This window comes from Hordeum vulgare, chromosome 5H (assembly GCF_904849725.1).
Source record: "Hordeum vulgare subsp. vulgare chromosome 5H, MorexV3_pseudomolecules_assembly, whole genome shotgun sequence".
NCBI lineage: Eukaryota > Viridiplantae > Streptophyta > Magnoliopsida > Poales > Poaceae > Hordeum > Hordeum vulgare.
The window spans coordinates 553,831,646-553,903,734 of record NC_058522.1 but is presented as its reverse complement, the minus strand read 5'-3'; the positions used below and the strand labels follow the sequence as shown (position 1 = coordinate 553,903,734).

General features: G+C 46.9%; 3 protein-coding genes across 5 annotated transcripts; 2 read left to right on the top strand and 1 right to left on the bottom strand.

Moving 5' to 3' along the window:
• Positions 1-30,847: 30,847 nt before the first annotated feature.
• Positions 30,848-35,915, top strand: LOC123452859 (elongation factor P). 3 transcript variants are annotated; one of them, XR_006632665.1, is made up of 12 exons: positions 30,850-31,122; positions 31,801-31,831; positions 31,931-31,944; positions 32,081-32,131; positions 32,585-32,654; positions 33,503-33,569; positions 33,700-33,767; positions 34,449-34,572; positions 35,169-35,208; positions 35,402-35,469; positions 35,586-35,657; positions 35,763-35,915. XR_006632665.1 is itself a non-coding variant. In XM_045129581.1 (11 exons), the coding sequence occupies exons 1-11, from the start codon at positions 30,919-30,921 to the stop codon at positions 35,590-35,592; spliced, it is 744 nt and encodes a 247-aa protein (XP_044985516.1). In that variant the 5' UTR covers positions 30,851-30,918; the 3' UTR covers positions 35,593-35,915. The 3 variants fall into 3 exon arrangements, 2 of the variants coding, with proteins under 2 accessions (XP_044985519.1, XP_044985516.1); XM_045129581.1 differs by having other exon boundaries at positions 30,851-31,122; positions 35,586-35,915; XM_045129584.1 differs by lacking the exons at positions 35,586-35,657; positions 35,763-35,915 and having other exon boundaries at positions 30,848-31,122; positions 35,402-35,473.
• Positions 35,916-35,968: 53 nt separating this feature from the next.
• On the bottom strand, positions 35,969-38,536 carry LOC123452858 (protochlorophyllide-dependent translocon component 52, chloroplastic-like). The gene is made up of 7 exons (XM_045129580.1): positions 37,902-38,536; positions 37,623-37,810; positions 37,451-37,549; positions 37,183-37,342; positions 36,858-37,052; positions 36,566-36,753; positions 35,969-36,456 (listed from the first exon to the last, which is right to left on the bottom strand). The coding sequence occupies exons 1-7, from the start codon at positions 38,406-38,408 to the stop codon at positions 36,198-36,200; spliced, it is 1,596 nt and encodes a 531-aa protein (XP_044985515.1). The 5' UTR covers positions 38,409-38,536; the 3' UTR covers positions 35,969-36,197.
• Positions 38,537-48,113: 9,577 nt separating this feature from the next.
• Positions 48,114-48,720, top strand: LOC123399039 (probable histone H2A.5). The gene has a single exon (XM_045093470.1). It carries the CDS (start codon positions 48,210-48,212, stop codon positions 48,666-48,668), a length of 459 nt encoding a protein of 152 aa, XP_044949405.1. The 5' UTR covers positions 48,114-48,209; the 3' UTR covers positions 48,669-48,720.
• Positions 48,721-72,089: the final 23,369 nt, after the last annotated feature.

Below are 72,089 nucleotides of genomic sequence, written 5' to 3'. Positions count from 1 at the left end.
CTTGAAATTTTAGTGAGAGATCACCTCATAATGCTACCGTCGTTCTAAGCAAAATAAGGTGCAAAAAGGATTAACATCACATGCAATTCATAAGTGACATGATATGGCCATCATCACGTGCTTCTTGATCTCCATCACCAAAGCACCGGCACGATCTTCTTGTCACCGGCGCCACACCATGATCATCCATCAACGTGTTGCCATCGTGGTTGTCGTGCTACTTATGCTATCACTACTAAAGCTACATCCTAGCAAAATAGTAAACGCATCTGCAAGCACATATGTTAGTATAAAGACAACCCTATGGCTCCTGCCGGTTGCCGTACCATCGACATGCAAGTCGATATTTATAATACAACATGATCATCTCATACATCCAATATATCACATCACATCGTTGGCCATATCACATCACAATCATACCCTGCAAAAACAAGTTAGACGTCCTCTAATTTTGTTGTTGCATGTTTTACGTGGTGACCAAGGGTATCTAGTAGGATCGCATCTTACTTACGCAAACACCACAACGGAGATATATGAGTTGCTATTTAACCTCATCCAAGGACCTCCTCGGTCAAATCCGATTCAACTAAAGTTGGAGAAACCGTCACTTGCCAGTCATCTTTGAGCAAAGGGGGTTACTCGTAACGATGAAACCAGTCTCTCGTAAGCGTACGAGTAATGTCGGTCCAAGCCGCTTCAATCCAACAATACCGCGGAATCAAGAAAAGACTAAGGAGGGCAGCAAAACGCACATCACCGCCCACAAAACCTTTTGTGTTCTACTCGAGAAGACATCTACGCATGAACCTAGCTCATGATGCCACTGTTGGGGAACGTCGCATGGGAAACAAAAATTTTCCTACGCGCACGAAGACCTATCATGGTGATGTCCATCTACGAGAGGGGATGAGTGATCTACGTACCCTTGTAGATCGTACAGCAGAAGCGTTAGAGAACGCGGTTGATGTAGTGGAACGTCCTCACGTCCCTCGATCCGCCCCGCGAACAATCCCGCAATCAGTCCCACGATCTAGTACCGAACGGACGGCACCTCCGCGTTCAGCACACGTACAGCTCGACGATGATCTCGGCCTTCTTGATCCAGCAAGAGAGACGGAGAGGTAGAAGAGTTCTCCGGCAGCGTGACGGCGCTCCGGAGGTTTGGTGATGATCTTGTCTCAGCAGGGCTCCGCCCGAGCTCCGCAGAAACGCGATCTAGAGGAAAAACTATGGAGGTATGTGGTCGGGCAGCCGTGAGAAAGTCGTCTCAAATCTGCCCTAAAAGCCCCATATATATAGGAGGAGGGAGGGGGACCTTGCCTTGGGGTCCAAGGGATCCCCAAGGGGTCGGCCGAGCCAGGGGGGAGGACTCTCCTCCCCCAAACCGAGTCCTACTTGGTTTGGTGGGAGGGAGTCCTTCCCCCTTCCCACTTCTTCCTTTTTTTTTCCTTCTTCCCTTTGATTTTTCTATCTTGGCGCATAGGGGATTGGTGGGCTGTCCCACCAGCCCACAAAGGGCTGGTGTGACCCCCCCAAATACCTATGGGCTTCCCCGGAGTGGGTTGCCCCCCTCCGGTGAACTCCCGGAACCCATTCGTCATTCCCGGTACATTCCCGGTAACTCCGAAAACCTTCTGGTAATCAAATGAGGTCATCCTATATATCAATTTTCGTTTCCGGACCATTCCGGAAACCCTCGTGACGTCCGTGATCTCATCCGGGACTCCGAACAACATTCGGTAACCAACCATATAACTCAAATACGCATAAAACAACGTCGAACCTTAAGTGTGCAGACCCTGCGGGTTCGAGAACTATGTAGACATGACCCGAGAGACTCCTCGGTCAATATCCAATAGCGGGACCTGGATGCCCATATTGGATCCTACATATTCTACGAAGATCTTATCGTTTGAACCTCAGTGCCAAGGATTCGTATAATCCCGTATGTCATTCCCTTTGTCCTTCGGTATGTTACTTGCCCGAGATTCGATCGTCAGTATCCGCATACCTATTTCAATCTCGTTTACCAGCAAGTCTCTTTACTCGTTCCGTAATACAAGATCCCGCAACTTACACTAAGTTACATTGCTTGCAAGGCTTGTGTGTGATGTTGCATTACCGAGTGGGCCCCGAGATACCTCTCCGTCACACGGAGTGACAAATCCCAGTCTTGATCCATACTAACTCAACTAACACCTTCGGAGATACCTGTAGAGCATCTTTATAGTCACCCAGTTACGTTGCGACGTTTGATACACACAAAGCATTCCTCCGGTGTCAGTGAGTTATATGATCTCATGGTCATAGGAATAAATACTTGACACGCAGAAAACAGTAGCAACAAAATGACACGATCAACATGCTACGTCTATTAGTTTGGGTCTAGTCCATCACGTGATTCTCCTAATGACGTGATCTAGTTATCAAGCAACAACACCTTGTTCATAATCAGAAGACACTGACTATCATCGATCAACTGGCTAGCCAACTAGAGGCATGCTAGGGACGGTGTTTTGTCTATGTATCCACACATGTAAATGAGTCTTCATTCAATACAATTATAGCATGGATAATAAACTATTATCTTGATACAGGAATTATAATAATAACTATACATTTATTATTGCCTCTAGGGCATAATTCCAACACCACCTTCATGGAAAGACCCCGTAAGTGCGTATGTTCCCTTTTCCCTCACTGGTTCGCAGCGGACCGTCGCCGGCGACCTCCGCGAGCTCTATGCCGCTGGCGTCGAAGTTCAAACCTGACATGGGTGGCCCACTGTCAGGATTCTATTATTTTGAACCGTTTTCTGAAAGTGTATTTTAACAGAAGGTGTTTTCCTCTCTGGCTTGTGCAGTCTAAACGAAACGTTTTCTCCCTTTCTCACTCTAGCCTCGGGTAACTTTCTGTTTATCATAGATAAGTTTCGGTTTTAGTTTCTTTACAACTTTTAAACTAAAAAGGTTTTTGAGTTGATTCTTTTTCTGAAATTTTTGTTATGTTGTCTAGTATTTTGTGGTATTTATTTAAAAATATTTTGGGACAACTTTTATACGCATTTGGTATTTACGTTAGAATTCGATATTTGTGTGACATAGATACCGAAGGAGGAGACGATGTCGTCAACTTTGTTGAGCTAGATTCCGACTATGTTCATCCGAGCAAACATGTCTGAACATTTGATGTGATGTTTGCTTACATGATTGCTTGATAAACTTGTTGCATGTGAAACTTATAGCATGACACGTGGTATGATTTCATGCATAGTTAAGCTAATACTTGTGAAATGATGAGAGGCCCTTGGACAGCCTAGTCACGCGGGACGTGGTAGGCTGTGGCCTGGTCATGCCGGATGCATGAAAGTATGTGAACAAATTAACATCTCTAGTATCGACACAGATCGAGTCTTGTGAGTGTGTCATCTTACTTTTCGTGTTGTCACGGGTCTTCCCGAAAGAGAATACGGTTTAGTAAGTTGTAATCCTATTTCCATGTGCACACCAAGTAGAGGGGTCGGATGAAGGTTCCATGGCCCCGGAATAATGCAGTCATCCGGTCAGGAGGCATGGGTGTTTCCGGCCTGGGGCCGAGAGGGGGTGTGACATCCTCGACTTTGCTACAGTAAATATTGTAATTAAGCTACAGTGATCACCCGCAAATGATGCCACATCATCGAGAATTACCGTCGTTGACCCGCATTGAACTTCTATCTGGATTCAGAAATTGAAAACAAAAGATAATTATAATTATAAATTCATATTAACTATTAAAGAAAGAAAGTATTAAAAATAATAATGATAAAAGAAAGAAAAGAAATTAGAAAGAAGAAATAATAGAAAAGGAAAACAAAGCAAAAAAAAGAGGAAACCCCCCCCACCCCCGTGGCCGGCTGGGCCAAAGTGGCCCAGCCGAGCCAGCCCACCCCGCACCCCCCCTCAAACCCTAGGGCGAGGGAGCCCCTCCCCTGCCTCGCTCCCTCCCTCCCACTTGCGCCGCCGCCAGGGGCTCCCTTCCCTCGTCGCCCGCACCACCCCTCGTGGGGGGCCCACCTCCCACCGACACCCCTCCCTCTCGTAACCCCTGCCCACGAGAGGCTCTCTCCCTCCCAGTTCCCCCACGCACCAGACCCCCCCACGATCTCCATCTCCCACCCCGAGCCTCCTCTCCACCTCGCACCCACCCCGGCCGGCGAGCTCCCCCCACCGCCGGCGTCTCCCTCCACCGGCCTCTTCCTCCCCACCCCGAGGCCTCCTCCTCCCCTCGTGCCTCCAGATCTCCCTCCCTACCCCGAGGCCTCCCTCCTCTCGGCCTCGCCTCACTCCCCACCGGCCATCCCGACAACCACCTCGGCCGCCCCCCCTTCAACTCCGGCGACCACCATGACCGGCCGGCCTCCCTCCCCTTGAGGCCGGGGCAACCCTCGCCGGATCTGGCCGGCCCCTTCTTCACCGGAGGGCTCTCCTCTCCGGCCACGACTCCGGGAGGCCCCCTCCGGCGACCGTCACCGCCGCCACCACGTCCTCACCGGCACCACCGTCATCACTGCGCCATCACCACCGTCGCCTCCGCCTTCCCGCGAACTCCGGCTTCACCGGGCCGTCTCATCAACGTTGGTGAGCCCCTCCTCGGGCTCCTCCCACCATCGTGTTCCCCTCACCGTCCCGGTTCCGTTCCGGCAAACGGGGCTCCGATCCGTCGACGTTTGACTCCGGTAGGAGGAGATGAAGTTGGCTCTCTTCTATGTTGAGGAAGTTAACACAAACTCTGTGTTGTGTACTGTGTTGTGTGTTAACAGAGAGAGATGAGAGTGTTAAGAGTTAAAAGAAAATAAAACAAAAGATGTATTAGATGTCGTATGTATGTATGCATGTATGAGATGCGATGTATGTATTTGCGTATATAGATATTTGGAGGAATACGATATTTACATGATTATGTATTTGTGAATAAAATCGAGTATTTGGCCTAAGGTCATTTACCGATGGGGCCAACGCACCCGCTGTCTATGACAGGGAGGCCCCACGCAATAATTAAATAAATAAAAATATTGTTAATGTTTTTATTAAATAAATAAATAGATATATTAATTAAATTAATTAATTAGAATAATTAGAGTATGACACGCGGGTCCCCCACTAAATTAATCTGATTAATTAATATTTAATCTTAATTAAAACTTGTGCCCATGACGTTCGGGACCCGCTGGTCAGTTGACGAGTCAACTGTTGATGTCAGCATGACATCATGCTGATGTCATAATAGCTTTTTATTAAATTATTTAAATCTGTTTTTAATTCCTAATTATTGAAAAAAACTTTAAAAATTAATATTAAATAATCCTAAGTCAGATCAAAATATTTTCAACATGAAAGTTGATCAGCACAACGAGACGAATCCAGATACACGGCCCGTTCGTCTCTCAAGCATCCCTAGCTTAGCAAACATGGAACATTTCCATCGTTTCCAGTATAACCGGTAGTAGCCCGAGACCCGGAAAATATCGTCAGATATTCTTCCGACCCGTCTATGACGGATGTTGCTGCGTTAGCTCATGTCTAGCCTGCATCTTGCCATGTCACGCTTTGTGTTGCACCGTTGCTATTATTTATTGTTTCTTCCCCCTCTTCTTACCGATAGACACCGAGACTGACGCTGCTGTCGGGTACATCTACGACCCTACCGATCAGTCCTTTGCCACAGAGCAGCAAGGCAAGCAAACCCCCCCTTGATCATTCCTATATCGCCTATGTCTTTCTTCCTACTGCTTGCATTAGTATTTTGCTACTGTTGTAGTTAGCTCCTATATCTGATGCATAGCCTATTTTTGATGAACTGCTACTTTCAGTCATGTATCTTTAATCTGCTTAGTATAGGTGGAGCAGTCATCCCCTCTGACCCCGTAGTCCAGTTGCCCCGCTTGTTTTCAAATCTCGATCTCTGATCGACGAGCCAGACCCGACACAGCACATACACCCCCTTCGTTGTACGACGCTATAGAGATACTACCGGTACCGAGGGTGACACCTCACTAAGTACTCCTGATGATATCTTTGTAGTATAGCTAGTCGGTCGTGGTTATTGAGGGTGATTCCTCTTTCACCATTCCCGATGACGCCTTTGTCGTGCAACCCCTCAAGTGTGGGACCCCCGAGGGTGATTCCTCTAAGCCCACCTTGATACTCGGATCATTGGTGATTAGTTGTAAGACGGGTGGATTCCCGTGAGACTGTGTTGCTGGCCTAATTAAAATGTTAATGGATTTGGGTATTTGATCTGGGTTGGTCGGAGACCTTTTCGCACTAACCGGCTACGCGGGAAGAATTATGGGTACTCGGCGTCGCGGTATCAGCTGAAGCTTTTCAGATGTCAGCAATCGTAGTGGCGCGTGCCCGAGTGGTCCCGAAATGCATTGCGCTTGTGATTAAGGGATGCTAGGACTGACGTCGGCCGCCCTCGCATCGTGCAGGAGCGCGGAGGGGAACTGGGCCCATGAACCCTTTGCGCTTAGGATTTAGACCGGCGGGCTGACCTCTCTGATTAGTCTTAGGTGGGGCTGCGACGTGTCGATATTCCGAGGCCGGGCAGGACCCACAAAAGTATGTCCGGCCAGAGTGTTATCGAGCGTGACGGGACATGTGGTGCACCCCTGCAGGGATGAAAATTAACTATTCGGATAGCCGTGTCCACAGTTACAGGACGACTTGGAGTTGTGCTCCGATCTTTTACAACTACAATTGTTACTTAACTGGAATTAGTTTGCCTCGGGATTGCTTCCTCGCAGGGAATCGAGGGAGGATATTTAGGCGTGACCTCACTTTAATTATGCTGCAACAATATGACTATTAATGTGTTACCCCTGTTCTACTCTCGTCAATTGCTGCAAGACCCTGAAGATGCTAGCCTTCGATAGGACTAGGCCTTCTCTCTCTATTCTCGCATTGCTGCAGTCAGTCCACATATAACCCCCCCTTCTTTGATACTGATGCATAATTAGAATAGTTCTGATGTAAGACTTGCGAGTACTTTGGATGAGTACTCACTGCTTCTTTGCTCCCCCCCTTGTCCCCTTGATTCGTTTGCTGCGACCAGATGTTGGAGCCCAGGAGATGGAGGTCCCCGCCGCCGACGACTGCTACCCCGACGATGCCTACTACTACGTGGAGGCCGCTGATGATCAGGAGTAGTTAGGAGGTTCCCAGGCAGGAGGCCTCGCCTCGTTCGATCGTTGTATCTTTTGTGCTAGCCTTCTCTAAGGTACCCCATGTTTTATGTCTGTACTCAGATATTGTTGCTTCCGCTGACTCGTGTGTTTATCGAGCTTCCGTATTCTAGCCCTCGAGGCCCCTGGCTTGTAATATGAAGCTCATGTTATTTTATTTGTGTCTAAAGTTGTGTTGTGATATCTTCCCGTGAGTCCTTGGGTTTGATCGTACGCATTTGCGTGTATGGTTAGTGTACGATTAAACCGAGGGCATCACAAGTTGGTATCAGAGCCAACTGCCTGTAGGTAGCCCCCTTTCCAACTCCTTGGCCGAAGTTGATCTAGTGTTTGAAAAACTTTACTAACACTAATGTTGTGGCTTACGGGCCCACATCTCAATTGGGTGGTATTAGTATCTTTTACTCCTTTCCTATACTCTGGACTCTACTCTCTCTTCTCTTTCGGGTCAAAGATTTTACTAACTCTAACATTAGGTTCTCGAATCACATCGACCCGGAGCGCTGGACTATCTACTCTTTCTCCTGAATATGTATTACACACACTGTCGTTTGACATCCGTTAATCTTGTTTTCAGATGCGTCCCGCAAGACAGCACATGCGCCTGACACAGGCCACTGAGACGACTGGGTTCCCGGCCATTTTGGTCGACCTCCTGACCAGGCTGGGATATCGGTGGTACCCCGAGTACACTGTGCTCGAGGATTTCCGCGAGTACAACCAGTACCAGTACTAGGCTGAGGTTCGCATCTTCGACCAGAGGGGCGGCGAGACCCTCGAGCGCCACGTGTTCTGTGGTATTGGAGTGTCAGTCAAGATGGTCATCCATGATGCGGCCTACATCGCCATCACCCGTCTCCGTGGAGCGTACCCTCACCTGGAGGAGAGCCCTTTCAGATACATCCCGCATGCTCCTGCTGGGGATGAGACTGGGTCTGATCTCACTGCCTACGCTTCTGACGTTCGGGAGCGCAACGACCGTTCCTACGTCGTTGTCTGCGCCCCCTACGTGACGCGTCGCTACGACGCGCAGGTTCTGGTGCAGTACACTGAGGCAATGGATCGTGCTTTCCGAGCTCTGACTGTGGAGCTGTATGCTACACGCGCTCGTCTTTACAACGCGTTGACAGAGCTGCAGCCATCACACTGCTCGAGGGTTCCCCCTATGCGCATCCGCGAGCCGAGCAGGACAGAGCTACCATCAGCTCTCGAGTGGACTGATGTTGGGGGTAGAACCCCTGCACTTGGACCTCAGCTCCTCGACTGGATGCGGTACCCTCACCAGAGTCACAACGGGACATAGGGCCCTGTCCCTACCTTCTATCACCGCCAGCTACCAGGATTCGATCGTCCTCTCCGACGTTGATGTAGCCTTATCGCTACATCTCGTTGTGGTACTCTTCCACCGCGTGCCTGCGCGCCGCCTAGTGAGTCCATGGTATCGTCTAATGCGTCTGGGCTATCGCCAAATTTCGAATTTGTAATCGTTAGTCTGTAATCGAACTTATGTATGGGTCTGTATGTCGAACTCAACTACTATGGAGTATCTATCGCATTTCCCTTTCATTATGCTTAATTACTTCATGAATGCGTGCGATGCCTTTGCAATTACTTTAAGCTAAACTACTCCTGCTAAATATTTAACAGGATGGTTAGACCAGCTGGCCGCCCGCGTGCCCCTGCCAACGATGCACCACCCCCGCCTCCTGAGTATATGGCGGGGATGATCCAACAGTTTGAGCTGAACCGCCAGTTTATGCAAGGGCTCATGGATCAGTTCCACAGGCCGAACATGAACCAACCGCAAGGCGTGACACTGCAAGACTTCTGCCGCCTCAACCCTGCGATCTACCGCAGCCTCTTGATGCTGATGACTGGCTCCATGACATTTCTTATGAGCTGGAGTCTGCCAATGTGCCCCTGGTGAGCTATGTCAACTTTGCCGCCTACTTTCTGAAGGGTCCCGCTGCTCAATGGTGGGACAGCCACAGGCGCTCTCAGCCCGATGGAACTATCATCACTTGGGCAGAGTTCAAGGCTGCTTTCCGTGCTCGCTACATTCCACAGGGAATCATGGACCGGAAGAAGCGTGAGTTCCGCAACTTGGTCCAGGGCAACAAGACTGTGGATGCTTATCAGCGGGAATTTCTGGAATTATCTCGCTATGCTGAAGAAGACATTGCGACTGACGCACGCAGGCAGGAGAAGTTCCGTGAAGGCCTCCATCCTGATATCAAGCTGACGCTCCTCGTTCAAGACTATGTTGATTTCGCCACCCTGGTGAACAAGGCTATTCAGGTTGAGACTGGTCTGCAGGAATACAAAGATAGCAGCAAGCGCAACCGCGACATGGGCTCATCTTCGGGCTCATCTACACAGAAGCGGAAGATCTGGATTCCCAACAACATGTACCATGCACTTGCTCCTACTCCGAGGCCGTCCTATGCTGCACCTCGCCTGCCTCCTCCACCACCTAGGCAGCCAAGGCTTCCAGCTTCACCGCCTCGAGTTCCTCCTTCCGTCCTGAGGACGGGCTGTGCTTCAAGTGTGGCCGTCCAGGTCACCGTGCTAGAGACTGCAGGCAGAATCCGAATCAGCTGACACTTCCCGCAACTGGCAGTGGCAACAACCAGAACCGCAACTTCAACGCTAAGCCTGCTTATGTTCGTGGTCAGGCCAACAACATTGATATGGGTCAAGCTCAAGACCAGCCTGCTACCGTGATGGGTACACTTCGCGTTAACTCAGTACCTGCTTCTGTATTGTTTGATACAGGAGCATCGCATTCCTTTATGTCGGAAAGTTTTGCATTCATGCATGGCATTAAGTACGAAGAGATGAACGTCCCAATAGTGGTAAACACCCCCTTGGGCCAATGCCGACCCTCCATGGTCTGCTCCAATGTCCCCATTGAAATTGAAGGATTGGAATTCTTTGCCTCTCCCATGTTATTAAGTTCTTCCAACATTGATCTCATACTGGGGATGGACTGGTTGAAAGCTCATACGGCATCGGTCGTTTGTGCCACCAAGACCGTCCACCTCCTACACCCTTCAGATGAATTAATAAGCTACCATGCTCATCTCGTCCGTAATGCTGAGGCACGGCTGTATGCTTTGAATGCATTAAATGCGTCGCCTCTTGAAGGGATTGAAAACATTCCAGTGGTTCGAGAATTTCAAGATGTCTTTCCAGAAGAACTTCCGGGGATTCCCCCTGCTCGAGCTGTCGAGTTTGTCATTGACTTGGTACCCGGTACCACTCCTATTGCCAAGCGTCCTTATAAAATGCCACCACATGAACTCCTTGAACTTAAGCAAGAAATTGACAACTCGCTCCGTCTGGGTTTCATCCGTCCGAGTTCCTCTGCTTGGGGAGCACCTTCTCTCTTTGTTAAGAAGAAGGATGGGACAAATCGATTGGTTCAAGACTATCGTCCTATCAACTAGGCCACTATTCAGAACAAATATCCTCTCCCTCGGATAAATGATTTGTATGATCAACTTGTGGTTCCACCGTCTTCTCTAAGCTCGACTTGAGATTGGGGTACCACCAGATCCGTGTTCGCAAGGAGGATATTCCAAAGACCGCCTTTGTTACTCGATATGGATCATACGAGTACACCGTCATGTCCTTCGGCTTAACCAATGCACCGGCAACCTTCTCTCGATTGATGAATTATATATTCATGGACTACCTCGACAAATTTGTCGTGGTATATCTGGATGATATTCTGGTGTTTTCGAATAACAAAGAAGAGCATGCTGAACATCTTCGTCTTGTACTGGATAAGCTTCGGGAGCATAAACTCTATGCGAAGTATTCCAAATGTGAGTTCTGGCTAGACGAAGTGACTTACCTTGGTCATGTGATTTCCAAGGATGGTATTGCGGTCAACCCCGAACGAATTCAAGCTATTCTTGACTGGACTCCCCCGAAGAATGTCAAGCAAGTCAGAAGTTTTCTCAGACTCGCCAGCTATTGCCGTCGATTCGTCGAGGACTTCTCCAAGATTGCGAAGCCCTTAACCAATCTGCTTCACAAAGGTGTTACGTATGAGTGGACTGATAAATGTCAGGAAAGTTTCCAGGCACTCAAGGACAAACTCATGTCCGCTCCAGTACTTGCTCCTCCAGATACGAAAAGGGATTTCGTCATATACTGTGATGCTTCTCGTCAAGGAATAGGTTGTGTCCTAATGCATGATCGCAAGGTGATCGCTTATGCTTCACATCAACTGCGTGCTCATGAAGAGAACTACCCAGTTCATGATCTCGAGCTTGCCGCAGTCATTCATGCATTGAAGGAATGGCGACAATACCTGGTCGGTAATCGCTGTGAAATCTACACCGACCATCAAAGTCTGAAGTACTTGTTCACTCAACCGGAGCTGAACCTACGTCAACAAAGATGGATGGAGCGTATAGCAGATTTCGACTGTAGTATATCATATACCCCTGGCAAGGCTAACGTAATGGCTGATGCCTTGAGTCGCAAGTCATACTGCAACCACCTCCAGGTTCATCAGGTTCACGATCGTCTGCAAGAGGAATTCCGTAAGCTGAACCTCCACATTGTTCCTCAGGGTTACCTTGTTCCCCCTCCTGAAGAGTGTCAAAAGATGAACCTTCGTGTTGTTAATCAGGGTTCCCTCAGTAACCTAGTGGTTGAACCAGATCTTGTGAGCTCCATAAAGAATCTGCAAGACTTTGACGATGATGTCGACAGGATTAAGAGCTATATTGCGAAGGGTAAACCCTCCTTTTTCACTGTTGATGAAGATGGCGCCTTGTATTTCAAGGGTCGCCTATTCGTGCCAAATAAGAAGGAAAATCTCAGGATGACTGGGAAGGTGATGGAAGAAGCTCATGACACACCATTGTCTATTCACCCGGGTAGTACCAAGATGTACCAAGACATCCGACAAAGATTCTGGTGGCCCAATATGAAACAAGACATTGCATGCTATGTGGCAGAATGTGATATATGCCGGCGTATCAAAGCAGAACACCAAAAGCCTGCTGGAACTCTGCAACCTATCTCTATTCCTGAGTGGAAATGGACCATGTTGAAATGGACTTTGTTACTGGTTTTCCCAGATCTCAGAAAGGTAATGATGCTATTCTTGTCGTCATTGATCGACTATCCAAAGTTGTACATTTCCTGGCCGTCAAAGAAACGATTAATGCTAGTCAGCTGGCAGATCTTTATATGTCAAGAGTTGTTTCACTTCACGGTATTCCGTTGGTAATCAGTTCGGACCGTGGAAGCTTGTTCACTTCAAAATTCTGGGAAAGTTTTCAGAAGGCTATGGGGACTCATCTGTCCTTCAGCACTGCATTTCATCCTCAATCCCAGGGACAAGTCGAACGAGTCAACCAAATTCTCGAGGACATGCTTTGAGCTTGTGTCATTTCTTTCAGTAAGAAATGGGAGGAATCTCTCCCGTATGCCGAGTTCTCTTACAACAATAGCTATCAAGCTAGTCTGAAGATGGCCCCTTTCGAAGTATTGTATGGGCGAAGGTGTCGAACTCCTCTGAATTGGTCAGAAACTGGGGAACGATCACTCTTCGGTCCGGATATTATTCAACATGCCGAAGATCAAGTCCGCATTATTCATGAGAATCTGAAGGCTGCTCAGTCTCGTCAGAAGAGTCAGTATGACCGTCATCATCAAGATATGGTCTATCAACCTAGCGAAAAGGCTTATCTTCGTGTCACACCAATGAGAGGTGCACACCGTTTTGGAATCAAGGGCAAGTTAGCTCCTCGTTATATTGGTTCTTTCACTGTTCTCGAAAGGCGTAGAAGAGTGGCTTATCAATTGGAACTGTCGGCGAACCTTTCTCAGGTTCACGATGTCTTCCATGTTTCTCAGCTCCCTCGCTGCTTCAAGGACCCTATTCGAGCAGTGGATCACGATATCTTCAACTACAACAAGACCTCTCTTATAAAGAGCATCCGGTCCGCATTCTCGACCAAGTTGAACGTAAGACTCGTCGCAAGGTCACCAAGTTCCTTAAGGTGCAGTGGTCAAATCACTCTGAAGATGAAGCCACTTGGGAACGCGAGGATCATCTTCGTGATGAATACCCCGGGCTCTTTCCCTCTACCTCTTAATTCTCGGGATGAGAATTCTTGTTAGTGGGGGAGAATTGTGACATCCTCGACTTTTGCTACAGTAAATATTGTAATTAAGCTACAGTGATCACCCGCAAATGATGCCACATCATCGAGAATTACCGTCGTTGACCCGCATTGAATTTCTATCTGGATTCAGAAATTGAAAACAAAAGATAATTATAATTATAAATTCATATTAACTACTAAAGAAAGAAAGTATTAAAAATAATAATGATAAAAGAAAGAAAAGAAATTAAAAAAAAAGAAATTAGAAAGAAGAAATAATAGAAAAGGAAAACAAAGCAAAAAAAAAAGAAAAAAAAGAAGAGGAAACCCCCCACCCCCGTGGCCGACTTGGCCAAAGTGGCCGAGCCAGCCCACCCCGCACCCCCTCAAACCCTAGGGCGAGGGAGCCCCTCCCCTGCCTCGCTCCCTCCCTCCCACTTGCGCCGCCGCCAGGGGCTCCCTTCCCTCATCGCCCGCACCACCCCTCGTGGGGGGGACCACCTCCCACCGACACCCCTCCCTCTCGTAACCCCTCCCCACGAGAGGCTCTCTCCCTCCCAGTTCCCCCACGCACCAGACCCCCCCCCCCCCACGACCTCCCTCTCCCACCCCGAGCCTCCTCTCCACCTCGCCCCCACCCCGGCCGGCGAGCTCCCCCCACCGCCGGCCTCTTCCTCCCCACCCCGAGGCCTCCTCCTCCCCTCGTGCCTCCAGATCTCCCTCCCTACCCGAGGCCTCCCTCCTCTCGGCCTCGCCTCACTCCCCACCGGCCATCCTGACAACCACCTCGGCCGCCCCCCCCTTCAACTCCGGCGACCACCATGACCGGCCGGCCTCCCTCCCCTTGAGGCCGGGGCAACCCTCGCCGGATCCGGTCGGCCCCTTCTTCACCGGAGGGCTCTCCTCTCCGGCCACGACTCCGGGAGGCCCCCTCCGGCGACCGTCACCGCCGCCACCACGTCCTCACCGGCACCACCGTCATCACCGCGCCATCACCACCGTCGCCTCCGCCTTCCCGTGAACTCCGGCTTCACCGGGCCGTCTCATCAACGTTGGTGAGCCCCTCCTCGGGCTCCTCCCACCATCGCGTTCCCCTCACCGTCCCGGTTCCGTTTTGGCAAACGGGACTCCGATCCGTCGACGTTTGACTCCGGTAGGAGGAGATGAAGTTGGCTCTCTTCTATGTTGAGGAAGTTAACATAGACTGTGTGTTGTGTTCTCTCTTGTGTGTTAACTTAGAGAGATGAGAGTGTTAAGAGTTAAAAGAAAATAAAACAAAAGATGTATTAGATGTCGTATGTATGTATGTATGTATGAGATGCGATGTATGTATTTGCGTATATAGATATTTGGAGGAATACGATATTTGCATGATTATGTATCTATGAATAAAATCGAGTATTTGGCCTAAGGTCACTTACCGGTGGGGCCAACGCACCCGCTGTCTATGACAGGGAGGCCCCACGCGATAATTAAATAAATAAAAATATTGTTAATGTTTTTATTAAATAAATAAATAGATATATTAGTTAAATTAATTAATTAGAATAATTAGAGTATGACACGTGGGTCCCCCACTAAATTAATGTGATTAATTAATATTTAATCTTAATTAAAACTTGTGCCCATGACGTTCGGGACCCGCTGGTCAGTTGACGAGTCAACTGTTGATGTCAGCATGACATCATGCTGATGTCATAATAGCTTTTTATTAAATTATTTAAATCTGTTTTTTATTCCTAATTATTGAATAAAACTTTAAAAATTAATACTAAATAATACGTAAGTCAGATCGAAATATTTTTAACATGAAAGTTGATCAGCAGAACGAGACGAACCCGGATGCACGGCCCGTTTGTCTCTCACGCGTCCCTAGCTTAGCAAACATGGAACATTTCCATCGTTTCCAGTATAACCGGTAGTAGCCCGAGACCCGGAAAATATCGGATATTCTTCCGACCCGTCTATGACGGATGTTGCTGCGTTAGCTCATGTCTAGCCTGCATCTTGCCATGTCACGCTTTGTGTTGCACCGTTGCTATTATTTATTGTTTCTTCCCCCTCTTCTTACCGGTAGACACCGAGACTGACGCTGCTGTCGGGTACATCTACGACCCTGCCGATCAGTCCTTTGCCACAGAGCAGCAAGGCAAGCAAACCCCCCCTTGATCATTCCTATATCGCCTATGTCTTTCTTCCTACTGCTTGCATTAGTATTTTGCTACTGTTGTAGTTAGCTCCTATATCTGATGCATAGCCTATTTTTGATGAACTGCTACTTTCAGTCCTGTATCTTTAATCTGCTTAGTATAGGTGGAGCAGTCATCCCCTCTGACCCCGTAGTCCAGTTGCCCCGCTTGTTTTCAAATCTCGATCTCTGATCGACGAGCCAGACCATACACATCACATACACCCCCTTCGTTGTACGACGCTACAGAGATACTATCGGGTACCGAGGGTGACACCTCACTAAGTACTGCTGATGATATCTTTGTAGTATAGCTAGTCGGTCGTGGTTATCGAGGGTGATTCCTCTTTCACCATTCCCGATGACGCCTCTGTCGTGCAACCCCTCAAGTGTGGGACCCCCGAGGGTGATTCCTCTAAGCCCACCTTGACGGGTACATCGTTCGGAATCCAACGAGGGTGATACCTCGGATTCCCCCCCGATGTTACAACAACACAGTTACTCGACCTTGTTACTCGGATCATTGGTGATTAGTTGTAAGACTGGTGGATTCCCGTGAGACTGTGTTGCTGGCCTAATTAAAATGTTAATGGATTTGGGTATTTGATTTGGGTTGGTCGGAGACCTTTTCGCACTAACCGGCTACGCGGGAAGAATTATGGGTACTCGGCGTCGCGGTATCAGCCGAAGCTTTTCAAATGTCAGCAATCGTAGTGGGGCGCACCCGAGTGGTCCCGAAATGCATTGCGCTTGTGATTAAGGGATGCTAGGACTGACGTCGGCCGCCCTCGCATCGTGCAGGAGCGCGGAGGGGAACTGGGCCCATGAACCCTTTGCGCTTAGGATTTAGACCGGCGGGCTGACCTCTCTGATTAGTCTTAGGTGGGGCTGCGATGTGTCGATATTCCGAGGCCGGGCATGACCCACAAAAGTATGTCCGGCCAGAGTGTTATCGAGCATGACGGGACATGTGGTGCACCCCTGCAGGGATAAAAATTAACTATTCGGATAGCCGTGTCCACGGTTACACGACGACTTGGAGTTGTGCCCCGATCTTTTACAACTACAGTTGTTACTTAACTGGAATTAGTTTGCCTCGGGATTGCTTCCTCGCAGGGAGTCGAGGGAGGATCTTTAGGCGTGACCTCACTTTAACTATGCTGCAACAATATGACTATTAATGTGTTACCCCTGTTCTACTCTCGTCTATTGCTGCAAGACCCTGAAGATGCTGGCCTTCGATAGGACTAGGCCTTCTCTCTCTATTCTCGCATTGTTGCAGTCAGTCCACATATAACCCCCCCCTTCTTTGATATTGATGCATAATTAGAATAGTTCTGATGTAAGACTTGCGAGTACTTTGGATAAGTACTCACCGCTTCTTTGCTCCCCCCTTGTCCCCTTGATCCGTTTGCTGCGACCAGATGTTGGAGCCCAGGAGATGGAGGTCCCCGCCGTCGACGACTGCTACCCCGACGGTGCCTACTACTACGTGGAGGCCGCTGATGATCAGGAGTAGTTAGGAGGTTCCCAGGCAGGAGGCCTCGCCTCGTTCGATCGTTGTATCTTTTGTGCTAGCCTTCTCTAAGGCACCCCATGTTTTATGTCGGTACTCAGATATTGTTGCTTCCGCTGACTCGTGTGTTTACCGAGCTTCCGTATTCTATCCCTCGAGGCCCCTGGCTTGTAATATGAAGCTGGTGTTATTTTATTTGTGTCTAGAGTTGTGTTGTGATATCTTCACGTGAGTCCTTGGGTTTGATCGTACGCATTTGCGTGTATGGTTATGTTGGGGAACGTCGCATGGGAAACAAAAATTTTCCTACGCGCACGAAGACCTATCATGGTGATGTCCATCTACGAGAGGGGATGAGTGATCTACGTACCCTTGTAGATCGTACAGCAGAAGCGTTAGAGAACGCGGTTGATGTAGTGGAACGTCCTCACGTCCCTCGATCCGCCCCGCGAACAATCCCGCGATCAGTCCCACGATCTAGTACCGAACGGACGGCACCTCCGCGTTCAGCACACGTACAGCTCGACGATGATCTCGGCCTTCTTGATCCAGCAAGAGAGACGGAGAGGTAGAATAGTTCTCCGGCAGCGTGACGGCGCTCCGGAGGTTGGTGATGATCTTGTCTCAGCAGGGCTCCGCCCGAGCTCCGCAGAAACGCGATCTAGAGGAAAAACTATGGAGGTATGTGGTCGGGCAGCCGTGAGAAAGTCGTCTCAAATCTGCCCTAAAAGCCCCATATATATAGGAGGAGGGAGGGGGACCTTGCCTTGGGGTCCAAGGGATCCCCAAGGGGTCGGCCGAGCCAGGGGGGAGGACTCTCCCCCCCCCCCCAAACCGAGTCCTACTTGGTTTGGTGGGAGGGAGTCCTTCCCCCTTCCCACTTCTTCCTTTTTTTTCCTTCTTCCCTTTGATTTTTCTATCTTGGCGCATAGGGGATTGGTGGGCTGTCCCACCAGCCCACAAAGGGCTGGTGTGACCCCCCCAAATACCTATGGGCTTCCCCGGAGTGGGTTGCCCCCCTCCAGTGAACTCCCGGAACCCATTCGTTATTCCCGGTACATTCCCGGTAACTCCGAAAACCTTCCGGTAATCAAATGAGGTCATCCTATATATCAATTTTCGTTTCCGGACCATTCCGGAAACCCTCGTGACGTCCGTGATCTCATCCGGGACTCCGAACAACATTCGGTAACCAACCATATAACTCAAATACGCATAAAACAACGTCGAACCTTAAGTGTGCAGACCCTGCGGGTTCGAGAACTATGTAGACATGACCCGAGAGACTCCTCGGTCAATATCCAATAGCGGGACCTGGATGCCCATATTGGATCCTACATATTCTACGAAGATCTTATCGTTTGAACCTCAGTGCCAAGGATTCGTATAATCCCGTATGTCATTCCCTTTGTCCTTCGGTATGTTACTTGCCCGAGATTCGATCGTCAGTATCCGCATACCTATTTCAATCTCGTTTACCAGCAAGTCTCTTTACTCGTTCCGTAATACAAGATCCCGCAACTTACACTAAGTTACATTGCTTGCAAGGCTTGTGTGTGATGTTGCATTACCGAGTGGGCCCCGAGATACCTCTCCGTCACACGGAGTGAAAAATCCCAGTCTTGATCCATACTAACTCAACTAACACCTTCGGAGATACCTGTAGAGCATCTTTATAGTCACCCAGTTACGTTGCGACGTTTGATACACACAAAGCATTCCTCCGGTGTCAGTGAGTTATATGATCTCATGGTCATAGGAATAAATACTTGACACGCAGAAAACAGTAGCAACAAAATGACACGATCAACATGCTACGTCTATTAGTCTGGGTCTAGTCCATCACGTGATTCTCCTAATGACGTGATCCAGTTATCAAGCAACAACACCTTGTTCATAATCAGAAGACACTGACTATCATCGATCAACTGGCTAGCCAACTAGAGGCATGCTAGGGACGGTGTTTTGTCTATGTATCCACACATGTAAATGAGTCTTCATTCAATACAATTATAGCATGGATAATAAACTATTATCTTGATACAGGAATTATAATAATAACTATACATTTATTATTGCCTCTAGGGCATAATTCCAACAGTCTCCCACTTGCACTAGAGTCAATAATCTAGCCCTCACATCACCATGTGAATTACATTGTAATAAATCTAACACCCATACAGTTCTGGTGTCGATCATGTTTTGGCCGTGGAAGAGGTTTAGTCAGCGGGTCTGCTACATTCAGATCCGTGTGCACTTTGCATATATTTACGTCCTCCTCCTCGACGTAGTCGCGGATGAGGTTGAAGCGTCGTTTGATGTGTCTGGTCTTCTTGTGAAACCTTGGTTCCTTTGCTAAGGCAATGGCACCAGTGTTGTCACAGAACAAGGTTATTGGATCCAGTGCACTTGGCACCACTCCAAGATCCGTCATGAACTGCTTCATCCAGACACCCTCCTTAGCCGCCTCCGAGGCAGCCATGTACTCCGCTTCACGTGTAGAATCTGCTACGACGCTTTGCTTGGAACTGCACCAGCTTACTGCACCCCCATTAAGAATAAATACGTATCCGGTTTGCGACTTAGAGTCGTCCGGATCTGTGTCAAAGCTTGCATCAACGTAACCTTTTACGGCGAGCTCTTCGTCACCTCCATACACGAGAAACATCTCCTTAGTCCTTTTCAGGTACTTCAGGATATTCTTGACCGCCGTCCAGTGATCCACTCCTGGATTACTCTGGAACCTACCTGCCATACTTATGGCCAGGCTAACATCCGGTCTTGTGCACAGCATTGCATACATGATAGAGCCTATGGCTGAAGCATAGGGGACGGAGCGCATATGCTCTCTATCTTCATCAGTTGCTGGGCACTGAGTCTTACTCAATCTCGTACCTTGTAACACCGGCAAGAACCCTTTCTTGGACTGTTCCATTTTGAACCTCTTCAAAACTTTATCAAGGTATGTGCTTTGTGAAAGTCCTATCAGGCGTTTTGATCTATCCCTATAGATCTTAATGCCTAGAATGTAAGCAGCTTCTCCTAGGTCCTTCATAGAGAAACTTTTATTCAAGTAACCTTTTATGCTCTCCAAAAGCTCTACGTTGTTTCCAATCAGTAATATGTCATCCACATACAATATTAGAAACGCCACAGAGCTCCCACTCACTTTCTTGTAAATACAAGATTCTCCAACCACTTGTATAAACCCAAATGCTTTGATCACCTCATCAAAGCGTTTGTTCCAACTCTGAGATGCTTGCACCAGTCCATAAATGGATCGCTGGAGCTTGCACACCTTGTCAGCATTTTTAGGATCGACAAAACCTTCGGGTTGCATCATATACAACTCTTCCTTAAGGAAACCGTTAAGGAACGCCGTTTTGACATCCATCTGCCAGATTTCATAATCGAAAAATGCAGCTATTGCTAACATGATTCTGACGGATTTAAGCATCGCTACGGGAGAGAAAGTCTCATCGTAGTCAATTCCTGGAACTTGTGAAAAACCCTTTGCCACAAGTCGAGCTTTATAAACGGTCACATTACCGTCAGCGTCCGTCTTCTTCTTAAAGATCCATTTGTTCTGAATAGCCTTGCGGCCCTCAGGCAGCATCTCCAAAGTCCACACTTTGTTCTCATACATGGATCCTATCTCGGATTTCATGGCTTCTAGCCATTTGTTGGAATCTGGGCCCACCATTGCTTTTTCATAATTTGCAGGTTCATTGTTGTCTAACAACATGATTGATAAGACGGGATTACCGTACCACTCTGGAGCAGCGCGTGATCTCGTCGACCTGCGTGGTTCAACAGAAACTTGAACTGGAGTTTCATGATCATCATCATTAACTTCCTCCTCAACCGCGTCGCAATGACAGAGGTTTCCCCTTGCTCTGCGCCACTATCCAGAGGGATGAGAGGTTCGACAACCTCGTCAAGTTCTATCCTCCTCCCACTCAATTCTCTCGAGAGAAACTCCTTCTCGAGAAAAGTTCCGTTCTTAGCAACAAACACTTTGCCCTCGGATTTGAGATAGAAGGTGTACCCAACTGTCTCTTTTGGGTAACCTATGAAGACGCACTTTTCCGCTTTGGGTTCCAGCTTTTCAGGCTGAAGCTTTTTGACATAAGCATCACATCCCCAAACTTTAAGAAACGACAACTTTGGCCTTTTGCCATACCACAGCTCGTATGGTGTCGTCTCAACGAATTTCGATGGTGCCCTATTTAAAGTGAATGCAGCTGTTTCTAATGCATAACCCCAAAACGATAACGGCAAATCAGTAAGCGACATCATAGATCGCACCATTGCTAACAAAGTACGATTACGACGTTCGGACACACCATTACGCTGTGGTGTTCCAGGCGGTGTTAACTGCGAAACAATTCCACATTGTCTTAAGTGAGTACCAAACTCGAAACTCAGATATTCACCCCCACGATCAGACTGTAGGAACTTGATCTTCTTGTTACGATGATTTTCCACTTCACTCTGAAATTGCTTGAACTTTTCAAATGTTTCAGACTTGTGCTTCATCAAGTAGACATAACCATATCTACTTAAATCGTCAGTGAAGGTGAGAAAATAACGATATCCGCCGCGTGCCTCCACGCTCATTGGACCACACACATCGGTATGTATGATTTCCAACAAGTTACTTGCACGCTCCATTGTTCCGGAGAACGGAGTCTTAGTCATCTTGCCCATGAGGCATGGTTCGCACGTGTCAAGTGAATCAAAGTCAAGTGACTCCAAAAGTCCATCAGCATGGAGTTTCTTCATGCGCTTTACACCAATATGACCCAAGCGGCAGTGCCACAAAAATATGGCGCTATCATTGTTTACTCTAACTCTTTTGGTCTCAATGTTATGTATATGCGTATCGCTATCGAGATTCAATATGAACAATCCTCTCACATTTGGTGCATGACCATAAAAGATGTTACTCATAGAAATAGAACAACCATTATTCTCAGACTTAAAAGAGTAACCGTCTCGCAATAAACAAGATCCAGATATAATGTGCATGCTCAACGCAGGCACTAAATAACAATGATTTAAGTTCATCACTAATCCCGATGGTAGTTGAAGTGACACGGTGCCGACGGCGATTGCATCAACCTTGGAACCGTTTCCTACGCGCATCGTCACTTCATCTTTCGCCAGCCTTCGTCTATTCCGCAGTTCCTGCTTCGAGTTGCAAATGTGAGCAACAGAACCGGTATCGAATACCCAGGCACTACTACGAGAGCTGGTTAAGTACACATCAATAACATGTATATCAAATATACCTGATTTTTCTTTGCCCGCCTTCTTATCTGCCAGATACTTGGGGCAATTGCGCTTCCAGTGACCCATACCCTTGCAATAGAAGCACTCTGTTTCAGGCTTAGGTCCAGCCTTGGGTTTCTTCGACGGATTGGCAACAGGCTTGCCGCTCTTCTTTGAATTGCCCTTCTTGCCTTTGCCATTTCTCTTGAAACTAGTGGTCTTGCTGACCATCAACACTTGATGCTCTTTACGGAGTTCAGACTCTGCGACTTTCAGCATCGCAAATAACTCGCCGGGAGACTTGTTCATCCCTTGCATGTTGTAGTTCAACACAAAGCCTTTATAGCTTGGCGGCAATGATTGGAGGATTCTGTCAGTGATAGCTTCTTGCGGGAGTTCAATCCCCAATTCAGCTAGACGGTTTGAGTACCCAGACATTTTGAGCACATGTTCACTGACAGACGAGTTTTCCTCCATCTTGCAAGCATAGAATTTATCGGAGGTCTCATACCTCTCGATCCGGGCGTTCTTCTGAAAGATAAACTTCAACTCCTGGAACATCTCAAATGCTCCATGACGCTCAAAGCGACGTTGAAGTCCCGGTTCTAAGCCATACAAGACTGCACATTGAACTATTGAGTAGTCCTCCTTACGCGCTAACCAAGCGTTCTTAACATCCTGATCAGCCGTAGCGGGTGGTTCATCTCCTAGCGCAGCATTAAGGACATAATCCTTCTTTCTAGCTTGTAAGATTAGCTTAAGATTACGAGCCCAGTCTACAAAGTTGCTTCCATCATCTTTCAACTTAGCTTTCTCTAGGAACGTATTAAAATTGAGGATGACACTTGCGTGAGCCATGATCTACAACACAAATATATCCAAAGTGGACTTAGACTATGTTCAAGATAATTAGAGTTCAACTTAATCAAATTATATGCTAAACTCCCACTCAAAAAGTACATCTCTCTAGTCATTTGAGTGGTTCATGATCCACTTATACTATCCCAAGTCCGATCATCACGTGAGTCGAGAGTAGTTTCAGTGGTAAGCATCCCTATGCTAATCATATCAACTATATGATTCATGATCGACCTTTCGGTCTCATGTGTTCCGAGGCCATGTCTGCACATGCTAGGCTCGTCAAGCTTAACCCGAGTGTTCCGCGTGCGCAACTGTTTTGCACCCGTTGTATGTGAACGTTGAATCTATCACACCCGATCATCACGTGGTGTCTCGAAACGACGAACTGTAGCAACGGTGCACAGTCGGGGAGAACACAATTTCGTCTTGAAATTTTAGTGAGAGATCACCTCATAATGCTACCGTCGTTCTAAGCAAAATAAGGTGCAAAAAGGATTAACATCACATGCAATTCATAAGTGACATGATATGGCCATCATCACGTGCTTCTTGATCTCCATCACCAAAGCACCGGCACGATCTTCTTGTCACCGGCGCCACACCATGATCATCCATCAACGTGTTGCCATCGTGGTTGTCGTGCTACTTATGCTATCACTACTAAAGCTACATCCTAGCAAAATAGTAAACGCATCTGCAAGCACATATGTTAGTATAAAGACAACCCTATGGCTCCTGCCGGTTGCCGTACCATCGACATGCAAGTCGATATTTCTATTACAACATGATCATCTCATACATCCAATATATCACATCACATCGTTGGCCATATCACATCACAATCATACCCTGCAAAAACAAGTTAGACGTCCTCTAATTTTGTTGTTGCATGTTTTACGTGGTGACCAAGGGTATCTAGTAGGATCGCATCTTACTTACGCAAACACCACAACGGAGATATATGAGTTGCTATTTAACCTCATCCAAGGACCTCCTCGATCAAATCCGATTCAACTAAAGTTGGAGAAACCGTCACTTGCCAGTCATCTTTGAGCAAAGGGGGTTACTCGTAACGATGAAACCAGTCTCTTGTAAGCGTACGAGTAATGTCGGTCCAAGCCGCTTCAATCCAACAATACCGCGGAATCAAGAAAAGACTAAGGAGGGCAGCAAAACGCACATCACCGCCCACAAAACCTTTTGTGTTCTACTCGAGAAGACATCTACGCATGAACCTAGCTCATGATGCCACTGTTGGGGAACGTCGCATGGGAAACAAAAATTTTCCTACGCGCACGAAGACCTATCATGGTGATGTCCATCTACGAGAGGGGATGAGTGATCTACGTACCCTTGTAGATCGTACAGCAGAAGCGTTAGAGAACGCGGTTGATGTAGTGGAACGTCCTCACGTCCCTCGATCCGCCCCGCGAACAATCCCGCGATCAGTCCCACGATCTAGTACCGAACGGACGGCACCTCCGCGTTCAGCACACGTACAGCTCGACGATGATCTCGGCCTTCTTGATCCAGCAAGAGAGACGGAGAGGTAGAAGAGTTCTCCGGCAGCGTGACGGCGCTCCGGAGGTTGGTGATGATCTTGTCTCAGCAGGGCTCCGCCCGAGCTCCGCAGAAATGCGATCTAGAGGAAAAACTATGGAGGTATGTGGTCGGGCAGCCGTGAGAAAGTCGTCTCAAATCTGCCCTAAAAGCCCCATATATATAGGAGGAGGGAGGGGGACCTTGCCTTGGGGTCCAAGGGATCCCCAAGGGGTCGGCCGAGCCAGGGGGGAGGACTCTCCCCCCCCAAACCGAGTCCTACTTGGTTTGGTGGGAGGGAGTCCTTCCCCCTTCCCACTTCTTCCTTTTTTTTCCCTTCTTCCCTTTGATTTTTCTATCTTGGCGCATAGGGGATTGGTGGGCTGTCCCACCAGCCCACAAAGGGCTGGTGTGACCCCCCCAAATACCTATGGGCTTCCCCGGAGTGGGTTGCCCCCCTCCGGTGAACTCCCGGAACCCATTCGTCATTCCCGGTACATTCCCGGTAACTCCGAAAACCTTCCGGTAATCAAATGAGGTCATCCTATATATCAGTTTTCGTTTCCGGACCATTCCGGAAACCCTCGTGACGTCCGTGATCTCATCCGGGACTCCGAACAACATTCGGTAACCAACCATATAACTCAAATACGCATAAAACAACGTCGAACCTTAAGTGTGCAGACCCTGCGGGTTCGAGAACTATGTAGACATGACCCGAGAGACTCCTCGGTCAATATCCAATAGCGGGACCTGGATGCCCATATTGGATCCTACATATTCTACGAAGATCTTATCGTTTGAACCTCAGTGCCAAGGATTCGTATAATCCCGTATGTCATTCCCTTTGTCCTTCGGTATGTTACTTGCCCGAGATTCGATCGTCAGTATCCGCATACCTATTTCAATCTCGTTTACCAGCAAGTCTCTTTACTCGTTCCGTAATACAAGATCCCGCAACTTACACTAAGTTACATTGCTTGCAAGGCTTGTGTGTGATGTTGCATTACCGAGTGGGCCCCGAGATACCTCTCCGTCACACGGAGTGACAAATCCCAGTCTTGATCCATACTAACTCAACTAACACCTTCGGAGATACCTGTAGAGCATCTTTATAGTCACCCAGTTACGTTGCGACGTTTGATACACACAAAGCATTCCTCCGGTGTCAGTGAGTTATATGATCTCATGGTCATAGGAATAAATACTTGACACGCAGAAAACAGTAGCAACAAAATGACACGATCAACATGCTACGTCTATTAGTTTGGGTCTAGTCCATCACGTGATTCTCCTAATGACGTGATCCAGTTATCAAGCAACAACACCTTGTTCATAATCAGAAGACACTGACTATCATCGATCAACTGGCTAGCCAACTAGAGGCATGCTAGGGACGGTGTTTTGTCTATGTATCCACACATGTAAATGAGTCTTCATTCAATACAATTATAGCATGGATAATAAACTATTATCTTGATACAGGAATTATAATAATAACTATACATTTATTATTGCCTCTAGGGCATAATTCCAACAGGTTAGCGTACGATTAAACAGAGGGCGTCACAGGGGGGCACCCTTAGTAGCGCGCGGTATAATTTTGACCCATGTTATTCGAGGATATTGGCCTCCCGTTCTTATAGTTTTTCCCTGAAAGCGTAGTCCGGGTGATTCCAAACCTTGCTGGGTAAAAATGGGTGTGTGCTGATTAGGTGTGTTTACTTCTAAAATACCGTACATGGGATTAGTCTTTGTGACAATTGAAACCCGTTGGTTGTGGGTAAAGAGTACACCCTTTGTAGAGTCAAAACTATTCGAGTAGTCGCATCCATGGTGAGGGACGACTGGTTGACAGGTCAAGTGTCGATCTTGGTGTTGGTCTCTAGAGAACAAAATATTATTTATGAAAAACCCTTACTTTTGATTATATGACTGTGACGTTTACAGCTAACCTCTTGAAACCTTGATTGTGCCATCTGGATATTCACTTGTCGTTATTGAATTATTTATGTCCTTTCCGTGTTGTCGCCTAAACGCCCGACTGTGGCAAGCATTTAATTTGTTTATGCCTTTTTAGTGGTGTCGCCTAGACGTCCGACTGTAGCGAGTATTTATTTTATTTATGCACTTTTCGTGGTGACGCTTAGACGCTCCACTGTGGCATGTTAATTTATTATTAAGCCTTGTATGCGATGTCGCTTAGACGCCCGAATGTGGCCCGTTAATTTATTATTAAGCCCTGTATGCAGTGTCGCTTAGACGTCCGACTGTGGTCTGTTAATTTATTATTAATCTCTGTATGCGGCGTGGCCTAACTTTCCCAACACATGGAACTTTTCTAACAATCAAATTTATATTATTAAATGACAATCAATGTGTTAGGAAAGTTACAATTCAAAATTGATTGTCACATAATATTTACTCTTAAAGGAGGAGTCTACGGTCATGATGGTACGTCCGTTGTCGTTCGTTCGTCTCCACCCTTGCCCTCGTGCGGTTCTTTCCCGTACCGATTGATACACATTCGCATGTTAATTTATTTCCTTCCAATTATAGCGGTTTTCTTTTCACCAAAGCTTCCTTTCGTGAAACATCTCACAATAAACGCCCCATCCCGATCTCCTTAAAAATCCCGCACCCCTCTCCCTCTCGCCAATATCTCCTCCCAAATCGTAGGTTTAGGGTTCTGGTGTCGCTGCAGCTGCCACCGTTCAGTCCGCCTACAACAAGCGAGAGGAGATTGTGGTGGCGGTGGCAGTAGCAGTGGCGACATCACAGGTAAGAAGGAGGATGCAGAGGAGCCGGGGCATGAGTTCCGCCGCAACCCGACGCCCATCTAAAACCCTCCACCTCCAACCCGACCCCAACACTATGAAGGATGAGCTATCGAGATACGCACCTCTACATCAGCCTCTCGTTCGGCGTCTACGACGCTGGGTAGAGCAGGGTGCAAAGGAATACCCTGAGGCGACACGTATGGCCTCCGGGTTGCGACCATTCCCCTTAGTGCAGCCCCTTGCATGGGCATGGTCGAGGCCGGTTTGTCTGTCGTCTCCCACAAGATTGGTCCATCGGTCGAACAGCGAGAGAGCAGAGCAGAGCAGATGGTAGGGGTGTGTGCCCGACCTTCTATACGCGGTTGGGGTGCTGGGAGCACGGCTACTTCATATAGGTGTCAAGGATGAAGGGTTTGCTCGAAAGGGCGGGAAGAAGGTATGTTGCTCTCTGCAGCTTGTGTTGTAATGTCACAGGATGCATGGCGCTCGGAGAGGAAACGTGTTGTGCTCTACCATGTGGCTCAGAGAAGACTACTCTCTCTTTTTGTTAAATTCCTCCCTGCTAAATTCTCTGTGTACGCAGATGGAAATCAGAATAGCAAGTCTGGAATACATACAAGCATGAGAAAACTCCGATAATCACTCTTATCCCTGATAGGTAACTATTGTGCTTTGGTATTGAAGGGAATTATGCAATATGAACGGAAAATGGTTTGTATGATCATGCATGTGTGCCGCAGAAGGATTTTATTATTGTAACTATCGAAAATACTATTGGTGTTGTTTCATTACTTGGAAACGTGTTTTAGCCTCCAAGGCTACAAGCCTACAATCGTAACTATCTTATCATTCATGTGAACTTCTCTTGGTTCCTTCTAACTTGTTCTATCCTCATTATTGATCTGTTCACATTTGGAAAATGTAGAATGATAATGCAAAGAACGGTGTTGCATTGTGAATATGAATGAGGATGAAACCCTGCTTACTGAACTAGGCAATGGATTAATTATTGCATCGTCGTGTCATGTGTTCTTGACCCGGCTTGCCGAAATTAGATATATGGGTTTGACAAATTAGATCTTACGGACAGTAGTACTGTATTATTGTATAGTTTTTCTTTGTTATTTAATACAAAATTACAGTAGAGGTTTCCCCTTCTCTTCATGCGTCAAAAAATAAATTTTGTAGTTACTATAGTCATAGCTATTATTAATGGGTAAAATGATATTTTAGTGTTACTATCACTGACCTTGATGTGGGCAACATTAGTTTTTGTTGTATGTTTGATGCACTGCTCCATTGATTGCCTCATTTTCGATTGCTTCAATTCCATGGTGACAGACATAATATACATTTCATATACTTTGTAAATTTTTGAATGTGAGTACTCCATGTTGCTCTGTTAAAATACTTAATGTGAACATCTGAAAGCCACTCTTGAAAAAGCACTATGAGAGACTCCTATACCTCACTTTTCCTTTTGTTTTTTATCAAGCCTTTCCACAGAAGCGTACTGACTAGATTGTAAGAACTAGATCTTTGTGGCACGGGGGACTCACGTCGAGGGAGAAGACAAGACATGCATGAGTGGAGAGGGAACGAGAGGCTTTGGTGGCGAGGATGGTGTCGTCCGCATAAAGATAGGCAGTAGGGAAGTGGCTGCTCGGGGATATCACCTTCGGGATCAGCCAAAACATGCGTCTCTAGGTGATCAATAGAACCAAAATATTTTGATCTACTAGAATGGTCGCATTGCCATTTGTACTTGCTCATCATAAAGTGTGGAAAACATGTGATGCTTGATATTTCTTATTGCATCATGCTTTTGATTTACTAGAGGTTGTTGGATATGATCGAAGTGCTATTCTGAGAAGGAAGTACAAGGCAAAGATATCTAGCATCATAAGTAGTATTTCTGATTGTGCATGTAGGTATTCAATGCTTTTCCACTTGTACAAGAGAAGAGCTTGGATCACTAAGGATACAATGCTTTTGTGGTAAATTTCTCCTATGCTCTGGACCAATAAGATGATTTTTTTGCGACATCAACCGCATTTCGACCGACAGTTGAAAGCTTGTTGCTTGGCCGATCTTACTATTATAGGTACAATCATATCTCCGTATTTTTTATTAGTTGAAAGCTACATAATGCCCATGAAAGGATGCACTTTTAGTAGATTTATGGTCAGCAGTAAAGCTAATTTTTTTATTTAACTGTCATATTTCATTTTACTGCTCCGTGACAACTTCAACTTTGTATTCTTTAGACTGTTGGTGGATATTTGATCTAATTTGATGGTTTATGCTCATAACAAACAAAAATGATATTATTGTACCATTTCAGTCTTTATGTACGTTAATTTTAAGTTCTCATGTATTTTGCTTCTTTTTGGTGGCCACACCCAAAGCCACATGATCCTTCTATATCTTGCGGGTGCCATTTCTACTTTTATGTACTAATAGAGATATTAAAAAAATGAGAAACGATGAAAGAATATATGTCCCAAGGGCGATGGCACACACACGGAGAGGAAGCTATAATCCCATCATGGTGTGGTACACAAGGATGGGGAGAATAAGGACAGATGTTTGCTGTCTAAATCAGTGCAAACAATATATGATTGTTGAAATATGGCAATGATATGTATACAAGTTTCAACAAAAGCATGATTTAACCATTGTGAATATGTTATGTGATCGCTAGCTGAGTAGCTGACCGAATAGTCCGTCAATGAAGGTAAAGCACTTTTAACTTTTAAATTAAATAAACATTTTTAAAAAGTGAAATGTAATTGCAAAGCTGTTTTCAGACAAACGTTTTTCTAGTGAATGCAAAGCTGGCCACCCACGAAAGCGATAAAGATGATATATATTCCATTCCGGTCAGAAATTCAGCTCATTGTCTTCAAATGCATTGTATACCAACTGTATGATCATGCACTAAATAATCTTTACCTCTTTTGTCATTTCTATAAGGTATTTTTATTTTTATGGAAAACAAAAATCTTGGTACATGAACATTTTAGATACTAAATATTGTTTTTTTTTAATTCGAAAAAACAAATTTGAACACCCAAGTATGAAATCCTGGATCCGCCACTGCCCCCTGCAAACTATTAACATTAACTCCTAAATAAATAAAATATTTTTTATTATTTTAGGGGTTTTAAAAAGTTTAATGTAATTGCAAAGATTTTGTTTAGACAAAAAGTTTTCTTTTAGTGAATGCAAAGCTGGCCACCCACGAAAGGGATAAAGACGGTACGTATCCCATTCCGGGGACAATTTCAGCCCACATCTCTTAGGCCCGTACGGCCCATAGCCATGGCCCTTGCGTCCATTCCAACCTCGCCCCGCCGGGAAAGCGCAGGCGGCGAGCCCCCAACCAGCCTGACCTCGCGATGCAGATCCTCCGGCGGAACCTTCTCCAAGCTTCCCGCCGCCTCTCCTTCCTCCTACACTCTCCACCTCCCGCCGCGCACGAGGTCCACGCGCATGCCCTCGCCACCCTCTCCGCCGCCCGGCGGGACCCGTCCATCGGCTCCCTCGCCGCCACGCCGTGGGCCGCCACGCAGCGCCGCGGCGCGAAGATGCTCGGCTCCGACGTAATCCCCGTTCTGCCCCCCTCGCTCTCACGTCTGCTCGCTTGGCCCGTGACCGCACGGAGCTTAGCTAGGGTTCTGCTAAGCTCGTGCACTGTTATTGCTCCTGCTCTTCTGTTCAGTTCGGAGCAAATTTGTGGGAGAATTCGCTTGGCAGACGGAGCAGTTCCTTTTTATTTTGTTCAGTGGTTCCATTGATATGTTCATTAGCGATCGTGCAAATGCCATGTAATGCTTCTTGCAATTTTTGTGTTTCTTTGCTGTGGAACGCTCAAATTTTAGGTTCTGCTTCGGGGTCCTCAAAATCGTGGTGGGAATACCCCATGTGACCAACAGTCATACTGCCACTGGTGCAGGACGTGTAGCCAGTAGCGTATTCTATTAAAGATTTAGCAAAGTATTTTAGTGTTTGATCAATCCGCTTGACATGGATGCTACATTTAGAAGGTATTATCAAAGTTGTTTTCTACAGTTATACTTAGTTAGCAGGGAGGCTTCCAGCTTTCCAATGGTCCTAAAAATAACTGCAAAAGCAACTTTTGGTATACATTTTTAATGACATATTGATTAATATCCCGGGTCTTAATTTTGCTAATGCCTTTTCAGTTCTGTTATTCTATTAATCTTTGTGGAAGCGCATAATGATGCTTGCACTGACTTGAGATGTCCTCATATGTGTAGGTGAAACTTGGAAATGTGATACAGAGAAGAGGTGTGTGATTAACTGGTTACGTCTCTAGTGTTTCGTTTTTTACTTCCAAAGTATCGTGGATTATTACTTATCCATCTTTTGGGCCAACCTTAAATCAAGGCCGCATTTATCAGGTGTGTTTAACTGCTTTTCATGTCCTACGTTCCTCCATATTTCCTCAAGCTTTATGGTTTATGTTCACCTATGTTTCTGGTCTATTAAGTAAGAGCAATCACTCTATCATTTCTTACTTGAATGTCTTCTGTTCAGGTGATAAAATCGCATCATTCACATCAAGGAAGAGGAGGAGCCACAATACAGGTCATTTATTATGTTTCTTTCTTTCAATCTGTTGCACCACTTAACTCTGCATACTTCACGTGATGGCAAAGCTAATGTTGGTCTCGTCACTCGCCAGGTTTTTCCTTGCATCTATGTTATCAGACCCAATCACACAAACTGGTCTCATCTTAGAGTACTTATTTTAGCAACAGTAATAGGACATGCCAACAATGAAAAGATAACTTACGAATAACTTGTAAATGAGTAATAACAAGAACAGTGAAATAAACAGCTAGGCACCCAGAAATACATTTTGATTCACTGTTGCCCCAATGGCATGTATGCAGTTCCATGCAAAATGTCCCCTCAAATGATGAAAACTAAGTTCAGGTGGATGTTTTTTTTTATATGTTCTTGACTTAACTGGAGCTTAAATTTGTCATTTGTTTCATTACCAATCTGAATTTTATTCTCAACTCTTGATTGCTGCAGGTGGAACTGAGGGATGTTGACACGGGTAACAAAATAGTTGAAAGATTTCGTACCGACGAGGCTCTTGAGAGTACGAACATTTCTTCACTCCTTCCTTGTACAAAAGACATTTTAGGACTAAGTATAAGCTTCTACTCCCTCCATCCCATAATATAAGATCGTGTTGCAAGCTGTTTTAGCGTGCAAAATGATCTTATATTACGGGATGGAGGGAGTATGTTTTAGTCTGATTTTCTTTCTGTAGCTATTTGTACCCTGTCCTTGTTAAAATGTGCTCCTGTGCAATTTTTCATAGGCTTCTCTTCTCTTTTTCTGGTTACAACTTAGAAAGCTGAGCAATAATTTCTTCTAGTGTGTTTTATTGCATTCAATCATACATCTGCCATACTCGAGCAGTGTTAGCCGCTCTGAAGGTACCAAACAATGTTGAGATGATGACCATCTACAATCAACTCAAATAACGATAATGATTATAGAAGCTGGATGCGTTAACCAGCCTTTTAGGAGTATTACAATCAGCACCTCATATCTCAATCACGACCATGAGCCTCTCCAATTAAATATAAGTTATTGTTGATTTGTATAATTTATTTGTCAAGATTTGGGCAACATTTGACATTAGTTTTGCACGTAAATGCATCATATATTCATATCAGTAATAATTGAAGAAAAAAGAAGGTGGCACCGTATGGAACTAGGTTTTGCGAGAAGGTGGCCAAATTAACCTGGTTTTGACAAACTCCTGGCTTGAGTTACCTGGCTACCCAACTTTCTTCCAGTAATATCTAGTCCAGTGGGATTTTCAGAAGGCACAGTCATGATAAGTTGATATAGTAATTTGGTTGTTTATATTTAGAAAGCATACAGTCATGTTCATAATGGGAATCTAATCATTATATATTTTCTTTACATATTCAGGAGTTTTTGTTGAGGATAAGCCTTTCACTTATCTGTATCAGGAAGGAGACAACGTGGCACTTATGGAGTATGCTTATTTCCCTGTTTTCTTGTCATTCCTTCATTAACATGCTGTGGTGTGAATGTGTGATGCTGTCTATGTTTTATTAATATCCATTTAGTAACGACTTAATCTGGAATCCTTTTTTTTTTGTCAGGCCTAACACGTTTGAGCAACTCGAGGTTTCTAAGGAACTGTTTGGCAAAAACGCTGCATATCTGAAAGGTCCGAATAGTATTAATTGACATCCAGAAAAATACCAATTGCTATCAATACTATAGATTATAAGAACGTGCTTGTGCTTTACCTTTTTAATAGTTACTCCCTCCGTTCCTAAATATAAGACCTTTTAGAGATTGAACTATGAACTACATACAGATGTACATAGACATATTTTAGAGTATAGATTCACTCATTTTGCTCCGTATGTAGTCTCGTAGTAGAATCTTTAAAAGGTCTTATATTTTGAAACGGAGGGAGTAGATGATTTGTTTACTTTTGTGCCTGTAGCTCTCATATATGCAAGTTAGTGCTGCTGTAGACATAGTAGTTACTTTTAAATGATCACAGTGGATAAAATTATCAATTCCGATTAATATAATGTGGGGACACTTAAGTTTTACCTTACAAATGATAGTGATCTGTATATATGCCATGTATTAGCGGGCCTAAATATATCCGATACATGTGCATTTTTCATAATTCGTTAGCAATAAGATGTCAGCACCTAAGAGGCTCACTCACTCCTGCACTGATAGTGTACATGACTCAGTCGATGTTGATATCTTCTGCTCATTGTCAAAATGGTTTTAAATGTTTTTTATCTCATCTAAATAAAGAAAATGGTTAAAAGTAAATTTCGATTGAGACCGTTTAACTCAAATTTCCAATAGCATTGTTTTTCAGATGAGATGAAGGTAACTCTACAATTCTTTGATGGTCGGGCATTATCTGGCTCAGTGCCTCCTCGTGTGACTTGCACTGTTGTTGAAGCGCAGCCTAATGCAAAAGGCCTAACTGCTACACCTCAGTGAGTTTCATATTACTTCCATCATTAAACTAATTCTTATTTCTGCAACATCTATTTATTATGTATTGATGAGTTTTTGGGTTATTCATTGTTCCAATATCTTTTATGGGTTGAATATTAGTAAGTTAAGTCCAAGTGGATACACCGGGTACTTCTCCTGTTTTGCGTCTCGAAATAGGCATCCTTGTCAAATGTTCAGCAATGAAGTTATGGTAATAGAGTAATATGTTCCATGATATTTGTGCATATATTGCTTGGAGTGAAAGCTCATAGTGTTCTAACCATAATCTGAGTTTTTTGTCTGGAGTGAATATACCTGATGGGTAATTATATGCCCGGAGAAGAAACTTGAAAGTTAATTGTGTAGTTACGAGTTACATGAAGCAGAACTATGACAAACAGGTTAGTTAGTTTGATACAACAACAACAAACAACAACCTGCAAAAGCAGTAAACAGTAGTTCACGTACTATGGAATTGTATTCATGCACATGCTCATTGCAGATTCCCCTTTGATCAGCTTCATCATCTTTTATCATCAAATGTTAGAGGCCTGGTGTTATGCGGTAATTAAACTTATGTTTGTACTAAATGCAGATATAAAAGGGTCTTGCTGGATAATGGCCTTACAGTGCTTGTAAGTTGATGGGTACCATTTCGTAGAGTTTATTCACCTAGCCCTTTGTGGACTGGTGTATGGAAAAGCCATCTTTTCAGTATTCTTTTTTATTTGTTACATAATCTCCTAGTTATCAATAGTAAAACTAAAAACAAGAAATTTGATGGCAGCTTGAAGTATCTCTCACTTGCATCAACTTTTTGAATCGTAGGCCCCACCTTTTGTTGAAGTGGGTGAGAACATCGTTGTTAGTACTGTGGATGATTCATATATGACGAGGTAAATTGTGGGAAATCTCAATTACTCAGATTATATAATGCTCTATTATTCTGTCAATGAGTGTTTTGATATAGCTAATTTCTTGGTAAATTCACTGAAAATGTTTTCCATTTCAGGGCCTAAGGGTGGTGTCATATGGTGCTTTGTTCTCCGAAATTGGGATTCGACTTGTACTCGACTTCTCTTAGATAAGTTTGCTAGGCCGTAGACATAATTCTGTATCTGCCTCCACAAAAAAGGCATCCAGTTTTACCAGGAATTCAGTAACCAACAACACATTTTTGTTCTTACAGATATGTTATGGGGAAGCGATGCACACGCTGACATGAAAATGTATTGCCCTTTTATAACTTGGTAGTTTTGTGAAGTGAAATAATACTGGGTTGTGCTCAATATGTGCAAAACGCCAATCATATATCAATAAGAAGTTATATTGCTGTTCCTTATAAGGTTTTGCGGCAACAAGTTTCTCTATCTGCCCGGTAATAGCACCTGGTACTTGATACAAAATTCTAAATTTCCTTTCGTCACGCGTATATAGCGTTTACGCACTGGTTTGAATGAAAATCGGAAGAAGGTTTTGGTTTGAAAAGAGAAAAAAGACTAGTTGCTTTATATACAGCTACTATCGGTATCAAATAAAGCAATGTGCTTCATGTACACTTTCTAAAGCTGCATCAGCTCAGGAGCTACAAAACCCTAACAACGGAAGGCGCATGATATGGCCTTCACTTGTAGGCATGGACGTAATCCTGGAAATAGAAGTTCTTCTCTATGAAGCTGGCGAGCCAGCGGGACGCGGCGAAGCACAGCACCGCCAATGTCACGACGGCGACTCTCTGCACGACCGACGTCACTAGTGTCCCCTTGGCGACCGCAAGGAAACCGACGACCGCCACCGACGCGACCTGCAGGGCAACCTCCAGCGCTTTCATGGTCTTCAGCGCCGTGCTGCAGCTCCTGCACTGCGCGACGTGCGACCAGTACCTGTGGACGCCATCGCAGAATTTGTTCAGAGCGAATTCACTGAATGCTCAGGTGTTCCAGGCATCAGGTTTGCGGTGGAGAAGAATTAGGATGTTGGGATTATTTGTACCTCTCCATGAGCTTGTCTTTGGTTGGAGTCTCTGGTAACTGACCGATCGTCGGGGCGGCCCAGCCGACCTGACTCTTGCAGTGCTTTCTGAACCAGTTCCTGAAGGCGATCACCATGTTGTCCGACGACGTCGGCACGTACACGGCTTTCTGCCAGTTTTCAACGCCTGCCGCAGCGAAGTTGCGCTCCTGAAATGAAGGAAGAAGAGTGGGTTTGCTTGCTGATTGAGCTCCATATGTTGGATCAGGCTTTGAAATTCAGAACCACTGAGCTTGAGCTGAAGAATCATCACCTCGATGTGGAGGAGGTAGATGTCTGAGTCCAGGATAGCGTTCTGGCCGATGTGGTAGTACCACCGCGGTATGACCTTGTCGAGCCAGACGCCGATGTTCCTCGGGAACGCCCAGATCACCCTGCTCTTCCCCGGAGACACCGGGACGCACATGAACACCAGCATGAACTGAGGCGGCTTCTTCTTCTTCTTCTCCTGCCCAAACCCAAGCATGAACTCTGAACTTCTGAACAACCCCTGTTTGTTCTCCTCTGAAGTGCTGCAAGTTTCGCTTGAACCGGCGACAACAATGGGAAATGTGCCTGCTCAATCAATCAATTCATACCTCTCCCTCTTCCTCTTTGGGGAGGGGCGAGCCGTAGAAGGTGCACGGCGCGACGTACCGGAAGTATCCGCTATTGTCCTGCTCCGACAGGAACCCGGCGATATCCGCCTCCGCTATCTTCATCTTCACTGGCCCGCCGCCTTCGACGTCGAACTCAACTGTGAAGAGAAGAAGAAGAACTGAATCAACACTCTCATTCATTCAGTGACACCGTAAACGGAATTCTCGACAGCGCCGATCATGTCAGGCAGGGCGCAGGGGGGCTTATCTTCCTGGGTCTTCCTTCTTGCGAAGCTTGCCCATGAGCCCCTTGTGCGCGTAGGGGACGTGTGCAGGGTCCATGAGGTTCTCCACCAGCACATCGTACCTGCGAGAGTAGCTGTGAGATTCCGCAATGGAGGGAGGCAGCCGCGCGTTATCGAGGTTGAGAGGACGTGTACCCGTAGGGGAGGTCCCTGACGCCGTAGACGGTGACGAAGGAGGGGTCGTCGATCTCCGGGATGAATGGCGGGCGCTTCCTCTGCAGAACGTCCTGGTGCTGGGCGTCGGCCCTCGGGTAGAACCACAGGATGTTGTTCTGCACCACGCTCGGGTACGACGCCACGCACGCCTTGCTGTTCTTGTGCACCTGCGCCGCGCAATCCATTTCGATTTTGGTTTTGGTTTTCTGGTTGATCGGATTCGGAGGAAGAAGAAGGAGATGGGATCGACGGCGTTACCGGGGGGCCGAGTGCGGGGGCCTGTGGGATGAACTGGCAGGAGCCGCGGCCGTCGAAGCACCAGCCGTGGTAGACGCACTGGAGGCGGCCCTTGTCGTCGATGCGGCCCTCGGAGAGCGGCGCGAGGCGGTGCGGGCAGGCGTCGTCGAACACGCGCCACTCGTCGACGGCGCGGTCGTACCAGGCCACCACGCGGAGGCCCAGCACCGTCTTGCCGTGCGGCGCGCCGGGGTCCAGGTCGCACACGGGGGCCAGCGGGTACCACTGGTCCAGCCAGTCGAAGCTCCCCGCCTCCTCCGCCTTCTCCTCGCCGCCGAACGGGGACGGCGCAGAGGGCGCCTCCGCCGCGACGGCCGAGACCGGCGGCGACAGCCGCGCGCGCTGCCGCCACCGGCGCGGGGCCGGCGCCGCTGGTCTGGCGGTGCTGGTCGCCGGGGCGGCCGCACGGAGCGGGAGCGGGAGGGACGTGAGCGCCCGGGGGACGAGGAGGAGGGAGAGGGGATCCATGGCGCGTCGTCCGATCCCGCGGCGGCCGACGGCGGGGAGAGAAGAGAACCTGTGGCTGTGGGGAGTGGCGCGCGGGAGGGAGGGAGGGAGGGTGGGGGAGCGATGCGCGCGCGCGGCTGCGATTCGCCGGTACGACTTATCGCCACGTCTCCACCTGCCAAGGTGCACAGCACAACGGCAAATGGAACGGTGAAACCAAACAACAAACCCGAAATTATGGTGGTAGTACGTACAGTGCTGGTGATTGATTTTCTGGAAATGTATTTTGGTGGCAAAAAAATGCGGAATTTCCTGCTTTTACACGTGTTTTTGGTGGATTGCATTGCAGCTCTCGGGTACCACACACCCCTATATGAAAATAACATTAAAAAATAAGAACTTTTATTTATTTTTTTTGAAATTTTAGGATATGAAACCTGAGAGCTTGTTGTACACCCATGTTCATTTTTCGTGAGGACTTGGTGCCCGTGGTATCCGCGATGTACTATTTACGAACCGGCATATGTTACATTCAGACTTTGTTTTTACACATATAATTTTTTTAGTGGCATTATCACAGGCACCCATTCTTCATGAAACTGAACACGTGTGTACAACGGGCAGCCAAGTTCATATCCTAAAATTTCAGTGTTTTTTTTGAATTTTTTCAATATGTTTCTTGATGCTATTTATTTTTATATAGGGATGTGTGGCATCCGAAAGTCATAGATCCTCATCTCATGCATGTATTACTAATTTAAATTACTATTTATTATGACCAACCTAAGAAAGCTTGAGCGTGCTTCGTTTTGCTGCTGGTGTTGTTTGGATTTTATAATTTTTGTTTGTTATTTGCTTTGGTGTGTGGCAAAGATGGTATGTGTTTTCTTCTTTTTATAATGCATCTTTTTTTCTGTTTTTTCTTGCTAGTATGATTTGATGTTATGTGTTAATCAATTTATATTTTTATCAAAAAGTTCTTTCGTTGATGGTTGTATGTTTTGGCCTCGTTCGCTTCACATGATTTCTAAACATTCCACAGGAACCATCGATTCTACAATTTCTTTCTCTTTGATGTGTTTCGCGGAAAAGGATTGCTAACAATGTCGATTCCATAGGAATCAACACATTTACCCTGACCACATTTTTTTTGGCTGAAGCCCGAGGCTGGCCACTTATATAAGTTGAATAAAATATGCTAATGTGGGTCCATGCGTGAGAATTTTTTTAAAGATTATTATTTTTTAAAGAATTTTTGAACTTATGGTTTCAATTTTGTAAATTTTGATTTTTTGACCTGGTTGTCCTTGTTTGCTGAAAAGGTCCTTTTGCTCCTTGTATATGGGCGGGGATGCCATAGAGTTCGTCTTCGTTCGCTTGGTAAATGAAAAAATTTAAAAAGATATTGTTCATAGTACCCTAACCCAACTCACGCTCTGTTTGATCGGGAGCTTCACTTGTTGAATCCTTGTGTCAACTGGACTGTATTAATGACAAAACTCCATTCCGAATCCGCACGATAAAAAGAAAAAAGAAAGACAAAACTCCATTCAGATGAAAAATAGCTTGAATTATGCATCATAAGGAATGAGTTCTGTCGATCAATCTGCTCAGACTGTCGCAAGCATTAATCAAGCTCGGCCTCGACAGTGATGGAGGACCCAATAGGGCAAGGGTTGGCGGCCGCCCTACCTTGATTTGTCCCGTGTAGGGAGATTGCAGGGCGGTGTATTGGTGCGTCGGCGTTGTCGATGACGAATGACCAAAATCCGCTCTACCTCAACTTCTGTTCGACCTACGCCAATGATGCTCGATGAGAAATATTTCAGACACTCTCACACATCTACTCATATAAATGTTGCTAACCTCGTAGGCATTGTCCCTCGTCCTGTTCTTTTCATTGCCTGTGCACACCATGCCATTTATCCACGGCTGTAAACCAGATGTTGCCAACTCCCACAATAATATCAATATACCAAAGGCAACGTCTAGAAAGTCAACGATATCCACATTAGTAGATGCACACAATTAATTGAAAAAAATATCATCAAGCGTGAAGGTTGGGCACATGGGTTGGCACGGCACGACTCGTTTAATTTTTAATGTATTTTCAGCTTTTAAAAATATATGTAACCTGAAATAGAACTTAATATGCCTAAAAATGAGCCCAACTGACTAAAAATGTGCATCCCAACATGCTAAACTGATCAGCGTGTCAGCCCGTTTAGTAACCAGGCCATGTCTGGCCTGGAGGCGCAGCACACGGACTGGTAATGCAGTGCCCATTTACTAAATGTGCCCTTGTGGGCCGGACCGGGCTTCGTACAATTAGTACGAGCCGGGCTGTGTCGAGCTGGCCCGACCCATTTGGCCCGGTCTGCTCCACAATGTAGGGTTCAAATGGCTCTTCATGCATTGTCCTTGTCGTTACGGTCTTGGTGGCACAAGAGTTTGACCAGGAAACAAAAAAAGTGTTTGACCACGAAGAGCTCTGGCATATAGCAAGTGTGCAGTTGGAATAGACGCACACTTTTAGTACATGTTCGGCAATCCTCCTGCTTCGTAAAAATAAAGGATATACGGAGCACCTCTTCACTCGCTCCAGGTTTTTAACCTTAGCTCCACCAACTCTAGGAGCTAAGTTTCGGAGCGGAGGAAAGCCGAACAGGGCCTTAATGGCTAACATGGGCGGAAGGCCTTCATAATAGCGAAGACTGACCTTGGGACCAAACAAGGACGAAAAGGTCCTCTTTGGTCCACATGAGAACGAAAACTCAGTTTTCGACCCAAACAAGAACGGCTAGATCATTCAACTGAAATTTACAAAATTGAAACCATAGTTTCAAAGTTTTCATAAAAAGAATAATGTTTAAAAAATCCACACGTGAGAGAACAATGGCTGGCAAGCGAATAAAATCATAGCTTAGCTAATGCATGGTTATTAGTACTACTATAACTCTTGGCAGCATTTGTTATCGAGAGAATTCCTTATTTGGTCGTTTCTTAAAATTTTATTCCCCATTTGACCTAAAATAAAATTTTCTTCCCTATTCGACACCTTAAGTAATTTTTGTTCCTTATATGACATTTTCGTCCATTTTAGGCACTAAAGTTGTCAAGTCTGAGGCGGAAAGACCATTTTGCCCCTAGTGTATAGTTTAACTATCCTGATTTAAGTAAAAAGAAAATCGGTTTATCCATGTTTTAGGGATGTTCAACGGATGTTTTGTATATGTGTGCTCTAATATTTTATCTTAATCTGAAATGTGCGTGTAAAAACCATAACAAAAAATATGTGAAACTCATACTAACATATATATGTATATAGGCTAGTTACTCGTATATATATGTGACCTACCCATGTAATATTGTCACTTGTATACCGTGAGAAAAAGATAGTAAAGAGATTAAGCACAATCAGCGTCTCTTATTCTCACGTGTGTAGTGTGCCATTGATCTACTAGTCGGCAACTTGTACGAGCACACATGGCAAGTGCATCTAGAGCAAAACGATACGTGTGCGATCTGCGGCCGGAAGCTAATCAGCCGCGACTAGCTGGTACGATGCATTTTATCAGAAAATACTCAGTCATGCAAGCTATATTACGTTGAAAAATATCTGCATCACATCGAAAAGTATACGGCACTGTACTTATTTAAAAAAAATAAGTATTGTACTGATCGTGTATATATATACCCATAGAAGTTCTATGGATGTTTTGTACGATTTTTACACGCACAAACCAGTTTTTTAAGAAACAAAATATTGAAGCATACATATACATACGTAGCATTTGTTGAAGATCCCTAAAACATGAGTGAACTAATTGCATTTTTTAGTACATCCAAATGGTCTTTTGCACTAGGGGCAAAATGGTCTTTCACTAGGGGCAAAATGGTCTTTTCACCTCACACTTAACCCCGTTAGTGCATAAAATGGACGGAAGTGTCATATAAGGAACAAAAAATACTTTATGTGCCAAATAAGGAAGACATTTTTATTTGGACCAAATAAGGAACCGAGTAAAAAAAAATGCCAAATAAGGAATTTTCTCTTTATTATCCATCCGACATGAACGCTTGGTTACTGTTTCTTTCCTCTATTTTCAACTAGACAATTTCCCACGTGTTATAGCAGGAATCGCTGGTAATATGTTTAGATGACTTTATATATCTGAAACATGAATATTATAATTAATAATATGGGCATATATACAAATACACAAGATTTATTATACTTCATAAGTTTATTGTCGTAAAATAGTTTTGAAACATAAGTAGCATAATGTGAGTTTAAAATTCGTTCAAGTTGTGCATAATGGGTGTCTTCACCATTAATTGAGGAAAAAAATGTACATGAATAGTAAGGATGACTCTCTTCGTGCGCGTTGCTGTGGTAACTTTGTTAAAAAAAATGTACAAGTAGTTACTAAATCTAATGAAAAGAAAGTATAAGCTCGAAAATCAATACAAGAAAGTGTCTAAAAATAAAATAAAACTTATGAGTTACAATTAAAAATGTGAAGGATGACTAACATTAGTATATGAAGTGGCAGCGTCACATGCATAGACTAATGCAAAAATAATTGTAATTTCTAAGTTAAATGCATGACTCGCTTATGTGGTAGATTTTACATGACCTAGTAGGAGAGAATACTTAAATACATTGATTAATGGGACGTTGAGTTGGACAATTTACATTATCCTGTATGAGTTGTTGAATCTCTGTATGATGCAATGCTATTTTTCTTTGCATGGTATACCATGTCTTATTTTGTTTTTAATTTTGACTTACGTGCAGTCTTTTTAACTTGAAAGTTACTGGGCTTAATCCTCGATGAATCGATACCCATTTTCCTCATTGTGTCTGCGTAAATAAGATTGAGGCTACTGCCTCCGTCCATGGGGACTCTAGTGACATGATACCCATCGATGATGGGGTCGAGCACCAGGGTTGCCGACCCCCCCCCCCCCCCGTGTCGAATACTGGTTGAGTGATCCGTGCGGTCATAAGTGATCGGACATGCCGACCATGGGTTGTACTTCGGGGCTACTGGCTCTATATCGTATAGGTCCCGAAGTGCTCGTTTCCTCTTCTTTTTTGGTATGTGCATGACATGGATCATGTTCACGGTTTTCACCTCAGGAGGGAATTGCTTTTGGCCCCCGTTGTTCGCCCGACGAGGTTCTTCATCATCCTCGCTACGGGGACTCTTGCCCTAGTCATCGGCTATATTTTTTCTCGTCTATTTGATTGCCCAACAATTACGGTTGGTGTGGATAGCGGGCTTATTTGGGGTGCCGTGGATCTGACAAGGCATGTCCAATATTTTACCCAGCGCGGTCGATCCATCCTGATTCCCTTTAGAGGGTTTCTTCCGCGATCCCGGCCTGGAGTTGCTAAATCCGGCATTAAATGGCGTATCTTCTGCTTCGCCGGCGTTGTGCCGATGCTTGTTCTTCTTACGCCGTGGCTTACCGTTCTCGTTCCACACTTCAGACGTGTCAGAGTTTGTAGGGGGGTTGTTCCGTCTGGCTAGTTAGTTGTCCTCGCACGCGCAAAAGAGAGTCATAAGGGACGTAAGGGCCGCATTATTCTTGGCCTATCTTGCATGAGCGTCCGGGCTAGCCATTCATCCCGAATATTACTTCGGAAGGAGGCGAGTGCCTCAACGTCTGAACAGTCGGCGATTTGGTTTTCTTTGTGAGGAATCGGTTTCGAAACTGTCGGGATGACTCACCGGCTTGTTAGAGAATGTGGCTCAAGTCATCGAAGCCTGGCGGCCGGACATAAGTGCCGTGTAAATTAGCTCGAAAAACATCCTCGAGCTCCTCCCAGCTCTCGATGGAGTTTTAGGGTAGGCTATTCAGGTAATGCCGCTGTGGTCGTTTGAGCTTTAATGGTAAATATTTATGGCGTGGAGGTCATCACCTCGGGCCATATGTATGTGGAGAAGAAAGTCTTCAATCCAAACGGATGGGTCTGTTGTTCCATCATATTGCTCTATATTGACGGGTCTGAACCCTTCACGGAACTGGTGCTGCATTACCTCATGGGTAAAGCACATTGGGTGATCAACGCCTCTGACCTAGGCGGCATTATGCTAGAGATCATATGAATTCCTATTCCGGGGTGGCTCCTGAACTCTATCATGATGATTGAATCGATCTTGGTATTCATCCCGTCTAGCGGGAGTGCGTCCTCTAGACCCATAGATAGATCTTGTCTCTCCCGTTTTACCGTTCAGATTGTGCCGCCCGTCGAATGGGTCTCCAGGCTATACCGTCTCCTTCCCTCGTCTGCGATGGTGTTTAGACTATTCCCTATCATTTCCATCCATCTTGTCCCGGCCTCGAGGGGGCGGTCTGGCTGGTCGCCGTGAGTTCGTCTGGGTGGTACGGGCTCAAAGGCTTCATCCTCAAAATATGGCAATAATCGGTGGCATTGGTAACTTTTATTTTGCCAGTGTTGTTCCTTGCCATACGTTTTTTGGCGACTAGGAATTGGGTCCATCTGTCATTGATGGAGTCTTGATCGGCCTTGATCTATTGTTGTTTTATCTTGAGTCTCCTGGCAGTGGCTATTAGTTGTTGCTTGAATTGTTCCTGATACAATGGGCCTTCGGGAATAATGAAATCCTCGTCTCCGAGGCTACACTCCTCTTCGAAAAGAGGGAGGTAGTTGCTATACTCGAAATCGTTGAGGTCCTCAAATTTATCCAGACCTCTGTGTCCCTCCGAATTGTCACGCCTTTGTACGGGAGGAGCGGTATCAACGGGGTTCTCTTGGTCATCAAAGGTGGCATTTTCGTCCGTTTCCGTATTGCTCTCCTTGCCTTTACGTGCTCTAGGATTTTTGCGATGCCAACGCCATTGGGGTTCATAGTCACTACTTTTGACTAGGGTATCATCATCACTCTTCCCTGTGGTGTTATCATCCTTAGGGGTGTCCATCACGTACACATCATATGTGGAGGTGGCGGTCCATCGTCCCGTTGTGGGAGGAGCAGGTGTATCGACATCCGTAAATGTGTCTTCGGCCTCGTACGTGAAGAAGTCCAGCAAATCAGTTAAGTCATCGATAGTGGATACTAAGTGGGAGGTGGGTGGGAAATAAAAGTTCCCTGCACCTGGGCTCAAAGCCGATCAGAGATCGGGGCCGAGCCGTCCAAACTTTCCATGGTTCGGATCCGGACCAGTGTCTCGTTTGACAGCGAGGGATTGGCTGGACTAGTCCTTGGAGCTTCACTGGAGTTGATCTCTGGTGTGTCAACACAAGAGGTGTGTTCGGACAAGGTTAACTCCTGATTTCCCAATGCAATGATCAGATCCGTGCTCAAGGCCATATCTGGAGTAGGCACAAACCCGAATGCGAGGTCGGGGAGGGGACCCGAAGTCGAGGCTAAATTCGAGGTCCGAACGAGGACCAGATAGCCTTGGGCAGCGACGACGTATACCAAGTCGCTCAACTTGATTCCCCAACCTGGGGCGAACCCGTTGGTCTGGCCATGGTGACGAGTTGCTTTGACATGTGGGGTAGTGATGCCGAATGTAGAGAGCTGGTCGGGGACAAAGATATCCTCGGAGCTCATGCCTTCGTTAGCGACCAAGCGAGCCATCGATCCTTCTGATGATCCTTTAGTGAAACTCTTAATGAAAGCACCAATGTCGGTGTCAAAACCGGCGTATCTCAGATAGGGGGTCGGATATGTGGATCTTGGATCAATGGGTAACAGGAGACAAAGGAGACGGTGTCTACCCAGGTTCGGATCCTTTTGATAGAGGTAAAACTTTACGTCCTACTCTTGTTTATATTGATGGCGAAGTAGCGGGTACAAAGTTGATCTACCTCGAGATCGTATGTTGTGGTCTAAACCCTAAGAATAATGAGCTTAATTTGTCCTACGAACTAAATCCATGTAGTTTATATAAATATCACGGGTGTTAGGGTTACACAGCGTCGGTTATACACCGAGGAGGGAAAAAGCCGAACTACGTGACCCTGGAATACACGCCAAGTCTTCAGGAAAAGCCCATCTTGAATACATCATCATTTATTTATCCAAAGCCCAATAATGATGATAGAACGACCTAAGAGTCCGGTCCATGGAAATACATAAGCGTCCCGAGGACCACTCAGTCCCCGACTCCCTCAACCACCTCACCGATGAATGGCACCATCGTGCGACGGTCGAGCCTAATCCTCGCAAGGTACAAGAACTTCACCAGGATCCAGTGCAAATCCGGATGCAACCGAGCCAAACGCAACCGGAGAAGACTACCAAATTGCCCCAACACTGTCCAAACAAGGGGGGGGGGCGAGGCCAGCCCCTCCGCCCGCGCCCACCCTACCGGAAGCCGACCCAGCCAAGCTAGGCGGTGCCCCTAGCTCGCGTCGCCGTAGAGTGTGGCTTCCCTCGGCGATCTCACAGTCGCGGCCCAGCCGGCCGCACCGCCAAGCCGTCGCGCAAGCCCGTCCCACCAGATCCGCCACGCAACCGCCGGTGCACCATTGTACCGCCGCGCCCGTAGCCCCGCAACCCGAGGCGCCGCCGCCTCGCCCTGCGGGAGCGCGGGGCTCCCCGCGTGCACATCGCCTCGTGCGAGAACCACGAAGGGAGGAGGGAAGAGGAGCCCTGCCGCCGCCGCTGCCAGCCGGGCTGCCCTCCGGCAACGGCAAGGCGAAGGGAGGCAGGGAAGAGTGCAGGCGATGACGGTTAGGGTTACACCCAACCCGCCCGCGAGAGCGACCTGGGCACGAGCTCGATGAGGGGGGCTCACATGTGGGCGTTTAGCTGCGATTTACATTTGCGGTACCTAGTTCACGGGATATGTTCTACCGGAGCTCCCGCAATATAGTAAAATCATTTTGGCTTTTGTAGTATAGCATAAGCTGTTTTGAGGTACCGATGTTCAAGGAATCTGTTAGAGAAATGCTTTTATTGTTTGTGGTTTCACTCATGCCTTTCACTATGTAGGCCAAAATTGATGCCGAATCATTTTTTGATGCATTTGGCACCGACGCCCTACATTACCCATCTGATGCCATAAGAAAACTTCCGGGATGACGGATCACCTACTTGCTCTGATGCCCACTTCTTTCACGCAATAACGTATTACTCCTTCCGTTCCAAAATAACTGTCTCAATTTAGTATAATTTTATAATAGAGCTAGTATAAAGTTAAGACACTTATTTTAAGATGGAGCCAGTACTATTTTACTAATAGGCTCCTCTTGTGTGTGGAGGAAAGTTGGCTGGGTCAAATACTTTCATGCTTGTGTGGGTCCTATTTTATTCCGTCCTGCAAATACACATTGCTCAAGCAAAGTAAAAAAATTCTTCCCTGAGCACCGCTGATGTGATGGCGATATCAGGCACCGACTACATAGTGGAAGGCCTCACTGACCGAAATGTTTTCATAAGAAAAGATTCGTATTGAAGGACCTTCGTATCCAGATAATCCTTCCCTGGCTTTATGGGTTTCCAGTTTGCAATAAAAAGGAAGAAATCTAGAGCTGATTCGATTTCCGCGATCCTTCCTTTGACAAACGCATTTACTGAATGACGGGAAGGGCGCGGTAAATTTCCCATCGCAGCCGTCCATTCGCCATGGATCCGACCGTCCATTGCCCGTGCGCGCAGATCGCCGGCCCCACGCCACCCCCTTCCCCCGCCGTTTAAATTGCCTGCCGAAACCCACCGTCCTGCCATCACCACCAAACACAACACACTCCCGCCAACCCAACGCGCTCCCGCCTCCCCAAATCCCAATCCCCAATCCCCATCGGCCATCGCCAAATCTCTCCGCGCCTACAACACCATGGAAGCCTCAGGCGCCGGCGCCGGCGCCATCCCGAAGGCGAAGAGGTACGTGGTGGGGCGCAAGCTCGGCGGCAGCCCCAGGAAGAAGATGGTGGCGCGGTCCGTCAAGGCCGGGCTGCAGTTCCCCGTCGCCCGCATCGGGCGCTTCCTCAAGAAGGGCCGGTACGCGCAGCGCGTCGGCCGGGGCGCCCCCGTCTACCTCGCCTCCGTCCTCGAGTACCTCGCCGCCGAGATCCTGGAGCTCGCCGGGAACGCCGCCAAGGACAACAAAAAGTCCCGCATCATGCCGCGCCACCTGCTGCTCGCCATCCGGAACGACCCGGAGCTTGGAAAGCTGCTCGCCGGCGTCACCATCGCCCACGGCGGCGTGCTGCCCAACATCAACCCCGTGCTTCTCCCCAAGAAGACGGTCGAGAAGGAGCCCAAGTCGCCCAACAAGGCCGCCAAGAAGGCTTAGTCGATTACTGCCTAGTACTCTACTTCGTAATAGAATTAGTGTTCGTTGTTCTGGTAATGGTGTCGATCTAGTAATGTTCTGTTCTGCTCTGAAAAAAAAAAATCAATGTCAGAGATCTCTCTGACTGACAGTAAATTTCTGCTGCGTTGGCTGTCTTAATGATTTTGCAATGGTATATGGAGTTCTGCATTTGCGCGGAGGGATAAATTGTTGTACTTACCAATCATTTGAACTTGATAAATTCACTTGGCGTGGTTACTAGAAAAACTAAGCAGTAGAAATCGGAGTTGCAAGCTGAAGAAGCCGATGAGCATCCCCAACCTGTATTTTACACGTCGCGTAGTATGAGTTCAGGTTCAGAAGAAGAAGCCGACGCGCACAAGGGCTTGATGGGCATGCTTGGCAAGATGGAAGATCCCGGACAATAAGCCCCTCTTGCCCTGTCTGACTCACATGATCGGCCGTCGAATTCAGTTCACGGTGTCACGATGCAAGCGAAACTCGCAGCACTTCAGAGAAGCACAAACAAGAATTGTTCAGAAGTTCACGGTTTGGGCAGAAAAGTCGCCGCCGGCTCTGTTCATGCGTGTCCCGGTGGCTCAGGGGAAGAGCAGGGTGATCCGGGCACAGCCGAGGAGCGCCGGCGTCTGGTCCGAAAAGCTCATACTGCTGTGGTACCACCACATCGGTCACAACCCACACATCTACCTCCTCCACGTTGAGGTGATTAGGGCAACTCCAATTGGATGATTCATTTTGTCTGTTATTGTCTCTTCGAGACGCCGCGGATAAAGGTGATCATCCAATGCATCGATTCATTTTTAAAATACGTTTATTTTTCGTCCGCCCGGATTTACAGTGCTGGAGGGGGAATAGATTCGTCCCTGTTTAAACCACGTACTCCCACCGTACCATAAGGGCAACTCCAACGGGTCGACCCCAACGGACGGTGATTTTGTCCGTTTGGGTCGGTCAGACGGACACGAACGTCCGCTTTCATAAATGGGTCGGCTCGTGCGTCCAACGCTGGTTGGGTCCATTTTTTACGGACGTGAAAAAAACCCCACAGAATGCATAATTAAAATTAAAAACCAGCCACAAAGGCCGGCGACACCCCAAGTGTCCGCATTACATTATATAAAAATAAAAAACATAAAACTACGTCCACGCAGCCTAGGCGTCGTCGTCGTCGTCGTTGGGGCCGTTGAGGTCGACCAGCGTAGGCGCACGGCCGGCCCAAGGGAACGCCGAGTTCCAGAGCGCAGTTGCTTGCGCCTCCATCGTCTGCCCCGTCGGCGCGGGCTGTGCTGGTGACGGTGGCAGCGCAGCAGCATGGGCACGCTCCTCCTCCTCCTCCTTCTCCATCTCCATGAGTCGCAGGCCTTCGGCGCGCTCCGCCCACAGATGCTCCAACCTCCAGTGCTCGAGGTAGGCTTGCTCCTGCTGCAGTGTCGCGCCCAGCCAGATGGGCGGCGCCGTCACGAACTCCTGGACGACGCCGGTCCACTGGTAGACCTCCTGCGGGTCCGCGGGGCTCGGGCTCCGACGGAGGTGGCACGACGCAGTCGCCGGCAGCCCACAGTGTGATGGCCTCCGCGAGCTGCTGCTGGTATGCCGCCTCCGTGTCGGCCATGCGCCACGCTTCTTCCTCGCTGCCGCGGAGAACACCAGTGAGCGTCGCCTGGTAGGCGGCCTCAGCCTCCTGGTCCTTGTCGCTGGCGACAGGCGGGGACGACGGAGGGCCTCGTGGCTGCACTCCGCGAACGCCACGACGGCGCTGCTCCTCGTGCTCCACCACGAACCACACCTCCCGGTTAGGGGAGTCGATCGCTTACGTGGGGTCTCGCCGCTCTTCCGCCGTCAGCAGATGCCGACGGCGACTCACCTCCTCCGCATGCACCCGCACCGACCGCGGCACGACTGGCACCGGAATCCTCTCCGGATCCAGATGCCAGCGGTGCGGCAGCGTGGCATCGGGGTAAGGCAGTGGCATGCGGTGCTCCCAGTGCCACCGCGCTTGTTGCACCGCGACGCTCATGCGCTAGCGAGGCCGGTGGGAAGACGACGGTGGGGAGATGGTGCAGGGAAAGAGCGGGGCCTTGCCCTTGTTTGGAAAGCCGCCGACCATGGTGTGCTAGGGTTTCGGTCGCTTGGTCGCCGAGGAGGTGGCTGGATGTGGACAGGCGGGCTTTCTGGAAGTAGATGTCGGAGCCCATCGCACGCCCGGATTAAAAAAAACAGGCCACGGTCGCCGACGCGTTGGCCCGACGATGATGGCCATCATAAATTATGTTGGCCGCTGTAGTTGGGGGCGGATACCGAGGGGGTGCGCGCGTGTTCGCTTCGCGTCCGCGCCGACGCATTTCAATCTCAAATTTGGGTCGAAAATAGGTCGGCGCGGACGCGAAGCAGACGCGTTTTGACAATGGATCAACGCGTTGGGCCATTATTTTTATTCGCGCCGATCCAAACGAACGGCGACGGACGAAATGTGTCGCACCATTGAAGTTGCTCTAATATATGACGTTTTAGCACTTCATTTGAGCTGCTAAAACGTCATATATTATTGATACACACATAGTATAAGTTGCTCTCCATTCCAAATCTCTCTTTATATATACGCCCAGGGATGGACCTAGAAATTTGGTGGATTGGGGGCAAATAATCAGAGTGGGGCACTTATTGTACAAATTTAAACAATTTCAGAAAAATCTTGTAAAATATAAGCAACTTTTATTGAAATTTCAAAAATTGAGTGCCGGCCTGGGCACCCACTTAGCACTACGTAGGTCCGTCCGTGTATACGCCCGCGAGGATCGAATTAGTACGACACAATATTCAACCATCTTATACTTTTTTACATGATATTAAAATGGTTTGTTCAACGATGCCGATCCTAGGACCTTCCACCATTTCTATAGTGCGCGCCCCTGAATATCTCCTCTCCCCGACGGTGCGACACCCGATCGATCGGCCTTGAGCTCTGTGGGGGCTCAGGATGGACATCTGCATGCACACAGCCAGCCGGGGGCTACTTCTGCTTCCGCAACTGCATTGACATGGCCGACGATCAGGACAAGCTAGCTGCACAATTGACATCTTCACCGAGCCGGCTTGCAGCGCTGGACACCGGGAGGGACCGCTGGTACAAACCAACATACTTCGTCAAGCTTCCCGAGGACATTAAATACACGCATGCCGACGCACTACTTCACACCTGCTGCTTTATTGTCGATACTTCATCGCCAAGTTCTACATCAACGTGGTCTACTATGATGTTCAACACACTGTCGCCAGCTCGTTCACAAGATGGACACCTAGCATCCTCTAACACATTTTTCTGCAAGACACGACCTCAACGATGGCAATGACCGCACCAAGATGATGATACCGAGCGCGCCATCCACGACGACAAGACTGCATCGACACGATGTCATTATAGTTACGATTCCTACACGATCACATGGTTCTGACAAACCGATGTGTGCTCGATGGGTTTCCTTTGATCCTGGCAAAATCGGTGGACTCATCACTGATGGCATCCTCTAACATTCGCAATGTGCATCGTCCATGACTGCAGCTCCGCCATCTACAACACAATGCATTTTTTGCGCCTCTCGCTTTGTGCGGCTTCATCATCCACGACGACTACATCATCGATCATGACTACCACGACCATGACTACATCACCATGATTGGCTAACTCAACATCGATATTAATGTCTTGGTCTACACCAACTCATCGACAACAACTCTAGTCAACAAAGTTCGTGTCATCATTAGCGTTCATGTCACTCCCGGTGTGACTGCAGGAGTGAATGGAGGAGAGACATGGAAGGTATCAGAAAGAAACGCAGTCACCGCACTAGGTGTCGACCCATCCTGGACGGAGTTGATGATGGCACAATGAAGAAGATGACATAAGTACAAGACTTTAAATTCAGTCGCAATCATCCGCTCCACTCCCGGTACGAACGAGGGGAAATGTTAGAAGTATAATTATGTTTAAGTTAGAGATTATGAGTTAGAGATATGATTGATTTAAACTATGTACAATTTGCCCTTTGCTCGAAGTCTCTGTCTCTCACATTGTACTTTCGCGAGGGTCAAATTAATACAACACAATATTTAGTCATCCTATAATTTTCTACAACAACAAATATCACTGTTAGGTACTCCCTCCGTTCCTAAATATAAGTCTTTTAAGATATTTTACTAGGAGTCTACATACGGAGCAAAATGAATGAATCTACACTCTAAAGTATGTCTATATACATCCGTATGTAGTCCACTAGTGAAACCTCTTTAAAGATTTATATTTAAAAACGGAGGAAGTATATTCATATGCTTCCATCTTCTGTGGGGAGAGAATGTTGTGCTAGCCTCCATAAAAACATTTCCATAAAAACAACGTCTCCCATGATTTTTCACGGGTTGAAGTGTCGGACGACCTTGTTCGCTCATCTTCTCTTTTTAGACTCAAACAATCATCCTGTAAGCTGACCTGACAGATAAAATCAAGATTGGGATCTCATAATAGCCAAAGCATCATAGGGGACTTGTGTTGGAAATATGCCCTAGAGGCAATAATAAAATGGTTATTATCATATTTCCTTGTTCATGATAATCGTCTATTGTTCATGTTATAATTGTATTAACACGAAACAGTAATACATGTGTGAATAAATAGATCACAATGTGTCCCTAGCAAGCCTCTAGTTGGCTAGCTCGTTAGTCAATAGATGATCATGGTTTCCTGATCATGGGCATTAGATGTCATTGATAACGGGATCACATCATTGGGAGAATGATGTGATGGACAAGACCCAATCCTAAGCCTAGCACTAGATCGTATTGTTCGTATGCTAATGCTTTTCTAATGTCAAGTATCTTTTCCTTCGACCGTGAGATTGTGCAACTCCCGGATACCGTAGGAGTGCTTTGGGTGTATCAAACGTCACAACGTAACTGGGTGACTATAAAGGTGCACTACGAGTACCTCCGAAAGTGTCTGTTGGGTTGGTACGAATCGAGATCGGGATTCGTCACTCCGTGTGACGGAGAGGTATCTCTGGGCCCACTCGGTAGAACATCATCATGAGCTCAATGTGACTAAGGAGTTAGTCACATGATGACGTGCTACGGAACGAGTAAAGAGACTTACCAGTAACGAGATTGAACAAGGTATAGGTATACCGACGATCGAATCTCGGGCAAGTTCTATACCGACAGACAAAGGGAATCGCATACGGGATTGATTGAATCCTTGACATCGTGGTTCATCCGATAAGATTATCGTGGAGCAAGTGGGAGCCACCATGGGTATCCAGACCCCGCTGATGGTTATTGGCCAAAGAGGTGTCTCGGTCATGTCTGCGTGTCTCCCGAACCCGTAGGGTCTACACACTTAAGGTTCGATGACGCTAGGGTTATAGGGAATTGTTATACAGGTTACCGAAAGTTGTTCGGAGTCCCGGATGAGATCCCGGACGTCACGAGGAGCTCCAGAATGGTCCGGAGGTAAAGATTGATATATAGGACGGATGGTTTTGGACACCGAAAGTGTTTCGGGCGTCACCGGTAACGTATCGGGACCACCGGGACCACCGGAGGTGGCTCCGGGGGACCACCGAAAGGGGGCAACGACCCCGGGAGGCTAGATGGGCTAAGTGGGGAAGGGAACCAGCCCCTAGGTGGGCTGGTGCGCCCCCACCCAGCCCATGCGCACCAGAGAAGGGGGGAAGGGGGGAAACCCTAGGCGCAGGTGAGGCCCAAGGCCCACCTAGGGTGCACCCCCCTTTCCCTGCCCTGGCCGCCGCCCCCTCCCATCTGGTGGCTGCCGCACCACCTAGGGAGGATCCCTAGGGGTGGCGCACCCCCTCCCCTTCCTCCTATAAATAGAGAGGGGTTTTGGCCATTGAGACACACGGTTTTTCCTCTCTCTCGGCGCAACCCTGCTCTTCTTCCTCCTCCTCACTGCCGGTGCTTGGCGAATCCCTGCTGGGAGACCTCGTCTCTCCATCGACACCATGCCGTCGTGCTGCTGGAGTTCTTCCCCAACCTCTCCCTCCTCCTTGCTGGATCAAGGCGCGGGAGACGTCACCGGGCTGCACGTGTGTTGAACGCGGAGGTGTCGTAGTTCGGCACTAGATCGGAATCGCTGCGAGTACGACTCCATCAACCGCGCTCTAGCAACGCTTCCGCTTAGCGATCTTCAAAGGTATGAAGATGCTCTTACCCCTCTATCATTGCTGGTCTCTCCATAGGAAGATCTGAATATGCGTAGGAAAATTTTGAATTTATGCTATGTTACCCAACAGTGGTATCAGAGCCAGGTTTTCTATGCGTAGATTTTATGCACGAGTAGAACACAAAAGTTGTGGGCGATGATTTGTCAATTTGCTTGCCGCTACTAGTCTTATTCTTTTCCGGCAGTATTGTGGGATGAAGTGGCCCGGACCAACTTTACATGTACGCTTACGTGAGACTAGTTCCACCGACAGACATGCACACCGTGCATAAAGGTGGCTAGCGGGTGTCTGTCTCTCCTACTCTAGTCGGATTGGATTTGATGAAAAGGGTCCTTATGAAGGGTAAATAGCTTTGGCATATCATCGTTGTGGCTGTCACGTAGGTAAGAAGGCGTTCTTGCTAGAAACCCAAATCAGCCACGTAAAACTTGCAACAACAATTAGAGGACGTCTAACTTGTTTTTGCAGGGTTTGACATGTGATGTGATATGGCCAAAGTTGTGATGTTGCATGTATGATGTATGAGATGATCATGTTATTGTAATAGGTTTCACGACTTGCATGTCGATGAGTATGACAACCGGCATGAGCCATAGGAGTTGTCTTAATTTATTGTATGAGATGCGACGCCATGTGCTTACTACTTTTACTTCATTGCTAACGGTTAGCTATAGTAGTAGTGATAGTAGTAGTTGGCGTGACGACTTCACGAAGACACGATGATGGAGATCATGATGATGGAGATCATGGTGTCATGCCGGTGACGATGATGACCATGCGATGCCTGAAGATGGAGATCGAAAGAGCAAAGATGATAATGGCCATATCATGTCATTATATGATTGCATTGTGATGTTTATCATGTTTTTCATCTTATTGCTTAGAACGACGGTAGCATAATAAGATGATCCCTCTTAAAATTTCGAGAACGTATTCCCCTAAGTGTGCACCGTTGCGAAGGTTTGTTGTCTCGAAGCACCACGTGATGATCGGGTGTGATAGATTCTAACGTTCGCATACAACGGGTGTAAGCCAGATTTACACACGCGAAACACCTAGGTTGACTCGACGAGCTTAGCATGTACAAACATGACCTCGAATACAAGAGACCGAAAGGTCGAACATGAGTCGTATGGTTGAATACGATCAGCATGAAGTTGCTCACCATGGTGACTAGTCTGTCTCACGTGATGATCGGACACGGGTTAGTCAACATGGATCATGTATTACTTAGTGACTAGACGGATGTCGATTTAAGTGGGAGTTCATACTTAATTTGATTAAATGAACTTAATTGTCATGAACTTAGTCTAAAAGTTGTCTTTATAAATATTGTAGATGTCCAACGTCAACCTCAATTTCAACGCATTCCTAGAGAAAAACAAGCTGAAAGATGATGGTAGCAACTATGCGGACTGGGTTCGCAATTTGAAGCTCATCCTTGAAGCAGCTAAAAAGGCTTATGTCCTTGATGCGCCGCTAGGTGACCCTCCCACTCCCGCAGCAGCCCAGGACATTCTGAACGTCTGGCAAACGCGGAGTGATGACTACTCTCTGGTTAGGTGTGGCATGTTATACAGTTTAGAAACGGGGCTCCAAAGGCGTTTTGAGCAACACGGGGCATATGAGATGTTCCAGGAGATGAAGCTAGTTTTTCAAGATCATGCCCGTGTCGAGAGATATGAAGTCTCCGACAAGTTCTTTAGCTGTAAGATGGAGGAGAACAGTTCTGTCAGTGAGCACATACTCAAAATGTGTGGGTTACACGGTCGTCTGACTTCACTTGGAGTCGAACTTCCGAATGATGCGATAATTGACAGAATCCTCCAGTCTCTCCCACCAAGCTAAAAGGCTTTGTGCTTAACTACAACATGCAAGGGATGGAGAAGACCATTCCTGAGTTGTACTCGATGCTCAAGTCTGCAGAAGTAGAAATCAAGAAAGAGCATCAAGTGTTGATGGTCAACAAGACCACTAGTTTCAAGAAAGGCAAGGGTAAGAAGAACTTCAAGAAAGACGGCAAAGCTGTTGCCGCTCCCGGTAAGCCAGATGCCGGGAAGAAGAAAAAGAACGGACCCAAGCCTGAGACTGAGTGCTTCTATTGCAAGGGAAAGGGTCACTGGAAGCGGAACTGCCCCAAATACTTAGCGGACAAGAAGGCCGGCAACGTTAAAGGTATATGTGATATAACATGTTATTGATGTGTACCTTACCAGCGCTCGTAGTAGCTCTTGGGTATTTGATACCGGTGCTGTTGCTCACATTTGCAACTCAAAGCAGGAACTGCGGAATAACCGGAGACTGGCCAAGGACGAGGTGACGATGCGCGTCGGAAATGGTTCAAAGGTCGATGTGATCGCCGTCGGCACGCTACCTCTACATCTACCGCCGGGATTAGTTTTAAACCTTAATAATTGTTATTTAGTACCGGCTTTAAGCATGAACATTGTATCAGGGTCTTGCTTAATGCGAGACGGCTACTCATTTAAGTCAGAGAATAATGGTTGTTCTATTTATATGAGTGATATGTTTTATGGTCATGCTCCGCTGGTGAATGGTTTATTCTTGATGAATCTCGATCGTGATGTTACACATATTCATGGTGTGAGTACCAAAAGATGCAAAGTTGATAATGATAGTCCCACATACTTGTGGCACTGCCGCCTTGGTCATATCGGCGTTGAGAGCATGAAGAAGCTCCATACTGATGGACTATTGGAGTCTCTTGACTTTGAATCATTTGACACATGCGAACCGTGCCTCATGGGCAAGATGACAAAGACTCCATTCTCAGGAATAATGGAGAGAGCAACCGACTTATTGGGAATAATACATACTGATGTGTGTGGTCCAATGAACGTTGAAGCTCGCGGTTGTTACCGTTATGTTCTCACTCTCACCGATGATTTGAGTAGGTATGGGTATATCTACTTGATGAAGCACAAATCTGAGACGTTTGAAAAGTTCAAGGAATTTCAGAGTGAGGTTGAGAATCAACGTGACAGAAAAATTAAATGTCTACGATCTGATCGTGGAGGAGAATATTTGAGTCATGAGTTTGGCACACACGTAAGGAAGTGTGGAATCGTTTCACAACTGACGCCGCCTGGCACACCGCAGCGCAACGGAGTGTCTGAACGTTGTAATCGCACTTTATTAGATATGGTATGATCTATGATGTCTCTCACCGACTTACCGCTATCATTTTGGGGATACGCATTAGAAACTGCAGCATTCACTTTAAATAGGGCACCGTCTAAATCCGTTGAGACGACACCGTATGAACTATGGTTTGACAAGAAACCTAAGTTGTCGTTTCTTAAAGTTTGGGGCTGCGATGCTTATGTGAAGAAACTTCAACCAGAAAAGCTCGAACCCAAAGCGGAGAAATGCGTATTCATAGGATACCCTAAGGAAACTATTGGGTATACCTTCTATCTTAGATCCGAAGGTAAAACCTTTGTTGCCAAGAACGGATCCTTTCTAGAGAAAGAGTTTCTCTCGAAAGAAGTAAGTGGGAGGAAGGTAGAACTTGATGAGGTAATTGCACCCCCTGTCGAACAGGATAGTAGCGCAGCGCGGGAAGTTGTTCCTGTGGCGCCTACACCGACTGAAGAGGAAGTTAATGATGATGATCATGAAGCTTCGGATCAAGTTACTACTGAACCGCGAAGGTCCACAAGGGCACGCTCCGCACCAGAGTGGTACGGCAACCCTGTGATGGAAATCATGTTGTTAGACAACGGTGAACCTTCGAACTATGAAGAAGCGATGGCGGGCCCGGATTCCAACAAATGGCTTGAGGCCATGAAATCCGAGATAGGATCCATGTATGAGAACAAAGTATGGACTTTGGTGGACTTGCCCGATGACCGGCGAGCCATAGAAAATAAATGGATCTTCAAGAAGAAGACTGATGCAAACGGTAATGTAACCGTTTACAAAGCTCGACTTGTCGCAAAGGGTTTTCGAAAAATTCAAGGAGTTGACTACGAAGAGACTTTCTCTCTCGTAGTGAAGCTGAAATCAGTCCGAATCATGTTAGCAATTGCCGCCTTTTATGATTATGAAATTTGGCAAATGGACGTCAAAACATCGTTCCTTAACGTGAACCTTAAGGAAGAGATGTATATGATGCAACCAGAAGGTTTTGTCGACCCTAAGGGTGCTAACAAAGTATGCAAGCTCCAACACTCCATCTATGGGCTGGTGCAAGCATCTCGGAGTTGGAACATTCGCTTTAATGAGGTTATTAAAGCGTTTGGGTTCATACAGGTTTACGGAGAAGCCTGTCTGTACAAGAAAGTGAGTGGGAGCACTGTAGCTTTCCTCATACTATATGTGGATGACATATTATTGATGGGGAATAATATAGAGATGTTGGAGAGCATAAAGGCCTATTTGAACAAGAGTTTTTCGATGAAGGACCTTGGAGAAGCTGCATACATATTAGGCATCAAGATCTATAGAGATAGATCGAGACGTCTCATAGCTCTTTCGTAAAGTACATACCTTGACAAGATATTGAAGAAGTTCAATATGGAAAAATCAAAGAAAGGGTTCTTGCCAGTTTTGCAAGGTATGAGATTGAGTAAGATTCAGTCGCCGACCACGGCAGCAGATAGAGAGAAGATGAGTTCTGTCCCCTACGCTTCAGCCGTGGGCTCTCTAATGTATGCCATGCTGTGTACCAGACCTGATATAAACCTTTCCATAAGTTTGGTAGGGAGGTACCAAAGTGATCCCGGTACGGAACACTGGACAGTGGTCAAGAATATCCTTAAGTACGTGAAAAGGACTAAGGAAATGTTTCTCGTTTATGGAGGTGACGAAGAGCTCGTCATAAAGGGTTACGTCGACGCTAGCTTCGACACAGATCCGGATGACTCTAAGTCAGAGACCGGATACGTATATGTGTTGAATGGTGGGGCAGTGAGCTGGTGCAGCAGCAAGCAAGAAGTCGTGGCAGCATCTACATGTGAAGCGGAGTACATAGCTGCTTCAGAAGCGGCTCATGAAGGAATTTGGATGAAGGAGCTCATCACCGACCTTGGAGTGGTTCCAAGCGCGTCGGGTCCAATGACACTCTTCTGTGATAACACTGGAGCCATTGCCATAGCCAAGGAGCCTAGGTTTCACCGGAAGACGAAGCACATCAAACGCCGCTACAACTCCAGCCAGGACCATGTCCAGAGTGGAGTGATAGATATTTGTAAAGTACACACGGATATGAATATTGCAGACCCATTGACTAAACCTCTTCCACGAGCAAAACATGATCAACACCATAATGCTATGGGTGTTCGATACATCACAATGTAACTAGATTATTGACTCTAGTGCAAGTGGGAGACTGTTGGAAATATGCCCTAGAGGCAATAATAAAATGGTTATTATCATATTTCCTTGTTCATGATAATCGTCTATTGTTCATGCTATAATTGTATTAACAGGAAACAGTAATACATGTGTGAATAAATAGATCACAATGTGTCCCTAGCAAGCCTCTAGTTGGCTAGCTCGTTAGTCAATAGATGATCATGGTTTCCTGATCATGGGCATTAGATGTCATTGATAACGGGGTCACATCATTGGGAGAATGATGTGATGGACAAGACCCAATCCTAAACCTAGCACTAGATCGTATTGTTCGTATGCTAATGCTTTTCTAATGTCAAGTATCTTTTCCTTCGACCGTGAGATTGTGCAACTCCCGGATACCGTAGGAGTGCTTTGGGTGTATCAAACGTCACAACGTAACTGGGTGACTATAAAGGTGCACTACGGGTACCTCCGAAAGTGTCTGTTGGGTTGGTACGAATCGAGATCGGGATTTGTCACTCCGTGTGACGAAGAGGTATCTCTGGGCCCACTCGGTAGAACATCATCATGAGCTCAATGTGACTAAGGAGTTAGTCACACGATGACGTGCTACGAAACGAGTAAAGAGACTTACCGGTAACGAGATTGAACAAGGTATAGGTATACCGACGATCGAATCTCGGGCAAGTTCTATACCGACAGACAAAGGGAATCATATACGGGATTGATTGAATCCTTGACATCGTGGTTCATCCGATAAGATCATCGTGGAGCAAGTGGGAGCCACCATGGGTATCCAGACCCCGCTGATGGTTATTGGCCAAAGAGGTGTCTCGGTCATGTCTGCGTGTCTCCCGAACCCGTAGGGTCTACACACTTAAGGTTCGATGACGCTAGGGTTATAGGGAATTGTTATATGAGGTTACCGAAAGTTGTTCGGAGTCCCGGATGAGATCCCGGAAGTCACGAGGAGCTCCGGAATGGTCCGGAGGTAAAGATTGATATATAGGACGGATGGTTTTGGACACCGGAAGTGTTTCGGGCGTCACCGGTAACGTATCGGGACCACCGAAAGGGGGCAACGACCCCGGGAGGCTAGATGGGCTAAGTGGGGAAGAGAACCAGCCCCTAGGTGGGCTGGTGCGCCCTCACCCAGCCCACGCGCACCAGAGAAGGGGGGAAGGGGGAAACCCTAGGCGTAGGTGAGGCCCAAGGCCCACCTTGGGTGCGCCCCCCTTTCCCTGCCCTGGCCGCCGCCCCCTCCCATCTGGTGGCTGCCGCACCACCTAGGGAGGATCCCTAGGGGTGGCGCACCCCCTCCCCTTCCTCCTATAAATAGAGAGGGGTTTTGGCCATTGAGACACACGGTTTTTCCTCTCTCTCGGCGCAGCCCTGCTCTTCTTCCTCCTCCTCTCTGTCGGTGCTTGGCGAAGCCCTGTCGGGAGACCTCGTCTCTCCATTGACACCACGCCGTCGTGCTGCTGGAGTTCTTCCCCAACCTCTCCCTCCTCCTTGCTGGATCAAGGCGCGGGAGACGTCACCGGGCTACACGTGTGTTGAACGCGGAGGTGCCGTAGTTCGGCACTAGATCAGAATCGCTGCGAGTACGACTCCATCAACCGCGTTCTAGCAACGCTTCCGCTTAGCGATCTTCAAAGGGTGAAGATGCTCTTACCCCTCTATCATTGCTGGTCTCTCCATAGGAAGATCTGAATATGCGTAGGAAAATTTTGAATTTATGCTACGTTACCCAACAACTTGTTCAATCAGATGAGAATTCCATCTTGCGTTTATCCACAAGTTGAGGTGGGTTCTCCATCATAGACACAAACAACCTCATGCTCTCTCTTTCTTAGAGTATTTACAACCGGACCCCTTAAATGATTCCTTATACGTCCGCGGACGTCCTGGTGAGTGATCGGACAAGAGAGAATAGAAAAAAGTGATCCAACGGAACATCTCATATCGTTTCTATATGCATGAGCTGTCCGTGAACCTTCATATCCATCTCAAATATGGGGAGGATATAAGGACTCGTGGACGCGCCCAGTCGGTCCGTCACATAGGAGGCGACCCCATTCTGGACTACCTTTTTTTTCTTTCTTTTTTTCTTCTCCACCAATCACGTGCAAGTGACAGGACAGATGAGGAAGAAAATAAAAAGATATGACTATGTGAATGGACAAATAAGGGACACATTTGATCATTGACCGGACGCTTCCGTGATCGTTTGAGGGTCCCAATTTGCAAGTCATGATTGTAGATGCTCTTAGGAATCCAGTTTGTACCCCAAACCTCCGAGGATAGCCCATTACCAATCCTCTTAATTAAAACTTGTGAGAGACTATCTCGGCCTTCTACGAGTGAGCGCCAAATTTGAGATGAGTATTTCCAAGCCGTGCATAAGAAAAACATCTTCAGAAAATGTGATGCTTTTATTATTCTTGCACTCATGGATTCTGGATTTTCAACAATTCTCCATGGGTGCTTTTTTTTAGGGGATTCTCCATGGGTACTTAGCTAAAAGAGCCAGATTAAAAATTTCAAAGCCTCTAAACCCCAAACCTTTCATATTTTTGTGCATACTCATCGTGTCCCGTGACACCCAATAAGGCTTCCGCTGGCCACTTTTGCTTCCCCATCAAAAGGCATTTATCATGGAAGTAATGTGTGCACAAATACGGGAATACCACATGACAATTTAAAGCAAAACATGAAAATACAGGGTCGCTTGTGCAATAGATTTCACCAATAAACCCTTAGAGAATCTCCAGTCGGTCGCCCCCCAAGGGGCCTGAAATAGCGCTACTTGGGGGTGCGTCGGCGCAAAAAACAACGGGGGAGGGGGGGTATCGGGTTCTGAGTCGCCCATCCAAGGGCGCCCCCAGCTGCCTCTTTCGGCCCACTTTCGACGCAAATCGGCCCAGTTCCGACGCAAAATTGGCCCATTATGGCCCATATTTGACATGCTTCACCGCAAATTGAACAACAATAGTTTTTTTATTGCATAGTTCATCACAGAAATTAACAGAAATAATTTAACAAGTCAATACAAATTAAAATTCGAGCTACGCGTTGCCCTTGAGCCTTCATAGGCGCTCCACCAAATCATGCTGCAGTTGTTGATGCACCTATGGGTCTCGGATCTCCTGACACATGTTGAGGAAGGTAGTCCGGGTTGTCGGTAGCTGGTGATCAACTTGGGCAAATGGACCTTGCCTGTAATATGTTTCAGTGTCAAATACTGGCTCCTCCTGCTCGCTTTCAATGATCATGTTGTGCAAGACAACACAACAAGTCATAACTTCCCACATTTGATCTTTCGACCAGGTCTGAGCAGGGTACCGGACAACATGAAAACGAGATTGAAGCACACCATATGCCCGCTCGACATCCTCGTTAGAGCTGGAGGTGGAGCCACTCATCAAGTCGGAGTCCGAGCAGCAGCTTCGGCCCGCTAGCGTGCATAGCAGGCGGTCCTGCTCCTTGGCATGGCGGGCCACCTTCGCCTTCCCTGCCGCCTCCTTGCTAGCCTCATGCTCCGACAACTCGATGGGGAGTCGGAGTGCTTTGGCATTCTTGCGGTGGAGGCACCACACATCCGTCTCCACCGTCGTGAGAGAGCAGTCGAGGACCGATGCGAGGAGCGCAACATAGGGATCGACCGACGCGGTCGGCGCCTCCCTGGTCGCGGCCCTCTCCCTTAACTGTTGCCGCTCGCGATGGGCTTCTCGTGCCTCGGTCTCGGGTATCCTCGTGTGCGCCGGCGCCTACATGGGCTCGAGGACCTTGCGGTGGTCGGTATCACTTCCGGAATAGAGGGAGGCTGTCCGCATACCTGAACGACAGGAGCGGAGCGGTCAGAGCTGCACGTCGGGCGAGACAGGCTGATGACGTCATCGACGCTGCGTCAATGGATGACGGGTGCTAAGGAAGAAGATCGGCCACTGCTACCTCTTGAGCTTGCGTTGGTTTTTCCCTTAAAGAGGAAAGGGTGATGCAGCACAGTAGCAGTAAGTATTTCCCTCAGTTTGAGAACCAAGGTATCAATCCAGTAGGAGTATCAAGGCAAGTCTCCAAAGTACGTGCGCAAAAACAGCAAACTTGCACCCAACGCTACAAAGGGGTTGTCAATCCCTTCACGATTAATTTCAAAGTGAGATCTGAAGGCGGAAAGTGCAACAAAGTAAAAGTGTAGGGCAGAAAATATGATGTGAAGTAGACCCGGGGGCCATAATGTTCACTAGAGGCTTCTCTCATGAAAGCAAATATTACGGTGGGTGAACGAATTACTGTCGAGCAATTGATAGAACCGCGCAAAGTCGTGACGATATCTAAGGCAATGATCATACATATAGGCATCACGTCCGAGACAAGTAGACCGATACTTTTTGCATCTACTACTATTACTCGACACATCGACCGCTATCCAGCATGTTGGGGAACGTCGCATGGAAAACAAAAATTTTCGTACGCACACGCAATACCTATCATGGTGATGTCCATCTACGAGAGGGGATTTCCGATCTACGCACCCTTGTAGATCGCACAACAGAAACGTTAAGAAACGTGGTTGATGTAGTGGAACGTCCTCACGTCCCTCGATCCGCCCCGCGAACCGTCCCACGAACCGTCCCACGATCCGTCCTACGATCCGTTCCGAGCTAGTGCCGAACGGACGGCACCTCCGCGTTCAACACACATACAACTCGACTATGATCTCGGCCTTCTTGATCCAGCAAGAGAGACAGAGAGGTAGATGAGTTCTCCGGCAGCGTGACGGCACTCCGGAGGTCGGTGATGATCTATCTCAGCAGGGCTCCGCCCGAGCTCCGCAGAAATACGATATAGAGGAAAAACCGTGGAGGTACGTGGTCGGGCTGCCGTGGCAAAGTTGTCTCAAATTAGCCCTAATACTTCAGTATATATAGGAGGGAGGGGAGGGACCTTGCCTTGAGGCTCAAGGGAGCCCCAAGGGGTCGGCCGAAGGGTGTGGGGGGAGGATGAGTCCTCCTCCAATACTAGTCCAACTAGGATTGGAAGGTGGAGTCCTTCCCTTCCTTCCCACTTCCCCTTTTTTTCCTTTGATTTTTTCTTCTCCTGCGCATAGGGTCTCTTGGGCTATCGCACCAGTCCACTAACGGCTGGTGTGGCACCCCTAAAGCCTATGGGCTTCCCCCGGGTGGGCTGGCCCCCCCGGTGAACATCCAAAACCCATTCGTCACCCCTGGTACATTCCCGGTAATGCCCGAAAACCTTCCGGTAACCAAATGAGACAAACCTATATATCAATATTCGTCACCGGACCATTCTGGAAACCCTCGTGACGTCCGTGATATCATCCGGGACTCCGGAAAACATTCGGTAACCAACCATATAACTCAAATACGCATAAAACATCGCCGAACCTTAAGTGTGCAGACCCCGCGGGTTCGAGAACTATGTAGACATGACCCGAGGGACTTCTCGGTCAATATCCAATAGCGGGACCTGGATGCCCATATTGGATCCTACATATTCTACGAAGATCTTATCGATTGAACCTCAGTGCCAAGGATTCATATAATCCCGTATGTCATTCCCTTTGTCCTTCGGTATGTTACTTGCCCGAGATTAGACCGTCAGTATCCGCATACCTATTTCAATCTCGTTTACCGGGAAGTCTATTTACTCGTTCCGTAATACAAGATCCCGTAACTTACACTAAGTCACATTGTTTGCAAGGCTTGTGTGTGATGTTGTATTACCGAGTGGGCCCCGAGATACCTCTCCGTCACACGGAGTGACAAATCCCAGTCTTGATCCATACTAACTCAACGGACACCTTCGGAAATACCTATAGAGCATCTTTATAGTCACCCAGTTACGTTGTGACGTTTGATACACACAAGGAATTCCTCCGGTGCCAGTGAGTTATATGATCTCATGGTCATAGGAACAAATACTTGACACGCAGAAAACAGTAGCAACAAAATTACACGATCAACATGCTACGTTCATTAGTTTGGGTCTAGTCCATCACATGATTCACTCAATGATGTGATCCAGTTATCAAGCAACAACACCTTGTACATAGTCAGAAGACCTTGACTATCCTTGATCAACTGGCTAGCCAACTAGAGGCTTGGTAGGGACAGTGTTATGTCTATGTATCCACATATGTATCTAAGTCTTCATTTAATACAATTATAGCATGTATAATAAACGATTATCTTGATACAAGAATTATAATAATAACTTATTTATCATTGTGTCTAGGGCATAATTCCAACAGTCTCCCACTTGCACTAGAGTCAATAATCTAGTCCTCACATCGCCACGCGAATTACATTGTAATAAATCTAATACCCATATAGTTTTGGTGTTGATCATGCTTTGCCCGTGGAAGAGGTTTAGTCAGCGGGTCTGCCACATTCAGATCCGTGTGCACTTTGCAGATATTCACGTCCTCTCCTCGACGTAGTCGCAGATGAAGTTGAAGCGTCTTGATGTGTCTGGTCTTCTTGTGAAACCGTGGTTCCTTTGCTAAGGCAATGACACCCGTGTTGTCACAAAACAGGGTTATTGGATTCAGTGCGCTCGGCACCACTCCAAGATCCGCCATGAACTGCTTCATCCAGACACCCTCCTTAGCTGCCTCCGAGGCAACCATGTACTCCGCTTCACATGTAGAATCAGCTACGATGCTTTTCTTGGAACTGCACCAGCTTACCGCACCCCCATTTAGAATAAATACGTATCCGGTCTGCGACTTAGAGTCGTCCGGATCTGTGTCAAAGCTTGCATCGACGTAACCTTTTACGGCGAGCTCTTTGTCACCTCCATATACGAGAAACATCTCCTTAGTCCTTTTCAGGTACTTCAGGATATTCTTCACCGCTGTCCAGTGATCCACTCCTGGATTTCTATGGAACCTGCCTGCCATACTTATGGTCAGGGTAACGTCTGGTCTAGTGCACAACATTGCATACATGATAGAACCTATGGCTGAAGCATAGGGGACGGAACTCATATGCTCTCTATCTTTATGAGTTACTGGGCACTGAGTCTTACTCAATTTTGTACCTTGTAAAACTGGAAAGAGCCCCTTCTTGGACTGTTCCATTTTGAACCTCTTCAAAACTTTATCAGGGTACGTGCTTTGTGAAAGTCCTATCATGCGTTTTGATCTATCCCTATAGATCTTTATGCTCTCCAAAAACTTTTATTCAAGTAATCCTTTATGCTCTCCAAAAACTCCACGCCATTTCCAATCAGTAATATGTTATCCACATATAGTATTAGGAACGCCACAGAGCTCCCACTCACTTTCTTGTAAATACAGGATTCTCCAACCACCTGTATAAACCCAAATGCTTTGATCACCTCATCAAAGCGTTTATTCCAACTCCGAGATGCTTGCACCAGTACATAAATGGATCGCTGGAGCTTGCACACTTTGTTAGCATTTTTAGGATCGACCAAACCTTCGGGTTGCATCATATACAACTCTTCCTTAAGGAAACCGTTAAGGAACGCCGTTTTGACATCCATCTGCCAGATTTCATAATCGAAAAATGCAGCTATCGCTAACATGATTCAGACGGACTTAAGCATCGCTACGGGTGAGAATGTCTCATCGTAGTCAATTCCTTGAACTTGTGAAAAACCCTTTGCCACAAGTCGAGCTTTATAAACGGTCACATTACCCTCAGCGTCCGTCTTCTTCTTAAAGATCCATTTGTTATGAATAGCCTTGCGGCCTTCAGGTAGTACTTCCAAAGTCCACACTTTGTTTTCATACATAGATCCTATCTCGGACTTCATGGCCTCCAGCCATTTGTTGGAATCCGGGCCCACCATTGCTTCTTCATAATTCGCAGGCTCATTGTTGTCCAACAACATAATTGATAAGACGGGATTACCATACCACTCTGGAGTAGTACGCGGTCTCATCGACCTACGAGGTCCGATAGGAACTTGATCCGGAGTTTCATGATCATCATCATTAACTTCCTCCTCAACCGGCGTCGCAACGACAGGGGTTTCCCCTTGTCCCACGCCACCATCCATAGGGATGAGAGGTTCGACAACCTCATCAAGTTCTATCTTCCTCCCACTCAATTCTCTCGAGAGAAACTCCTTCTCGAGAAAAGCTCCGCTCTTAGCAACACACACTTTGCCCTCGGATTTGAGATTGAAGGTATACCCAACTGTCTCTTTTGGGTAACCTATGAAGACGCACTTTTCCGCTTTGGGTTCCAGCTTTTCAGGCTCAAGCTTTTTAACATAAGCATCACATCCCCAAACTTTAAGAAACGACAACTTTGGTCTTTTACCATACCACAGCTGATATGGTGTCGTCTCAACGGATTTCGATGGTGCCCTATTTAAAGTGAATGCAGCTGTTTCTAATGGATAGCCCCAAAACGATAATGGAAAATCGGTAAGAGACATCATAGATCGCACCATCTCTAATAAAGTACGATTACGACGTTCGGACACACCATTACGCTGTGGTGTTCCAGGCGGTGTCAACTGTGAAACAATTCCACATTGTCTTAAGTGAGCACCAAACTCGACACTCAGATATTCACCCCCACGATCAAACCGTAGGAACTTGATCTTCTTGTTACGATGATTTTCGACTTCACTCTGAAATTGTTTGAACTTTTAAAATGTTTCAGACTTGTGCTTCATCAAGTAGACATAACCATATCTACTCAAATCGTCAGTGAAGGTGAGAAAATAACGATATCCGCCGCGTGCCTCCACACTCACCGGACCACACACATCGGTATGTATGACTTCCAACAAGTCACTTGCACGCTCCATTGTTCCGGAGAACGGAGTTTTAGTCATGTTGCCCATGAGGTATGGTTCGCACGTGTCAAGTGAATCAAAGTCAAGTGACTCCAAAAGTCCATCAGTATGGAGTGTCTTCATGCGCTTTACACCAATATGCCTAAGCGGCAGTGCCATAAAAACATGGCGCTATCATTGTTAACTCTAACTCTTTTGGTCTCAATGTTATGTATATGTGTATTATCACTATCAAGTTTCAATATGAACAATCCTCTCACATTGGGTGCATGACCATAAAAGATATTACTCGTAGAAATAGAACAACAATTATTCTCTGACTTAAACGAGTAACCGTCTCGCAATAAACAAGATGCAGATATAATGTTCATGCTTAACGCAGGTAGTAAATAACATTTATTCAAGTTCATAACTAATCCTGATGGTAACTGAAGTGAAACTGTGTCGACGACGATTGCATCAACGTTGGAACCATTTCCCACGCGCATCGTGTGATAGCCTGGCGTATTAGGGATGATAGACTACTCATATCAATAAGGAATTCCTTCTTTTCCGGGAGCCCATTCGAGAGCTGGTTAAGTACACATCAATAACATGTATATCGAATATACCTGATTTTTCTTTGGCCGCCTTCTTATCAGCCAGATACTTGGGGCAGTTGCGCTTCCAGTGACCCATACCCTTGCAATAATAGCACTCCATTTCAGGCTTAGGTCCAGCTTTGGGCTTCTTCGTCGGATTGGCAACAGGCTTGCCGCTCTTCTTTGAATTACCCTTCTTTCCTTTGCCGTTTCTCTTGAAACTAGTGGTCTTATTCACCATCAACACTTGATGCTCTTTACGGAGTTCTGACTCTGTGACTTTCAGCATCGCGAATAACTCGCTGGGTGACTTGTTCATCCCTTGCATGTTATAGTTCAACACAAAGCCTTTATCGCTTGGTGGCAGTGATTGAAGAATCCTGTCAGTGATAGCTTTTTGCGGGACTTCAATCCCCAGCTCACCTAGACGGTTTGAGTACCCAAACATTTTGAGCACATGTTCACCGAGAGACGAATTCTCTGTTGGAATTATGCCCTAGAGGCAATAATAAATATAGTTATTATTATAATTCCTGTATCAAGATAATCGTGTATTATCCATGCTATAATTGTATTGAATGAAGACTTATATACATGTGTGGATACATAGACAAAACACTGTCCCTAGCAAGCCTCTAGTTGGCTAGCCAGTTGATCAAAAATAGTCAGTGTCTTCTGATTATGAACAAGGTGTTGTTGCTTGATAACTGGATCACGTCATTAGGAGAATCACGTGATGGACTAGACCCAAACTAATAGACGTAGCACGTTGATCGTGTCATTTTGTTGCTACTGTTTTCTGCGTGTCAAGTATTTGTTCCTATGACCATGAGATCATATAACTCACTGGCACCGGAGGAATACTTTGTGTGTATCAAACGTCGCAATGTAACTGGGTGACTATAAAGATGCTCTACAGGTATCTCCGAAGGTGTTCGTTGAGTTAGTATGGATCGAGACTAGGATTTGTCACTCCGTGTGACGGAGAGGTATCTCGGGGCCCACTCGGTAATACAACATCACACACAAGCCTTGCAAGCAATGTGACTTAGTGTAAGTTACAGGATCTTGTATTAGGGAATGAGTAAAGAGACTTGCCGGTAAACGAGATTGAAATAGGTATATGGATACTGACGATCGAATCTCGGGCAAGTAACATACCGAAGGACAAAGGGAATGACATACGGGATTATATGAATCCTTGGCACTGAGGTTCAAACGATTAGATCTTCGTAGAATATGTAGGATCCAATATGGGCATCCAGGTCCCGCTATTGGATATTGACCGAGGAGTCTCTCGGGTCATGTCTACATAGTTCTCGAACCCGCAGGGTCTGCACACTTAAGGTTCGACGTTGTTTTATGCGTATTTGAGTTATATGGTTGGTTACCGAATGTTGTTCGGAGTCCCGGATGAGATCACGGACGTCACGAGGGTTTCCGGAATGGTCCGGAAACAAAGATTGATATATAGGATGACCTCATTTGATTACCGGAAGGTTTTCGGAGTTACCGGGAATGTACCGGGAATGACGAATGGGTTCCGGGAGTTCACCGGGGGGGGGGGGGGAGCAACCCACCCCGGGGAAGCCCATAGGCCTTGGGGGTGGTGCACCAGCCCTTAGTGGGCTGGTGGGACAGCCCAAGAAGGCCCTATGCGCCATAGGAAGAAAATCAAAGAGAAAAGAAAAAAAAGGAGGAGGTGGGAAAAGGGGGAAGGACTCCTCCTTCCAAACCTAGTTGGACTCGGTTTGGAAGGGGAGGGTTCCCCCCTTTGACTCGGCCGAACCCCTTGGGGGTCCATGGACCCCAAGGCAAGGCTCCCCCTCTTCCCCCTATATATACAGAGGTTTTAGGGCTGATTTGACACAACTTTGCCACGGCAGCCCGACCACATATCTCCACGGTTTTACCTCTAGATCGCGTTTCTGCGGAGCTCGGGCGGAGCCCTGCTGAGACGAGATCATCACCAACCTCCGGAGCACCGTCACGCCGCCGGAGAACTCTTCTACCTCTCCGTCTCTCTTGCTGGATCAAGAAGGCCGAGATCATCGTCGAGCTGTACGTGTGCTGAACGCGGAGGTGCCATCCGTTCGGCACTAGATCGTGGGACTGATCGCGGGACGGTTCGCGGGGCGGATCGAGGGACGTGAGGACGTTCCACTACATCAACCATGTTCACTAACGCTTCTACTGTATGGTCTACAAGGGTACGTAGATCACACATCCCCTCCCATAGATGGACATCACCATGATAGGTCTTCGTGCGCGTAGGAAATTTTTTGTTTCCCATGCGACGTTCCCCAACAGTGGCATCATGAGATAGGTTCATGCGTAGATGTATTCTCGAGTAGAACACAAAAGTTTTTGTGGACGGTGATGTGCGTTTTTCTGCCCTCCTTAGTCTTTTCTTGATTCCGTGGTATTGTTGGATCGAAGCGGCTCGGACCGACATTACCCGTACG

Bases quoted from the DNA above. Each gene is read 5' to 3' on its own strand.
- LOC123452859 (XM_045129581.1), top strand. From the start codon at position 30,919: ATGCAGATCCTCCGGCGGAACCTTCTCCAAGCTTCCCGCCGCCTCTCC. The intron at 34,573-35,168 runs GTGAGTTTCATA...TACTAAATGCAG, and splicing joins GGCCTAACTGCTACACCTCA to ATATAAAAGGGTCTTGCTGG. The intron at 35,209-35,401 runs GTAAGTTGATGG...TTTGAATCGTAG, and splicing joins ATAATGGCCTTACAGTGCTT to GCCCCACCTTTTGTTGAAGT.
- LOC123452858 (XM_045129580.1), bottom strand. From the start codon at position 38,408: ATGGATCCCCTCTCCCTCCTCCTCGTCCCCCGGGCGCTCACGTCCCTC. The intron at 37,811-37,901 runs GTAACGCCGTCG...TGCGCGGCGCAG, and splicing joins CCCCCGCACTCGGCCCCCCG to GTGCACAAGAACAGCAAGGC. The intron at 36,457-36,565 runs GTACAAATAATC...TGGCGTCCACAG, and splicing joins AAAGACAAGCTCATGGAGAG to GTACTGGTCGCACGTCGCGC.
- LOC123399039 (XM_045093470.1), top strand. From the start codon at position 48,210: ATGGAAGCCTCAGGCGCCGGCGCCGGCGCCATCCCGAAGGCGAAGAGG.